Genomic DNA, 72,089 nt, shown 5'->3' on the forward strand with positions numbered 1-72,089 from the left:
TAGCCATCTAAAGTCCTTAAAGTTGATGATAAGCTCATAATCCTATGATGTAAGTACTTTTTTTTTAATTTTAAAAATTTCATTTTTCTATTTGTAAAGTTGTCTATCCTATTTATAATTTATAATTTTCTTTGAGTGATTTTCATAGATTTGGCAATGAGGATCATGAGGGCTGAGATTGACTTGACGATGGTGAAAGATCAAGGTTTCTCATGAACCAATTGTAGCTAAGTGGGTCTTCTTATGGGCAAAGGCTTCTCGCCGTTATTGTGATATATATACTGGGTTTGGAAGTTGCTTGAAGCAAAATATGTTCAGAGGGTCTTGGGTGTCAAAAGGCTAGGTCATTTGGAATTCTTAAGTCCCGCTTTTTTTAATTTCATTGCTTGTCTCAAACTTTAAAATTACAATTTTTTTTTTTGTTTAAATCACTTCTTCTTGAGTTATGACATTGAACATTATAAGGGATTGTTCTTTATTCTTTTTTCTTATTTTTTGGTAGAACAATAGTATTTTGGAGATTATTTGTATAGATTACAGGTATGTGTGCTTATTTGCTCTCTCTCTCTCTCTCTCTTACACACACACACACGATGTGGAGTCCGATAACAACCAAACCAAATTATTTTGCATTTAAAGTCTACATACTGCACTAATTGAAAAATAATGGAGTAATTGTCAAATACTTGGTTTTAAAAATAATTAAAAATGAATTATAATTATTCTTTTTACCCTGTGCATTGCATGGGCTTTTTACTAGTCTTTTATTAAAAAAGAAAAAACAAAATTGATTTGGTGTCATGTATTTGTGTAAAAGACTGATTATCTTATATGTGGTGGTTAGTGGATCCATTTTGGTATTGATTCCCGCCCTTTCACTTGGGAATCATGAGAGGAAGCCAAACTTCACCAAGTGTTGTGTTGGATTTCTCTCGAGTTACAATAGGAAGTGAACATTGTTGATATGGTTTTGGTATTCATTATTGGGTATTGAGCTATTGGATAGAGTCCCACATCGAAACAGTAGCAAACTTTCTAATAAATAAGCACATATAAAATTCCAATCAAAATTGATTCACAACACGCAACCATGCTGTAAGCACAAAGTGAACTATTCTTTTCGCCTTTTATTAAAGAATCCGTGTGTTTTTCGCTGACAGCGTCATATGCCTACTTTTGGAGGGTTTTCTCCAAACCGCGCAATTCTAGAGGGGGTGCAAGATTTCCTCTAGAAGGACTAGGAGTTGCCACTTAACATGGCTTATCTCCTTTTTTTCCAGTTATTCTTATTAGGAAACTAACTATTCCCTACTTTCTCTTAAATTATCTCCATCTCTCCCTAATTTCTATTTATCTTCTAAATTATCTCTAATTCTTATTTATCCTCTCTCCCACTTTTCATTTATATCCATCTAAAGAAAGTTTCAATTAAAACATTTAACAATTATTTAAATATTATAATGAAATTATGTTAATAACTTTAAAATATTTGTTAAAAGCACAAAAAACAATTATAATAGGTTTAATAGTATTCATATTATTAATAGTTTTATATTTTTTATGAAATTCATAAGAAAATTTGTAATAACAATACAAATTATAATTTTATGGATTATTCAATTTAATAACTAAATAATGTTTAAAAAATATAAATAAAAAATTATTTAAATAACAAAATATTAAAAACATCTAAATAATTATGTAGCAAAATATTTACAATTACATAATAACTTTAAAGATATAAAATTTAAATAACAAAATATTAAATATTTTAGATATTATTTAAATATTTAAATAATGAAATATTTAACATAACTAAATTCTAAATAGTTAAAATTACGAAATTATGTAATAAATTGTAAAAAAATTTCTTAAGAGTAGAATAATAATTATAATAGATTTCATAACTTTTGAATTAATAATAATTTTATTTTTTACAAAATTAATAACAAAATTAAGTAATAATAGTATAAATTATAATTTCATGGATTATTAAATTTAATAAATAATTAATATTTTAAAATGTTAAATAATGGTATTAGTTAATAATTAAATAATATTAATAACTAAATCATATCTCATATATTATTTCAAAAACAAAAAATATATTCTATAACAAACTTATGTTATACTTTAAAAAATATCAAAAGCACAAAAGTAATTATAACTAGTAGGGCCCATGTGATGCACGAGATGTGGCACTCCTCCCTGTCCCTCACCCCCATAGTTAAGACACTCTACCCCGTCCCCGCTTCGTCCCTGGTGGCGAGTCGTTGAGGATAGGGAATCTCCAAATTTTCCCCACCCCGAGGTAGACCTGTTCATGGGTCGGGTAGCCTGATGGCCGGCCTAGCCTGGCTCGCACCCCGGTCGGGGGTGCCTGACTATGTTTTGGGCCAGGCTCGGAATTTGTCAAAAAATCCCGGCCCGACCCAACTCAACATTATATATTTTATAAAATCTATAATTTGTATTTTATATATTATATAAAATATATAAATAATATAATATTTATTGAAATATATATTTATAAAACTACAAAATAGGTGTGGGTCGGAATACCCGAAATCCGAACCGTTATAATTACCATCTTCACCCGGAATTGGGTTAGCGCGCATTTCCATTGCAACGGCCAACGGTCATATAAGATTTGATCATGTTCGTTTAGATTCGAAAAGATTTTCTCTTCCAATCTAAGATATCTAGGTCTTCAGTCTTTATGCAAACGAACGTTTCCAAGAACCGAACGGACCAGTTTGATGGACTATAGAAATGTGGGCGAAGCCTCCAGATACCACCACTCTGCTCTTCCCCGCCTGCAGAGGTAGAAAGATCAAGATCAAGAACGGTTAAGGCCTCCTGGAAGATTGCCCAACCGGAGCTTTTTCTCCTCCTCCGGAATGCCCAACCCTAGGTCTTCAGTCTTTATGCAAACGAACGTTTCCAAGAACCGAACGGACCAGTTTGATGGACTATAGAAATGTGGGCGAAGCTTCCAGATACCACCACTCTGCTCTTCCCCGCCTGCAGAGGTAGAAAGATCAAGATCAAGAACGGTTAAGGCCTCCTGGAAGATTGCCCAACCGGAGCTTTTCTCCTCCTCTGGAATGCGCAACCCTAGGCCTTCAGTCTTTATGCAAACGAACGTTTCCAAGAACCGAACGGACCAGTTTGATAGACTATAGAAATGTGGGCGAAGCCTCCAGATACCACCACTCTGCTCTTCCCCGCCTGCAGAGGTAGAAAGATCAAGATCAAGAACGGTTAAGGCCTCTTGGAAGATTGCCCAACCGGAGCTTTTCGGGATTCCTTCTCATCTCTTGGAGAGACTTTCCAGTTCAGTTCACCTCTTCCTGTAACTCTCATCCAAGCTCTCCTGCTCCTCTCTGATTCAGTCAACTTTGTTTCGAACTCAAAAGTCTTGAAGCCGGTGGCAACCACTCGTCGTCTAAGCTTCATCGTCATCAAATAGGTAAACCAACTTCCTTTGCCGAACCAAGTTTTCCCTTTTGCAAAGCTCCTCTGTATGCATCATAGTGCAAGTTATCAAGGGAATCGTAGTATCAATCATACCATGCGAATTTTCTTCATGTAACTGTACATCAAAGACAAAAACTTAGCAATCACTATAGCCTCATAACATTCCTTAATTGAATCCAAGAACATGAAAAATGCCTTGCTTCCACGAATATCTTGGTTTTTTCATTGTTTAGGTGGATAATGCAATTGCAGTTTTAGGTCTTTCCTTTGTCTTTTAGGCTGTTCAATTTACAGCAAGTTAGCATCTCGCCTTTTATTATTCCTGGTCCATGTGATCATTGTTCTAAATTAGTTTTCTGTATCTTGTCACATTTTGGGCCCAATCAAGGTCCTTTTCTATGCATTATTTATATATTCTTGTTTTTATTTTATCATTTCTTGTTTTACCACTCGTCCATCTTATCAGTTATCATCTCCATCATGGGTGTGTGAATTTCAGGTTAGCATGAACCCATAAAACCCACTGTGGCCTAGGCTAGGGAAGAGTGGTCTAAGCTTAGTTGGGCTAACAGTTAACTCAAGTATCTACATTGCCCTAAACCTAAACTGATCTTGATCTGGCCTCACCCGTTTTACATTGCAATCAATCACTGGCACAGCCCCATACGTCCAAAATTTCAATCAAGCTCCTTGAAGCTGACTCTGTCAGGCCATGGTGTAATCTAATGTCACATGTAGTTTGGATTAGGTGTATTCCGATGTCACCTCACCACCTGTTTAACTGAAGAGGACACAACCGCCAATTGCCAATTATGGAAAACGTCATACATGGAGAGGTGCTCGAAGATCCTTACAGTTTTAGTGTACTGTGTAAGAAAACAAAACAAGAAATCATACCATCAACACAACCAGAAAATGAAGGAAAAGAAAAGGTACCTGGTGTTCTCTAATGATATAATTTTTTTTGACAGATAGGTTGATAGATAATGATACCACAATAAATGTTTAAGATCTACCTGGCTACACCACAACAATGTTAGCTCTGAATTAATTAAGGCCTTTCCTCTACAACAATGCCTAAAGCTCCAGCCAAGTCACAGAAAATTTGGAATTCTTATACCATAATAGCTGAATAAACAATTAACAAAATGCCATGTTAAATTTGGTACCTTATTGTGTCATACACTTGAATTGTAGAAAGAAGGCCACGGAATTCAAAAATAAGATCAATTAACAGGAAAGTTGTTTTTTTGGTTTTGCTCAGCATACTGCTGTCTTGCTTTGGAAGCAAGTGATTGATGTTTTGAACTAGTTTGATGGGGTTAGATATCTTGCGTTACTGCTTCCCTCCTGCTTTGAGGGATTTTTTTTGTTGTTCTCTGTTTATGTCTGGATGAATGGAAAATGGTAGCTGAACTTAGAATTCTAGAATTTTTCTGAAGCCTATACTTGGATATATATTTCTTTTTGCTAAGTGGATTTCTTATTGCTTTAATTGCTTTCACTTACTGCATGTTGTCCAAGGAGGAGTTGTATTTTATTATATGAAGACGGATGAGGTGATCAAGTAGATAGCTTCTAATTGCATCTTATCCTCATTTCTCTGACATAATTCTTGAATTTGGATTGGTTAAGCTGATTGAACTGGAAAACCAAAAGTTGTTTCCTTCCAATTTTTAAGAACATCTAATCTTTGGATGTGGATAATACCTATAAAACAATGACAACAGCAAATATAGGCAAATATATTAACATTTCAAGAAACAAAGTAATTACTAATCTACATTACATCCAGAAGATGTACAGAAATGGAGAATGCTGCCAAAAAATGCTCATCATGGGTGAGGGAGAGGGAAAAACACATCTCTGCACACTCCCCCTCTTACTAACAAAATCCATAAAAAAGAGATAATGGTGACCATGGACTCCAGATCTGCTACAAATAAGACATTACATAACTGAATCCAGAGTTAAAAAAACAGCAATTCGTACAAGCGGCACCACTGTTAATGCCTTGTTTGTCGATCTCACCCCATTACTGTGTCCTTTTTTTTTTTTGTAAAAGATTGCCATTCTTAGACTCAAACCTCATTCTTACACTTGTCATCCAAAGAAGTTGAAAAAAGTGGCCACTCTCATTTATTACATCTGAGAATTTCACATCCATGAGAAACCCACTCTGGGAATTTACCCATCTAGGATAGAGAAATTGGCAAGTCAAGTGCTAGATGCAGTGCACGTGACAGTAAATCTAACTTTACATGTCGGAAGTCCTAAATTTTATTTTTAAGTTTTTTCAGTTAGATAAACTAACTGGGTAAAGTTTAAAATCCTCTTTTGAGAAAAGATTAGCAAACTGGACCTAATTAACCAATTTTGGAGATACTCCAACATTGAAATAGTTTTTTTTTTTTTTTTCTGAAAATACTAGATGGAGCTGTCGTGGGGGAGCTGGAGGGGTGGGTTGTAGAATCAATACCACTTGAGAAATTCTCAGTAGCATGCTACTAAAATCTGCTGCTTCTTATAAAAAATTAAAAGAAAAAAATCTAGGTACTACTGAACCAGTTCAACTCCACTCAAATCAGCATTAATCCCAACTCAATTCAAATGTGCGAAGTGGAACAGCAATGGGCCTCGTCCATGCACCCAGAATAAGCCACTATAACCTGCATCTACCGGTTTGTTTTCCAGAACTATTTGTTTTTCTCCTAGTTCTTACTCGATATTCTTGGGCAGGTCAATGCTTTGAACACACAGAGACATGGCCGTGATATAGATTTGGAATAGCCAATGTTATGTGCTAGTTGAAGATTGTCAGCAACACAAACTTGCTATAATTTTATGCACTCAACTTTGTTCTTTTTGTAGGTGACCATCATATCCCCGGGACTTACAAGTGCAGCCACCAACGATGCTTGAATGGCAGGTTTGGTACGCAACTTCTCAAGCTATTGCTATAAAGAAGTTGCTCTCTCTACTCTATGTAAGCTCCTGCATTTACTAATTTGCTTGGGTAGCGTGCGTAGATGCAGATTCCACGACGTCTTGCCCGTTCGTGGAATGGAGTTCTTGACTCTTCCACCATACAATTCTGACCAGTTCTTGTTGAAACCATAAGTAAAAGGCAAAACCTAAGCAGCACCTTTTTGTTTTCTTGTAGTACAGTACTTTTCATGGAATTTATGTGACTAAATAAGCGGGTAGAAAAATGATATATAGCTGCATTATGAACACTTTACCTCTGATTTTCATAGGATAGATGTGGTGCAAATGTCGATGTAGCCAGAAAGGAAGAAGTAGGGGTGGATTCAAGCCGAGGCGAGCCGAATAGTATGAGGCTCAAGCTCGGCTCAAGACTATTCTACAAGGCTCGAGCTCGGTTCGAGCCATATCCATGAGTTGGAGCTCGGCTCGGCTTGGGTCTTTTTATATTTTATAAAAATATTTAGAAAATATATATATTACATATATTTAATATCAACTATATGCATATATATACATATATTCGAGCCGGCTCATGAGCCTCACGAGCCAAGCTCTAGTAGGCTCGAGCTAGGCATGTTTAATAATCGAGCCACTGAATTGGGCTCGTGCTCGAGCTCAAGCTCGATTGAAACCGAGCTGAGCTCGAGCAGCTCGTGAAAAGCTCGACTCGTTGCCACCCCTAGGAAGAAGTCAACGGCCACCTTTTTCAGTGCTTTTGTTAGTTCTGATTTTGGCAAGGTAACTAACTGTCGATTTATGTGGTGATGTTGGTTTCTGTTCATTCTATTATGCTCATTTTTAACGGATACCATTTTGTTTTCATTGTGCAGGATGCGTGGTTACTGTTCTTTCGGAAGTTTCACGGTGTGGCTCGACCAGCAAATGGCCACTCTACGTAGGTCCGTCAATGGGTTGGGTCCGACTCGGGTCTAGGAAGAAGCATTCCCAAACCGGTTGTTAATCGGCCCAAAAACATAGACCAAGAACCGTTCTTGGAAGAATAAAAGCTAATTTCAAATAACAACCAACCCGCTATTGCTAAAAACTATTATTACTCTATTTAACTAAGAACTTAAAATTTAAAATTTAATAATGTGACCTTAATAAAAATTGAGGGAGAAAGATTAAACTAGAGATAAGCTAGGAAAACAAACACTTTTAACTAGTATTATACATAAAATTTGACATTTTAAGTGTACAATATGATAGAATGATAAGAATATTAACAATATATCACAAATATTTAATAAAGTGAATGATTTTCGGTCCGAATCGGTTTGGGACAGTTGAGAGCAAGAACCGGCCCGATTCTTTATTCAGATAAACTTACTGAACCAGAACCGTTATTAATGGTTTGGTGTGCGAGGATCTGTTGGGAAGACCCGACCCGTTGATAGCCCGAATCCACAAATATTTAATAAAGTGAACGATTTTCGGTCCGAATCGGTTTGGGACAGTTGAGAGCAAGAACCGGCCCAATTATTTATTCAGATAAACTTACTGAACCAGAACCGTTATTAATGGTTCGGTGTGCGAGGATCTATTGGGAAGACTTGACCCGTTGATAGCCCGAATTCAAGAATAAGTTACGGGTGAAGACCCGTAAGACATCAACACCGGTATTTCCTTTCCTTCCCCACTCGGATCTACTTATATTGGTAAGGAGATTTGCAATCCGTAGTCAATGTTCAAGGTTTGTCTATCGCAAGGAATGATTCTAACGTGGGATATTGATTTTGGACTGGCACGACTTAATGAGTGCTCCAAAAGCAATGTCAATCGTGCCACTACAGGCGCATTACTTGGAGCTCCCATTGAAAGCTAAGGTATCAAGAGTGACTGCGACCATGCAAGTCCTCACATACCTTTTACATGCAAAATCTTTCTTAGATTCAGAAATTTAATTTTTGTACTTGGTATTGTAGGGTATTTTCTTTTCTTGTCTTTAAAAACTGTTCTCGGTTATCTCCAGGAATCGGCGCTTCTACGAGAATATGTGGCAGAGACGATTCAAGTGTACAAAGTGGAGCACTAATGGGCCCAATCAATGCACCCAAAATAAGCCACTATAACCTGCATCTCCTGTTTTGTTTTCTAGAATTGTTTGTTTTTCTCCCATTTCTTACTCGATATTCTTGGGTAGGTCAATGCTTTGGATACACAGAGACTTGGCTGTGATATATATTTGGAATAGTCAATGTTATGTGCTAGTTGAAGATTGTCAGCAATGCAAACTAGCTATAATTTTAGGCACTCAACTTTGTTCTTTCTACAGGTGTCCATCATATAAAGAAGTTTGGTACGCAACCTCTCAAGCTATTCATATAAAGAAGTTGCTCTCTCTACACCTCTACATAAGCTCCTACATTTACTAATTTGCTTGGGTAGTGTGCGTAGATGCAGATTTCACGACGTCTTGCCCGTCTGTGGAATGGAGTTCTCGACTCTTCCACCATACAATTCTGACCGGTTCTTGTTGAAACCGTAAGTAAAAGGCAGAACCTAAGCAGTACCATTTTGTTTTCATGTAGTACAGTACTTTTCATGGAAATTGTGACTGAATAAGCGGGTAGACAAATGATATGCAATTGCATTATGAACACTTTACCTCTGGTTTTCCTAGAATTGATTGGGTGAAAATGCTGATACAGCCAGAAAGGAAGAAGTCAATGGCCACCATTTTCTGTGTTTTTGTCTATTCTAATTTTGGCAAGGTAATTAACTGTTGATTTATGTGGTGATGTTGGTTTCTGTTCATTCAGTTCTGCACATTTTTAACAGATACCCCTTCTGTTTTATTTATGCAGGATGCCTGGTCGATGGTTCTTTCTTAAGTTTCAAGGTGTGGCTTGACCAGCAGATGGCCACTCAATGTAGGGCAGTCAATGGGTATGGTCCGGCTCAGGTCTAGGAAGAAGAATTCCCAAACCAGTTGTTAATCGGCCTAAAACCATAGACCCGTAACTGCTTTTGAATAATAAAAGTTTACTTCAAATAAAAACAAAACCGATTATTCTAAAAACTATTAGTGTATTATTTAACTAGCAACTTAAAATTTAAAATTTAATAATATAACCTTGATAAAAATTGAAGGAGAAAGATTAAACTAGAGATAAGATAGGAAAAAACAATTTTAACTAGTATTATACATAAAATTTAAAATTTTAAGTTTATAATATGATAGAATGAAAAGAATATTAACAACATATCATATATAATTAATAAAGCGAATGACTTTGGGTCCGAATCGGTTTGGGACAGTTGAGAGCAAGAACCGGCTTGATTCTACAGTCAGATAAACCTAATGAACCAGAACAATTATTAATGTTTCGGTCTGCGAGGATGTGTTGGGAAGACCCGACCCGTTGATAGCCCTAGTTCAAGAATAAGTTACGGGTGAAGACCCGTATGACATCAACACCGGTATTTCCTTTCCTTCCCCACTTGGATCTACTTATCTTGGAAAGGAGATATGCAACCCCTAATCAATATTCAAGGTTTGGCTATTGCAAGGAAAGATTCTAACGTGGGATGTTGATTTTGGACTGGCACGGCTTAATGAGTGCTTCAAAAGCAATGTCGATCGTGCCACAACAAGCACATTATTTGCAGCTCCCGTTGAAAGCTAAGGTATCAAGAGTGACTGTGACCTTGTAAGTCCTCGCATTCCTTTTACATGCAAAAGTTTCCTTAGATTCAGAAATTTATTTTTGGTAATTGGTATTGTAGGGTATTTTCTTTTCTTGTTTTATAAAACTGTTCTTGGTTATCTATAGGAATTGGCGCTTCTACGAGATTATGTGGCAGATACGATTCAAGTCTACTAAGTGGAGCACCAATGGTCCCAGTCAAAGCACGCAAAGTAAGCCACTGTAACCTGCATCTCCCGTTTTGTTTTTTAGAATTGTTTGTTTTCTCCATTTCTTACTCGATATTCTTGGGCAGGTCAATGCTTTAGACACACAGAGACTTGGCAGTGAAATAGATTTTGAATAGCCAATGTTATGTGCTAGTTGAAGATTGTCAGCGATGCAAAATTGCTTAATTTTATGTACTCAACTTTGTTCTTTCTGTAGGTGTCCATCATATCCTCGGGACTTACAAGTGCAGCCACCAGCGAAACTTGAATTGCAGGTTTGGTATGCAACCTCTCAAGCTATTGCAATAAAGAAGTTGCTCTCTCTACTCCCTTATATAAGCTCCTGCATTTACTAATTTGCTTGGGTATTTTGCGTAGATGCAGATTGCACGACGTCATGCCCGTTCGTGGAATGGGGCTCCCGACTCTTCCACCATACAATTCTGATAGGTTCTTGTTGAAACCGTAAGTAAAAGGCAGAACCTAAGCAGTACCTTTTTGTATAATTGTAGTACAATACTTTTCATGGAATTATTGTGACTGAATAAATAGAAAGAAAAATGATATACAGTTGCACTATGAACACTTTACCTCTAGTTTTCCTAGAATAGATGAGGTGCAAATGCCGATGCAACCAGAAAGGAAGAAGTCAACGACCACCTTTTTCAGTGCTTTTGTTAGTTCTGATTTTGGCAAGGAAACTAACTATCGATTTATGTAGTGACGTTGGTTTCTATTCATTCTGTTCTCCACATTTTTTACGGATACCCTTTTTGTTTTCATTGAGCAGGATGCGTGGTCGATTGTTCTTTCGGAAGCTTCAAGGTGTGGCTCGACCAGCAAATGGCCACTCAATCGGTTGTGAATCATCCCACAAACATAGACCCAGAACCGTTCTTGGAAGAATAAAAGCTAAGTTCAAATAACAACCAAACCGATTATGCTAAAAACTATTAGCGCTCTATTTAACTAGGAACTTAAAATTTAAAAGTTTATAATATAACCTTAATAAAAATTGAAGGAGAAAGATTAAAGTAGAGATAAGATAGGAAAACAAAAACTTTTAACTAGTATTATACATAAAATTTGAAATTTTAAGTGTATAATATGATAAAATGAAAAGATTATTAACAATATATCACATGTAATTAACACAGCGAATGACTTTGGGTCCGAATCGGTTTGGGACTGTTGAGAGCGAGAACCGGCCCGATTCTTTGACCGCTCACCGAACCAGAACCGCTATTAATGGTTTGGTCTACGAGGATCCGTTGGGAGGACCAGACCCGTTGATAGCCCTAGTTCAAAAATAACGTATGGGTGAAGACACGTACGATATCAATATCGGTTTTTCCTTTTCTTCCCCAACTCGGATCTACTTATCTTGGTTAGGAGATTTGCAACCCCAAGTCAATGTTCAAGGTTTGGCTATTGCGAGGAATGAATGTAACGTAAGATGTTGATTTTGGACTGACACATCTTAATGAGTGCTTCAAAAGCAATGTCGACCATGCCACTACAAGCACATTACTTGGAGCTCCCATTGAAATCTAAGGAATCAAGAATATTGCGATCATGTCAGTCCTCACATTCCTTCTACATGCAAAAGATTTCTTAGATTCTAGAATTTAATTTTGGTAATTGGTATTGTAAGGTATTTTCTTTTCTTGTTTTATAAAACTGTTATCGGTTATCTCTAGGAATCGGCACTTCTACGAGATTATCTAGCAAATACGATTCAAGTGTATGAAGTGGAGCACCAATGGGCCCAATCAATGCACCCAAAATAAGCCACAATACCCTTCATCTCCCCTTTTGTTTTCTAGAATTGTTTTTCTCCTATTTCTTACTCGATATTCTTGGGCAGGTCAATGCTTTGGACACACAGAGTCTTGGCCGTGATATAGATTTGCAATAGCCAATGTTATGTGCTAATTGAAGATTGTCTGCGATGCAAACTCGCTATAAGTTTTTGCACTCAACTTTGTTCTTTCTTCAGGTGTCCATCATATCTCCGAGACTTACAAGTGCATCCACCAACGATGCTTGAATTGCAGGTTTGGTACGCAACCTCTAAAGCTATTGCTATAAAGTTGTTGCTCTCTCTACTCCTCTATATAAGCTCCAGCATTTACTAATTTGCTTGGGTAGTGTGCGTAGATGCAGATTCAACGACGCCTTGATCGTTCGTGGAATGGGGTTCCCGACACTAGAACCATACCATTTTGACCGGTTCTTGTTGAAACCATAAGTAAAGGGGCAGAACCTAAGCAGTACCTTATTGTTTAACTGTAGTACAGTACTTTACCTCTGGTTTTCCTAGAATAAATGGGGTGCAAATGCCGATGCAGCCAGAAAGGAAGAAGTCGATGACCACATTTTTTGGTGCTTTTGTCAGTTCTGATTTTGGCAAGGTAACTAACAGTCGATTTATGCGGTGATGTTGGTTTCTGTTCATTCTATTATGCTCATTTTTAACGGATATCATTTTGTTATCATAGTGCAGGATGCGTAGTTGACTGTTCTTTCGGAATTTTCACGGTGTGGCTCTACCAGCAAATGGCCACTCTACGTAGGTCCGTCAATGGGTTGGGTCCGACTCGGGTCTAGGAAGAAGCATTCCCAAACCGGTTGTTAATTGGCCCAAAAACATAAACCAAGAACCGTTATCGGAAGAATAAAAGCTAATTTCAAATAACAACCAAACCGGTTATGCTAAAAACTATTTGTACTCTATTTAACTAAGAACTTAAAATTTAAAATTTAATAATGTAACCATAATAAAAATTGAGGGAGAAAGATTAAACTAGAGATAAACTAGGAAAACAAACACTTTTAATTAGTATTATACATAAAATTTGACATTTTAAGTGTACAGTATGATAGAATGATAAGAATGTTAACAATATATCACAAATATTTAATAAAGTGAACGATTTTCGGTCCGAATCGATTTGGGAGAGTTGAGAGAAAGAACCGGCCCGATTCTTTATTCAGATAAACTTACTGAACCAGAACCATTATTAATGGTTCGGTGAACGAGGATCTGTTGGGAAGACCCGACCCGTTGATAGCCCTAATTCAAGAATAAGTTACGGGTGAAGACCCGTACGACATCAACACCGGTATTTCCTTTCCTTCCCCACTCGGATCTACTTATCTTGGTAAGGAGATATGCATCCCCTAGTCAATATTCAAGGTTTGGCTATTACAAGGAATGATTCTAATGTGGGATGTTGATTTTGGACTGCACGGCTTAATGAGTGCTTCAAAAGCAATGTCGAGCGTGCCACAACAGACACGTTATTTGGAGCTCCTGTTGAAAACTAAGGTATCAAGAGTGACTGCGACCAGGTAAGTCCTCGTATTCCTTTTACATGCAAAATTTTTCTTAAATACAAAAGATTATTTTTGGTAATCGGTATTGTAGGGTATTTTCTTTTCTTGTTTTATAAAATTGTCTCGATTATGTCCAGGAATTGGCCCTTCTATGAGATTATGTGGCAGATACGATTCAAGTGTACTAAGTGGAGCACCAATGGAACCAGTCAAAGCACGCAAAGTAAGCCACTATAACTTGCATCTCCCATTTTGTCTTCTAGAATCGTTTGCTTTTCTTCATTTTTACTCGATATTCTTGAGCAGGCCAATTCTTTAGACATAAAGAGACTTGGCCGTGAAATAGATTCGGAATTGCCAATGTTATGTGCTAGTTGAAGATTGTCAACGATGCAAACTTGCTATAATTTTATGTACTCAACTTTGTTCTTTCTACAGGTGTTCATCATATCCTCGCGACTTACAAGTGCAGCCACCAACGATGCTTGAATTGCATGTTTGGTACGCATCCTCTCAAGCTATTGCAATAGAGAAGTTGCTCTCTCCACTCCTTTATATAAGCTCCTGCATTTTCTAATTTGCTTGGGTAGTGTGCGTAGATGCAGATTCCACGACGTCATGCCCGTCCGTGGAACGGGGCTCCCGACTCTTCCACCATACAATTCTGACCAGTTCTTGTCAAAACCGTTGGAAAAAGGCAGAACCTAAGCAGTACCTTTTTGTATGGTTATAGTACAGTACTTTTCATGGAATTTATGTGACTGAATAAGCAGATAGAAAAATGATATACAGTTGCACTATGAACACCTTACCTCTGGTTTTCCTATAATAGATGAGGTGCAAATGCCGATGCAGCAAGAAAGGAAGAAGTCAATGGCCACCTTTTTCGGTGCTTTTGTTAGTTCTAATTTTGGTAAGGTAACTAACTATCGATTTATGTTGTGATGTTGGTTTCTGTTCATTCTGTTTTGCTCATTTTTAATGGATACATTTTGTTTTCATTGTGCAGGATGCGTGGTTGACTGTTCTTTCGGAAGTTTCAAGGTGTGGCTCGACCAGCAAATGGCCACTCAACGTAGGTCCGTCAATGGGTTGGGTCTGACTCGGGTCTAGGAAGAAGCATTCCCAAACCGGTTGTTAATCGGCCCAAAAACATAGACCCTGAACCGTTCTTGGAAGAATAAAAACTAAGTTCAAATAACAACCAAACCAATTATGCTAAAAACTATTAGTGTTCTATTTAACTATGAACTTAAAATTTAAAAGTTAGTGATATATCCTTAATAAAAATTGAAGGAGAAAGATTAAACTAGAGATAAGCTAAGAAAACAAACACTTTTAACTAGTATTATACATAAAATTTGATATTTTAAGTGTATAATTTGATAAAATGATAAGGAATATTAACAATATATCACATATAATTAATAAAGCGAACGACTTTGGCTCCGAATTGGTTTGGGACTGCTGAGAGCGAGACCCGGCCTGATTCTTCGATCGGATAAACTTACCGAACTATAACTGTTATTAATGGTTTGGTCTGCGAGGATCCGTTGGGAAGACCCGACCCGTTGATAGCCCTAGTTCAAGAATAAGGTACATGTGAAGACACGTACAATATCAACTTCAGTTTTTCCTTTTCTTCCCCACTCGGATCTACTTATCTTGGTAAGGACATTTGCAACCCCTAGTCAATGTTTGAGGTTTGGCCATTGCAAGGAATGATTCTAACGTGAGATGTTGAATATGGACTAACACCACTTAATGAGTGCTTCAAAAGTAATGTCGATCATGCCACTACAAGCACATTACTTGGAGTTCCCGTTGAAACCTAAGGAATCAAGAGTGACTGCGATCATGTAAGTCCTCACATTCCTTTTACATGCAAAAGCTTTCTTAGATTTAGGAATTTAATTTTGGTAATTGGTATTGTAAGGTATTTTCTTTTCTTGTTTTATAAAACTGTTCTCGGTTATCTCTAGGAATCGGCACTTCTACGAGATTATCTAGCAAATACGTTTCAAGTGTACGAAGTGGAGCACCAATGGGCCCAATCAATGCACCCAAAATAAGCCACTATACCCTGCATCTCCCGTTTTGTTTTCTAGAATTGTTTTTCTCTTATTTCTTACTCGATATTTTTGAGTAGGTCAATGCTTTGGACACACAGAGACTTGGCCGTGATATATATTTGGAATAGCCAATGTTATGTGCTAGTTGAAGATTGTCTGCGATGCAAACTCGCTATAAGTTTTTGCACTCAACTTTGTTCTTTCTTCAGGTGTCCATCATAACCCCGAGACTTACAAGCGCAGCCACCAACGATGCTTGAATTGCAGGTTTGGTACACAACCTCTAGAGCTATTGCTATAAAGGAGTTGCTCTCTCTACTCCTCTAATATAAGCTCCTGCATTTACTAATTTGCTTGGGTAGTGTGCGTAGATGCAGATTCAACGACGTCTTGATCGTTCGTGGAATGGGGTTCCCGACTCTAGAACCATACCATTCTGACCGGTTCTTGTTGAAACCGTAAGTAAAGGGCAGAACCTAAGCAGTACCTTATTGTTTAACTGTAGTACAGTACTTTTCATGTCATTTATGTGACAGAATAAGCGGGTAGAAAAATGAGATACAATTGCATTATGAACACTTTACCTCTAGTTTTCCTAGAATAAATGGGGTGCAAATGCCGATGCAGCCAGAAAGGAAGAAGTCGACGACCACATTTTTCGGTGCTGTTGTCAGTTCTGATTTTGGCAAGGTAACTAACAGTTGATTTATTCGGTGATGTTGGTTTTGTTCATTCTATTATGCTCATTTTTAACGGATACCATTTTGTTTTCATAGTGCAGGATGCGTGGTTGACTGTTCTTTCGGAAGTTTCACGGTGTGGCTCTACCAGCAAATGGCCACTCTACGTAGGTCTGTCAATGGGTTGGGTCCGACTCGGGTCTAGGAAGAAGCATTCCCAAACCGGTTGTTAATCGGCCCAAAAACATAGACCAAAAACCGTTATCAGAAGAATAAAAGCTAATTTCAAATAACAACCAAACCAGTTATGCTAAAAACTATTTGTACTCTATTTAACTAAGAACTTAAAATTTAAAATTTAATAATGTAACCTTAATAAAAATTGAGGGAGAAAGATTAAACTAGAGATAAGCTAGGAAAACAAACACTTTTAACTAGTATTATACATAAAATTTGACATTTTTAGTGTACAATATGATAGAATGATAAGAATGTTAACAATATATCACAAATATTTAATAAAGTGAACGATTTTCGGTCCGAATCGGTTTGGGAGAGTTGAGAGCAAGAATCGGCCCGATTCTTTATTTAGATAAACTTACTGAACCAGAACTGTTATTAATTGTTCGGTGAGCGAGGATCTGTTGGGAAGACCCGACCCATTGATAGCCCTAATTCAAGAATAAGTTACGGGTGAAGACCCGTACGACATCAACACCGGTATTTCCTTTCCTTCCCCACTCGGATCTACTTATCTTGGTAAGGAGATAGGCATCCCCTAGTCAATATTCAAGGTTTGGCTATTACAAGGAATGATTCTAACGTGGGATGTTGATTTTGGACTAGCACGGCTTAATGAGTGCTTCAAAAGCAATGTCGAGCATGCCACAACAGACACGTTATTTGGAGCTCCCGTTGAAAGCTAAGGTATCAAGAGTGACTACGACCAGGTGAGTCCTCGTATTCCTTTTACATGCAAAAGTTTTCTTAGATACAGAAGATTATGTTTGGTAATCGGTATTGTAAGGTATTTTCTTTTCTTGTTTTATAAAACTATTCTCGGTTATCTCCAGGAATTGGCCCTTCTATGAGATCATGTGGCAGATACGATTCAAGTGTACTAAGTGGAGCACCGATGGAACAAGTCAAAGCGCGCAAAGTAAGCCACTATAACCTGCATCTCCCGTTTTGTCTTCTAGAATCGTTTGCTTTTCTCCATTTTTACTCGATACTCTTGAGCAGGCCAATTCTTTAGACATAAAGAGACTTGGCCGTGAAATAGATTCGGAATTGCCAATGTTATGTGCTAGTTGAAGATTGTCAGCGATGCAAACTCGCTATAATTTTATGTACTCAACTTTGTTCTTTCTACAGGTGTCCATCATATCCCCGCGACTTACAAGTGCAACCACCAACGATGCTTGAATTGCAGGTTTGGTACACATCCTCTCAAACTATTGCAATAGGGAAGTTGCTCTCTGCACTCCTTTATATAAGCTCCTGCATTTTCGAATTTGCTTGGGTAGTGTGCGTAGATGCGGATTCCACGACGTCATGCCCGTCCGTGGAACGGGGCTCCCGAAGGAGACTCAGCCATTATATAGATTGGGAAGAGTCAATGGTATGTGCTAGTTGAAGAATGTCGGCAATGGAAATTTGCTTTCATTTTTTGGACTCAATGTTTGTTGTTTCTGCAGGCAGCCATCATGTTCTCGGGACTTAAAATTGCAGCCGCCAACGATGCTTGAATTGCAAGCTTGGTACGCAACCTCTCAAGCTATTACTATAAATAAGTTGCTCTCTATTCCTCTATGTAAGCTCCTGGTCATACTAATTTGCTGGGTAGTGTGCGTAGATGTAGATTGCTCGAGGTCTTGCAAATCCGTGGAATGGGTTGGCGACTCTTGCACCAAGCCATTTTGACCGGTTCTTATTGAAACCATAAGTAAAAGACAAAACCTAAGCAATTCCTTTTTGTTTTCTTGTAGTACAGTACTTTTCATGGAATTTATGTGACTAAATAAGGGGATAGAAAAATGATATACAGCTGCATTATGAACACTTTACCTTTGATTTTCCCATGATAGATCTGTTAGACAATGTATGCCCTTAGCTCCAATCAGATTGATGTACTGATGCATTTATTGTAAATGAATAAAAGTACATAATTGATTCATATTATATTTGGTGTGTTTATGTGTAATTACCCTTAAACTGGACACTTATGAGACTTGTGTTATTTTAGAATATTCTCAGCCGTTGGATAGATTTGGGGGAGTTTATTCTACCAAGGCTAACACTAATGTGTTGCCAAGTAGGTTGGGGTAACTTGTCTCAGCTGCCAAGGTTAGACATGAAGCACATGTAGTGTGTGTTTGTTTGAAACACTGAACCTGAACCATTTTCTAGTTATGCTCTGCACCCTGGAAACTGGTGGGCAAAACTGGAAAGTTACACCTAACCCCTAGACTCGATTATGGTACTACACTAGGTGTCGGATTGGGCTGTCTTTGATATGCCAATCAGTGAGATTCTTTAGGGGTCAAAACCTGTGTATGTTGGGGCAGTCTGAGAATTCACTCGAGTGGGTGATCATAGTGACAGGATCAGCCCCTTTGTGGACAAAGTGAATGATCAGGATAATGGCCCCAATCGACAGAAGTTGAAGTTTAATCTTCAGAAGCCCTTTCGTCTTTGATAAAAGCTGGTTCTCCTTACTTTCTCTCTAACCTTTTTTATCCTAAGCGCCAAAACGAAAGGTGTTACAGAAAAGTTTTCATCCTGAGTGTGAGAACGGAAGAGACAAAGAGGGAGGAGAAAGAGGGGAGAAGAGATATAGAAAAGAAGGCTTTTGGTATCTCGGTAAACGAAAAAGTTGAAAAAGTTGAAAGGCTTTTGGTATCTCGGTAAACGAATCAGGAACAACATTTATTTGTCTTTTGTAATAAGTAGAACAGGTGACGCTTTGGGTCATGTGTAAAAGGTGTACTACAAGTTAGTCAAATTAGTATATAATATATTTATATATTATAATATCTATTATCGAATTCGAATATTTGTCAAAGCGAATCAGTATGTATTCGAATTCGATCCGATTAAATAATCGGTACAAAAATTATGTTCGAATTTGACCATTTATTCCATTTGAGTCCGATTCGTTTAAGTCGAATCTCAAATTCGAATCGTCTAATCTGACATCACAAATTAGAGCTATTGACTGTAGCAACTCTTCCTTCCAAAGATTGAACAACAGGCCAAGCAACCAGACAATAGAATTATCCTCAACCTCAAAGCTTTTGGTGTTTGAAAGAGGACACCATGTCGAAACTGTGAAAGCACCAACCTCTCAAATTTAATGCCAAGATCTCTGCTTCAACTTCACCCAGATCAAGCAAGGCCTTGCATGATTCATAATGTGTAATAACAATCAGATTTGTCATTTTTAATTCTCTTGGTATCGCCTGTGCAATCCTTTTCCAGTCTTTTGGTGGGTTTGATGTTTCCACCACATATTTCTTCCCCCACTCCTTTCCTCCTTTGGCTATCAGTTTACAGCTTCTTCCCTTTTCCACAATTACCAAATTCTTCAGTGGTTTCTTCCTTTCCATTTCGTCTAGCCACTTCTCTTTGCCATTCTAAAGCTTATGTTTGTTTTGTTTTCAGCCAGAGTACAAAGTCACTCAATAGCTCAGCCACTTCCTTCCAGCCTTGACCTCTTTTACCTTCTGGGAAGAAAACTGCTTCTTTTTTCCTCCTAAAAACTCCTGTAGTGTAATGTAGAGACCTTTGGCATTCTTCTTGCATTCCAGCTCATATCTCTTTCTTCCATCTAAGTCGAAATCCATATAGTTCAACTGCTTACCTTTAGAGATTGCTCCCATTACAAACTTCAGAAGCCACTAAATCACTTCGGCACCTTCCAGCAGCACCATGGATTTCTTTGCCTCCCTGGTCATCAAATTCTGCAACCCTTTGATCCTTATCTCTTCAAAGATGAAATCTTTCACTTCAATCTTCAAAGCTTTCCTCCATCTTGCAGCTTCCACAAACCTTTCCTCCACTCTCCACAACTTCTTTTAGATGTTGTAGCTTTATGCTTAGATTATTCTAAAGTTTGTAATGCATTGATAAGAGATTGGCCCAACCCTTTCCTAGGAGGATCAACGACAACTGCATCTGTTCCCTCAAGCCAAGATAGAGGTTCCTGATTCATGTAAGACCATCCTGATTTCTAATCCGATGGATAAGATTTGATTCAAATTCAATCTATTTATAGCCCTATCAACAATATTTACTATCCTATATTTATAGCCCTATCAACAATATTAACTGTCCTATAAATGTAACATAGTAACCAAATCCTTAATTTTTTCAAAAAGAAGTACATAGAAACATATGAGATGATGACTAATCAATACCAAAACTGGTGGTTTGCTGAGAAAGATCTATGTGACCCACTGCTACTTGTGCAGATAAATCTATGTAAATGCACATTTCATTAAATAATGTCTTTCTTTTCTAATATTAAACACTTGCAAACAAGATAGAATCAATATTATGCTACTACCTTGCCTTAAAGTATGCAGCAATACAACATTTAAAGGATGTTGTATCATTATCAAAAATTATTTTATAGTCGTTCATGATGAATGTTATTACATTGGCACTCACCTAGTGATATATGAGTCATTTGTTGTATTAATAACTACTTCATCTGTTCTGATGAAGGATGGCACCTGGACTATGTCAAATTTGCTCAGTAAGAAAACTTGTATGTATTAATAACCATAAAGCCATTTTGCATTTGAAAGATGATAAAATGTTACAACATTGTAGTGGAAAGCAGATAGCAGATTACTATAAAGAAGATGACAAAGACACATGAGTTACAATGACTAAACATAAAAGTAAAATAAAAAGCATGTAGAAAAATGGAAGGAAAATTATAAAATGGTAAGTTTCCTTTTACCTCTTGCTACTATGCTAATAAGATCATGCATGGGTTAAATGAATAAATTACAAGACTCAAGTTCTGAGTGTTCACTATAAATGAAACTACAGCTAAGTGACCAAAGACTGAGGAAGAGCAGGTGAAGAGCAAGAATGGAATCAATGAGTATCAAATTTGAAAAGAAAGAATTAGCCCCCATGTGCCATTTGAGCATTTATGTATTACTAGTAAATTTGCAGATGCTTTGCACGTGACAATTTTAGATGATGAAAATAGTAATATACATCCAAATTATTTTAAATTTTGTATATATTTCTATGTGTACAAAATAATTCTATATTATAGATGTCCCAAATGTGCATGTTTTCTACAAATATTTTGTATTTTTTGTGTTCTTATCTTTCTTTAATTTTTATTATTTAATTATGACATCATGGAATGACCCATTTGACCCTATTGGCTGACCTTACCCACCCCCTAGACAAAAGGACAATTTCATTTTTTGGTTCAACTTTGAAAAAAAAAATGTGATTTATATTGTTAAAAGTATTGGAACATAACTAATTGGTGAGAAAATATCTTAAATATATCATTTAATGAGAGAGAATGGACGTTAATACCTCAAATATATGACTTAATGAGAGGGATTTGAATGAGGTGAAAAATAATATTTCAAATTACATTTTTTTACCCTCGCAATTAAAAAGGGACTAAATTCAAATTACATTTTTTAATTTTTTTTCCATGTGTATAAAAATAATTCTTATTTATGACACATGCTTTTGTTTATATGATAAATATACAATATTAGGTATTGCACCCAAATGATTTTTTTTCTTTTGCAAAATTTATGTATTTTTTTCATTTTTTTATTTTTTTTATCATGTTTTTAATTTTTATTATTTAATTATGACATCAAATATTAACACATTAGACCTAAAAGTTGAACTGCTGACGGCTGACCTGAACCAAATAGGAAATCAGTTTCATTTTTTTCGTTGGTTTTAAAATTTGTATTTCATTCGGATCATCAATGAAAACATTTTTTGTTTATGACACTTTTTTCTTTAATATGATCAATATAAAATATTAGAGAAATGGCCCATTTTTTCTACATCTTTTATTTAACTATGACATCATGGATTCACCCAATTGGCCTAGATGGTTGAATTGGCTTACCCACCACTCAAATGGAAGAATGGTTCCATTTTTTTTTTTTTTGTTAATTTGAAAAAAAGGTAAATTACTGAAACCTCCCTTGAAGTTTCTAACCGTTGCTGAAATCTCCCCTGAAGTTTGGTGATTGCAATCACCACCCTTGAATTTTCTAATACAGTTGCAAGTAGACCCCCCCCCCCCCCTTTCAACTAATTTTAGGCATCTTTATTCTTCTTAATATAAAAGATTTTTATTAAAAATAAAGAAAAAATGAGATCCCCCCTTACTCTTCATCCTCCTCCTAACCCCCCTCCTCTTAAGGAGGCTTACGCCTCCTTGTGTTCGGGAGGCTTACGCCTCTTGCGTTCTGTACTACTCCTCACGCTTTAGGTAGTGGAATGTCTCACGTCACGCCTCCGCGTTTTAAAACATTGGTAGATTGTTATATACATGAACATATATGATCTACACATATAATGTTCCATCATCTTCAGCGAAGCCTTGTACCAAATACATGGGGTTGGCTACATAGATCCTATTTTGCCATTCTGATATTCAGATGACACCAATGTTTTAGCAACCCAATCGGGAGGCTTGAAGCAAATATGAACTAGGACAGATTCCTCTGGTTATACAGTTATTGAACCAAACTAGTTTCTTAACCAGATGGAATCTATAAACCTGGCATTATGACTATGAAAACTAGTACAAACTTCTTGTTCGATGGCAGGCCAACTTATATACTATGTTTCCCAGATATGGCAAGGAAACGGCTGGACAGAGTGTCAGAAACTGAATTTACACTAAAAACTAGAGCACCAGACATGGCACAGCACCCATATACAGTATTTAGGTATCATAGTTTACATATCTGTGTGTGTGTGTTGCCTTTTTCTAATGTCCGACCTCAAGCAAATCAAATGCAGATTAACGGGAACCACCCTCATTCCTGGTTCACTGATTGGTTCCGTTTTTTACACATTGAATGAAAATGACCATAGAACTTCGTAGAATTAATGTTCTTTCTAAGATTCCCACCTTACCATATAACAAATTTCAACTGTAACATACCATCACACTTCCACAGCAGCATCTCGGTGGCTTAACACTAGGCAGCTCTCACTCTAGCAACAAGTAGCCCCCTCCATGAGGGCTCTCATAGGTTGCTGCCTACCTCAAGGTTCCTTCGAGGGGAACCAACCACCTGAAGAAGAGAGAGGGAGAGAGGGAGAGAGAGAGAGTGAGTAAGTGAGCAAAGAAAGGATTCTTATTATTCTCATTTCTTGGTAGAGGGTTCAGCTTATATAACTGTAGCTGACCGTTACACGGCAATTCTAACAAACTCGGTTGTGATTCCCTCGATCGTGGTCTGGAGCTGCTGAGGTGCAGGGCGGAGGTTATTCTTCTTTCGAGTACACACCATCGTAACCAGGGGTCGTGGGCCATAGCATAACGGGCTGGGCTTGGGTCGGCCCTTGGGTTCTCATCATCTCCTCCCTCCTTCAGATCGACCTTGGCCTCGAGGTTGAGATTGGGGAACTGAGTTTTCAACTCCCAATAAGGTTTCCAAGTGGCATTGATGGCAGGTAGCCCATCCCATTCTACCAGGGCCTCCTAGATGACCCGCTTCCCTTTCTTAACCCATCTAAAATCTGTGATGTGCTTGGGCTCAATAACTAGACCTCCGTCGTCAGTGAATGTGGGCAATGTTGGGCTGACGATGGACTGTGGGCTGGGTGCATTTCTTGAGCAAGGATACATGGAAGACTAGGTGAAGGTGGGAGGTGGGGGGAAGCTCCAAATTTATAAGCAACTTGGCTAAGTTTCCAAAATCCTGTAGGGTTGAAGCTTTAGGTAAACATATTCCCCAACCCCATACTCCATCTCCCGGTGCTTCTTGTCATAGTAGCGCTTCATTCTCTGTTGGTTGGTTCAAGTTAAACTAAAGATCCTATAGGACTTCAATTTTGTTGATCAATTGTGTCTCAACGGCAGCCACGCTGGTGGATCCCAATTCATATGGCAGAATGGCGAGGGGATTCCTCCCATACACGACCTTGAAGGCAGTCATGGCTGCTGCTCCTTGGTATGTGGAGTTGTACCAATATACGGCCCAACATAACCACTGGACCCATTGTCATGGCCTGTCCCCTGTAAAGCATCTCAAATATATCTCTAAGCACCTGTTCACCACCTCAGTTTGGCCGTCGGATTGTGGGTGGTAGCTGGTGGACCGGTGTAACTTAGTCCCCTGAAGCCGGAAATGTTCCCTCCAAAACTGGCTAAGGAAGGCCGGATTGCAATCCGAAACAATCGACTTGGGAGTTCCGTGTAACTTGGCCATGTCCATGATAAAAACTTCAACAACCATTGCAGCAGTATAGGGGTGCAGAAGTGATGAGAAGTGCACATATTTGCCAAGGCAATCGACGGCCACCATTATAACTGACTGCCTGTTGGACTTGGGCAACCCAGTAATGAAGTCCATAGAGATCTCCTCCCACACCTATGAGGGTATTTTGAGAGGCTGCATCAATCCAGAAGGTACCTGAGAGTCATACTTCTGCTGTTGGCAAGCGGGACAGGCAGCCACATATTGTTAGACCTTGTTTTTCATACCAGCCCAATAGCAGTGTGAGGCCAGCCGTTTATAAGTCCTCAGAACTCCAGAACGCCCCCACGCGCGGTGAGTCATGAAATAGTTGTAAGAGAGCAGTAATGTGTTGGAAGGAGGGAGGTAACACATACCGCCCTTTATAGAGCAGATATGGGCCCATCATGGTGTATCCTGGTATTACAGTTGGATCCTGCTAATAATGGGCTTGTATCTGGGCCAACTCTGGTGCATCGCGAGCTTCCAACCTGATTGCTTCAAATAATGGGTGAATGGGTTGAGAGCCTGCCAACTTATGTAACTCGACTACACTAGAGAGGGCATCTGCTGCCTTATTGATGGGCCCATGTTTGTATTCAATAGAGTAGTCATACCCAAGAAGCTTAGAGATCCATTTTTGCTGGTCTTCTGTGTGGGCCCATTGCTCCAACAAGAACTTGAGTCTCCTCTGGTCTGCTTGAATAATGAAGTGCCAGCCCAATAGATAGGCCCACCATTTCTGGACGGATAAGGCAACAAAAATGAATTCCTTTACATAAGCAGAAAAATTTTGGGCCTGGTACTTCTTGACAGTGTGGCTGGCCAGAAATAAGAGGAAGAGAAGAGAAGAGAAGAAGAAGAGAGAAGGGAGAAGAGAAGAGAAGGGATTGGCAATGTAACAGTACTGGCGGCGCCAGCTTTTATTATAATATATATAGGGCGGCAGAAATAAGAAGGGAAAAGACCCTTGTGCCCCTGCTATAAGTGAGTACAATAACAGACATAACAGAAGTAAAAAAATAGAAATAAAAAATGCTTTAACTAGCCAAACAGACCCTAACACCAACAACTAAATTATTTCAACACTCCCCCTCAAGTTGGAGCATAGATGTCAATCATGCCCAACTTGTCACACAAATCTTTGTACCGCACATGATGAAGACCTTTGGTGAAGATATCTGCAAGTTGTTCTTCTGAGCTGACATATGGAGTACACACTTTTCCATTAACAAGTTTCTCTCTAATAAAATGCTTGTCCACTTCAATGTGTTTCGTCCAATCATGCAGGACTGGATTAGCAGCAATATTGATGGCAGCTTTATTGTCACAGTAGAGTGACATAGGATTGCTCACTGCAAAACCCAGTTCACCTAACAGATTTCAGCAACCCCATGAGACATCGCTCTATACTCTGCTTCAACACTAGATCTAGCCACCACACTTTGTTTTTTACTTCTCCATGTGACCAGGTTTCCTCCTACAAAGGCACAATACCCACTGGTAGACTTTCGGTTATTGACTGCTCCTGCCCAATCTGCATCAGTATATACTTCCACCTTTAAGTGACCATGTTTCTGGAACAACAAATTAGCTCCGGGAAACTTCTTGAGGTATCTCAGGATCCTCTCTACAACTTCAAAGTGAGTTGTCCTAGGATTGTGCATGAACTGACTAAGGACACCCACTGCATAAGCAAGCCCGAGGTGATTGTTTCAACCCATATAAAGATTTTTTTAACCTGCACACCTTTTGTTCACTGCCTTTGGCACAGAACCCTGGAGGTTGGGTCATGTACACTTCCTCTTCCAAGTCACCATTCAAGAAAGCATTTTTTATGTCCAATTGGTGAAGTTCCAAGTCAAGATTTGTTGCCAATGAAAAAAGGATCCTGATAGAGTTCATCTTGGCTACTGGAGCAAAAGTCTTCGCACAGTCCACACTCCATATACCTGTGTAAAGCCTCTTGCTACCAGTCTAGCCTTGTACCTTTCAACAGTTCCATCAGCCTTGTGTTTCACTGTGAACACCCACTTGCAACCCACTGGTTCCTTCCCTTCAGGAAGGTCCACCAACTCCCAAGTGTCATTTTTGTGTAAAGCATCAATTTCTTCCTGCATTGCATCTGTCATCCAGGTTTAGACAAAGCTTCTGCCACATTCTTAGGAACGGGGACACTGTCCACAGAAGAGAGGAATGCATGGAATGAAGGTGAAACATGATCATAGGGCACAAAATTAGATATAGGATGATTAGTGGTACAAGACCTAACACCCTTTCTCTTAGCAATAGGAATATCAAGATCATTGATGACAGGTGAATCAACATTTAGAGGAACAGACATATCAATAGGAGCAAGTGTACCTGGCTGATGAGACGGATATGCCTCTGGTGAATCCGATGATGTTGGTTGCATAGTGTCAGGTTCCACGGCTCTTGAACTCTGCTAGCTTTTATGGCGATGATGAAAAACCCGGAATGGAGGAGGATTGGGTAAAAGAGGTAGTTGAGTTTGAGTCGCCTGTTTCTCCTCAACCCTACTCTCCCCCTGAGGAGAAACCGAGAAAAAATGTTGATTCTAAATGAATGATACATCAATGGAGATATAGTACTTGCGAGAGGTAGGATCGTAGCGGCGATAACCCTTTTGAGATAAAGGGTAACCAAGAAAAACACAAGGAATAGCCCGAGGATCAAGCTTACCTCGAGTAGGGGACAGGTTATGGACAAAGCAACGACACCCAAAAACACGCATCGGAATGGTGGACAACGGAGCTGTAGGAAACAAAAGCTGATTGGGGCCTTATACTTTAGTAACCGAGAGGGCATGCGGTTGATGATGTATGTATCACACAAGACTGCATCCATCCAAAAACGTTTGGCACATTCATAAGAATTAATAAGCCACGAGTTACTTCGAGAAGGTGACGGTACTTTCGTTCAGCAACACCATTTTGTTGGGGTGTCCTAGCATAAGAGCTTCGCTGAAGTGACCCACTCGAAGCAAAAAATTCCATGAGATCACTATGGAAGTATTCCTTCGCATTGTCCGACTGGAAGATATGGATTTCCGTTTGGAACTGAGTGAACACCATGCGTTGAAAGTCTTTTACAATTTTTGACACTTCATCTCGAGATCGTATAGGGTAAACCCAGGTGTATCTAGAATAATCATCAATCAAGGTAATGAAGTACTTATATCCAGCCCCAGTGGGTTGAGTAACAGGGCCCCAAACATCAGAATAAACAATATGAAATGGAAATCCAGATATTTTATTTCGCAAAGGTAAAGAACTTCTACAATGTTTACTCAATTGACATGTCTGACACTGTAACTGATTCACTGACAAGGACTCAAACAACTTTGGAAACATAACTTTTAATGACTCAAAAGAAAGATGACCTAGACGACTATGCCATAAATAGGCTTGACTCTCACTTGACAAACTCATGGACTCTGTAGCCACAAGACCAACTTTATTCTCCAACACGTAGAGACCATCCACCATGCTTCCTCTACCAATCATCTTCCCCGAGGCCAAATCCTGAAACACACATGAAGACGGAAAAAAATTGACTGAACAGTTCAAGGAGTGAGTTATACTACTAATGGACAGCAAATTAATAGGTAACTTCGGAACATGCAGTACATTAGGAAGGGTAAGGCCAAGTGGGAGAGGTATGTACCTCGGCTAGCTATGGTAGAAAAAGAACCATCAGCTAGTCTCACCTTATCTCTCCCAGAGAGAAGGTTATATGTCTGAAATAAATTTGAGTTATCGGTCATGTGGTTTGAGGCTCTGGAGTCAATAACCCAAGGAGAATCAGTAGTATGAGATGACACATGGAAGGCAGTGGCAGCATTACCTGATGTAGACGCAAAAGAGGTAGAGGGAGTAGGACCAGAATCCATCTGGCGGAGAGTCCTACCATACAATTCCAAATGTTCACGAAAGGAGTTGATAATTTCTTCCTTAGGGTCAGAACTGGGATGCCTCTCCTGAGTTACAAAGGACTAGTCTCTGTCGACGCAATATTAGCTGAGTTATACTTTTTCTGATTCTACTAGCTTGGTTTTTTGCCCTGATCAGGTGTTGACTTCTTACCCAAATCCTGTGCCCATTTAGGTTTTCCATGGAGATCTCAACATGTATCTCTCGTGTGTCGTGTCTTCTGGCAGTGAGTGCACCAAAGTTTACTCTTATCATCTGTTTTTTTCTGAGAGTCACCTTTTTTAAAAACACCTCCGACATTTGTATCTGAATTTCCCCGGACAGCTAGGGCAACTGACTCCCCTTCTACACAATTCATCACACTTCTTCTACTATCTTCTGACCGCACTAAGGCATACACCTCCTGAACTGATGGAAAGTCTTTACTACCCAAGATCTGCACCCTGATGGACTCATATGAAGGATTCAACCCTAGGAGAAAGGCAAAGACCTGTTGCTGAGATACAAGTGACTTATACGCCTTTGCATCTTCATCACACTTCCAATTCACATTCTGATAGTGATCAAGTTCTTTCCATATCGATGTCAAATCAGAATAGTACATCGAGAGACTCCTCTCCCCCTGCTTGCAAGTAGAGGATTCAGCTTGTAGTTGATATATCTTGGCATAGTGTCTCTGCTCTGAATAGGTGGACTTCGCTTGTTCCCACATCTCACAAGCAGTTTCAGCCCACATAAAAGTCTTCATTACCTGTGGCAGCATGGAAACCAAAAGCCAAGACATCACCATACTATTCTCTTGGTTCCACCTATCATATTCAGCACTTCCGTACTTCGGTTCCTTCACTCTCCCATTGATGTATCCTATTTTCCCCCTAGCAGTGATGTAGAGTTTTATTCCCCTAGACCACTCAAGGTAGTTCAGACCATCAAAGGGAATAACAGCCATGGGGAAACTCATATCCATTCCCCCATTCACTCCATTGTGGCACCCTGAAATTTCTGAAGTAGCAGAATTCTCAAACGGCATGGTCAAAACAGACAATCAGTCCTAAACACCGGACTTAGAACCCCTCCTTACTCCACAAAAAAATGCTCCACTCAGTCCACACCCACACACTTGGGTTTGAAAACAGTCTGAGCACAAACAGTACCAATTTCAGGACAAAAAAAAGGCAATATTCGGCAGATTTCAGACCTGTATGGTTTAACAGTCCCAACCTACCAGCCTTCCAGAATGTCTAAGAACATTAATCAGCAGGAGAGATCCTTAACACTTATAATCAAGCCAAATAATTGAGATAACAGGTCATCCTTGACCTACAGTCGCCTTAACACAGGAACAGGATCACACGATCCCAAAAAACAGAGGTATAAAGATCTGACAGCATTCAACAGCCCAGATTCATTTGGTTTTTTCACTTGGTACACGACCAAGGAGGGTAAGGAAGAGAAAAAGGAAGGACTGTACCAGTTGTAGATCTGTTTTCCTCAGTCCAGATTCAGATCTTTGTTCCGCCCAGATTCAACAAGTTGGAAGAGTGAAGTTTGTTCGATCTGTTCTCTCAGTGAAGTTTGTTCGATCTGTTCTCTCAGTCAGTATTCCCGCTCTGGTACCATCTTGACAGTGTGGCCGGCCAGAAATAAGAGGAAGAGAAGAGAAGAGAAGAAGAGAGAAGGGAGAAGAGAAGAGAAGGGATTGGCAATGTAACAGTGTTGGCGGCGCCAGCTTTTATTATAATATATATAGGGCAGCAAAAATAAGAAGGGAAAAGACCCTAGTGCCCCTGCTATAAGTGAGTACAATAACAGACATAACAGAAGTAAAAAAATAGAAATAAAAAATGCTTTAACTAGCCAAACAGACCCTAACACCAACAACTAAATTATTTCAACAGTACTCTCGAACAGGCCCTATTTGTTTAAGCTTCAAGAGAACCTCGTCCCAGTCTTCATATGCAGTCGGCCCAAAATGAACACTGAGGGTGTCAGACTTCCAAGCGGTCCACCCGGTCATCTAAAGAAGCTGATCGAGTATTAGGCATGGTGAAATGTTGTGCTCTGGTACCAGATGATAGGTTGCTGCCTACTTCAAGGTTCCTTCGAGGGGAACCGACCTCCTGAAGAGAGAGGGAGAGAGGGAGGAGGTTCTTCTTCTTTTGTGTATAAACCATCGTAATCGGGGGTCGTGGGCCATTGTATTCTGTTAGCATTGAACGTTAAGATCATATAATTTTTTTAACTGTTAAGTTAATGGCTTTTCAAATGGTGAGTCCCAACAAAATTCATAGGTATAGTTACTCTGTAAAACAGGGTGGTCATTAACTAGTAATTAGTGTGAAGAGATCCAATCCAGTTGATACATTTCCCTGCTATTTCTTTTTCTCCCTAGTCCCCACATCCCCATCCTTTTATTTTCTGGTGAGCAAGTGGGTTAGCAATTTGGAAGTCCACAAGCGAAGGACCCAGGTCTGTGGTACAAACCAGACCCTTCCACCTCAACAAACTGTCATCTTCATGAAAAGCAGTCTGAGTAAGATAGGTAGTTTGAGACAAATAACATGTTTGGGGGTTCCAAAAAGCAACAAAAGACCACTAGTGAAACACTAGTTTGAATCACACGTTACAATATTTTAAGTTGGAAACCTTTTCTTTTTCCTTTAAGGAAGCATAAAAAGATAACTTAGAAGCATAAATCAGAGGTTACATTGTGGGGTTTTGCTGCATAATGGACTGAGTTTCTTTAGTGCTCTATTAGAATTTGATTTTGGGTGCCAGCCTGTGCATTCCAAGCTCCCCATTTGTTCCATTTCAAGTGATTCATCTTCTCTGCTTCTTATGCTCCCTACCAGCCTGTGCATTCCAATCTCCCCATATGTTCAATTTCAAGTGAGTCATTTCCTCTGCTTCTCATGCTCCCTAAGCAGAAACCTTTGGTAATGACTGACCATACATAAACGCTAATCAAACACATAACAACCGAGGTTGCCTGATTTCAACATGTTAAGGAGAACAACCAGGGACTATTATTTTCTAAAGTTTAGCTTAGCTTTATGCAAATATTTACCTCAAATTTCTCATCTGATTAGCCTTCACACTGAGCATAAGAATACCTTCAAAATCCAGAAGTAGGCTGAAGATGCAAATTTAATATGGAATTTATGTCTGCAAAAGTTAACTGCAGTGCCCTCAGCTTAGAATGAAAAACTAAGAAAAATTAAGGAAAAATGTTTTCTTATTTCCTTTTTCCTCCAATTATGGATCAAAGTCAATCCTAGACAGGACCATTTACTACCAGTTGATACAAGATGTTTTTAGGCAGTTGTGTTACTTCAGAGTCTATTGTGTCTCTTAAAATCTCGGAAAGTACTTCATATTCTCCATTGTACTGGACAACATAATGCATTTAAGGTTCTGGAGCACAGCTCATTATTACAGATAGATCATTTATAGCCAGTTGATTTGAGATATATTTGTGCTATTGTGATACACCAGTTCATTCCCTCTCTTATAATCCCATAAAATAGCTTGTCTTCTACCAAACAACAATACAGCATATGCATTTACAGTTCTAGAATAAAAATAGCTGTTAACTGCAACTAGAGTTTTTGAGTCTTCCTTTTTCTTATCCTGCCTTCTTTCTCTCATTAGCTTTCTTTCATCAGATATAGAATTCCAAGTATAGTTATAGGTGTATTAGGGATCTAAGATATGGACAAGGAAATGTAGAAAATGATTATTTATATGGATAAACCTAGTAAGATTTTGGGTCACACATCTATGATTATGACTTAGAAATGGAGAAAAAAAACAAATTTTTGGTTCAATATTTCTAGATAGAACATCAGATAAAAGGCTTCACCACATGCCATCATCTGCTACACGATTAAATAAATGGGTAAAGAAAAACTTATCACTTCTCTATTTGTAAATTCCCATCAATCCTCCATCTCTCTATTCGTTCCTATCCAAAATGTAGTTTATCGCCTTTTTTGAACTGATATTGATATGAATTGTAATTAGGTAAAGACTAGTGGTTCAGATATGATTCATGATTGTTGAGTTAAATTCTTTTACTGCAGACTAGGGGACACAATTTTACCTCAGAAGCCTACTTGGCTAGAATTCTCTTCAAAGACTTGTGTCTTCCAGAAAAATTATCATATTTTTTTTATCATGAAAAGATGTAGAATCCATCTTGTTTTCAATGATAGAAATTCAAATGAATTCAGTATGTTGTATCACGTAACATATAAAACTATGATGCAGATATAGACATGAACATGGACACAGATATGGGAAATGGGGATATCCTGGACATTGATATGTATATAGCATGTGATATGATTATGTCATGAATTTGTATCTAATTTTTGAAACCAAATGTCATTTTAGAAATTCAATAACATAATTTGTTAAGAAAATACCATTTTACATAATATAGAAGTGTTAATGCTACAAGGTACTCTAAAGTATCCATGCAGTATCTGGCATTGTATCCAACAAGTATTGCATCTGATACCTCTATGCTAGGCATGGATAGGTATTTGGGTATCTTGGGTATAAAGCATGGGAGCCTCCATCCACGTGAAGATGATCACATAGTATGTTGATCATGTTCCTCAAATAAAATATCTAATTTCCTTTTTGGGTATTCTGATGCAGCTCTGGCTCTCATAGAGGCAAACAAAATATACAAGTCAATTGCATATTTTGTTTCTTCTAAGGAAGGTGGTTTTTGAGGCTTTGATTTTAGGAAAGGTTTTCTTGTCTCAAATTTGTTGTTTCTAAGTCCATTTAATGGGAGACAGGGAGAGATGAAATTGCTATTGTCAGGGTTTATGTTGATAAATAAAATGGAAGAACTTAACATTGATGCCTATGTTCATAGAATGAGAAGCTCCCCCCCCCCCCCCGATGAGTTGTCACGGTTAAAACCATAGTACTAAGACAACTGGGATTTCCCTTAATAACTATTGCATCTTAGTTAGGTTTAGAGTTGGCAAATGAGGCACTGGAAAACCCTACACTTATTTTCTTATATCCTGCTTTCTTGAATTGGAAGCTCATCTAAATTAATAAGATTTACTTGGTAGACTCGTCAACTTCTCTTTTTTGTCTCTTCACCACTATCTCTCTCCCTCTCTCTCTCTCTCTCCATGAAAATGCATCTTTAGATCTTTACCCTTTAATCTTATCTAAAGCCCTTTTTCGCATACCCCAACATTTAACAGATGCATGCAATTCCAATTGTTCTAACTTCTTCATCGACCTTCATGTATATTTCTCAGGTTCCATTAGTTTCTACTATTTAATATAAAGTTCTCATGATTTTTTGCTTCGATTTGAACCAGTTTTTTTTTTATTTATAGGTTTTGTTACCTGAATTTATATTGGCCAATTTTGAAAGACATGGAAGAATTTTTCCAAAATTCTTTATATTCTTCATCATTTCTGAGATATCTATCAACAAAAGTAGATAGGTCTGTAGGAAACTTTAGTACCCAGAATTTCCTTAAACCTAAGTTATTGATGTGGATGGTTCATTCATATTATTTTTCGGGATAAGTAATAAAAAAAATGCTTAAACCTTTTCATGGTGACTTTCTTGAACAGCACAGAAATGATAAAAATTTGTAGAAAGACAGATTTATACAAACAATCAAGGAAATTTCTAGAATTTATGCTGATTCCAACTTTTTATTAGTTAATTATTAATCAATTGAATTTGTTCCAATTGTTCTTCCTTCTGTTAGGAGAATGAATATGAATTTCCCCCTCCCCCTCTCTCTCTCTCATATACATTAAAAAATTAAAATGCTAACATAAAGAATTTTCCTTATCATGGGTTTGTGTGTTTATAGGGCAAGAAGAGGAGAGGAAGGGGATCTCTGCTGATCAAAAAAAGAAAAAAGAGTGGAGGACAAAGGAAATTCACTAAGAAGACTGAAATCTAGGGCTGTTACACATAAAACGTTCAAAACCCTTCATATAACCTTCTCTTTGTAAGAACTGAAATAAAACTGCATTCAAGAAGAAATGTTGTCTATTTATTGTTTCCCATTGTTTGTACTTGTATGGTTTTTCCTTGAAGTTCTACTTGAGATGCATAGTAATTGAAATTCTATCCTTTTCATTGTTATCCACCACTAATCCAATCTATCCTACCAAGTTAGGATCTCATTTTTCACTACCCAAAATTGGTCTCTTTATTTTTATTTTCCTTACTTGTATGGTTTTTTCCTTGAAGTTCTACTTGAGATGCATAGTAATTGAAATTCTATCCTTTTCATTGTTATCCACCACTAATCCAATCTATCCTACCAAGTTAGGATCTCATTTTTCACTACCCAAAATTGGTCTCTTTATTTTTATTTTCCTTATGATTTCAGTATGTAATTTTAACCCTTGGAGTTGTGATTTCCAACTTTGTGGTGTCCTGGTGCAAAATCCTTGGTGAGCTTGCTAGATCTACTTTCTTTTGGCTCCTAGTAAATTTGTAATTTCTATTTGATTTTGTTTTTGCTTTATTCATTGTATTTTTTCCATTGAAGTTTCATGGGATTCGGATTTGATGTAAATTAATGTATTAATAATTTTGATTAGTTCACAACCCACCTAGGCTTACCTTGTCATGTTTGAATTAGTGAATTTGAAGTTCACAATCCACCAAGGTTCGCTCATGCATGCCTGCTAGAACCTAACCAACTGAACTGATAATGTCATCAAAATTGACATTTCCCATGAGATACTACACCCTTTTTCTATTGTCAATCTCATAAATGTTAATGAACTTTCTTTTTCTTTTTTATGGTGCACCTTTTAAGGAACCATGACATCATGGTCTCTTTATATCTCACTTTAAAGACCACATATTAATAATTTTCAAGAAACTGTTTTTTAAGTAGTAATGAATGCAAGTCCAATCCAGCCCTTGCGAAGCAGGGGCCCCTACGCTAGTATAAGAAAAAAGCCTAAAATACACAACTTGTCAAGCCAAAAATACTCAATTATTTTGGCACTCAAAATTTCTACCAAGTAAATGTACTGGAGCCCAACCACCACCAGGTAAACTTCAAATCATCTAAGCGACTAAATCACAGTGCAGTTTTCATTTCTCATTTTGATTGGTTTTGGATTCCACTCTTTGTTGTTTTGGATTCCTATCTTTGTTGTTTGGATTCCTCTCTTTCTCGCTTTATTCTCGCGCAGAAAGAAACGTAAAGACGCAGGGAAAGACGCGTGGTAGCCAAACTAGCTTCGGACTGCTCAGATCTTCATGCAAAAGCTCAATGCATCTTTTGACTGTCAGAGCAATCAGAAGATCTTCCCGAAAAGACTTGCCAAATGGCCCTCTAGCTTTTGTTTGTCTTCACCTTCATTACTTTGTAATTAATTTGTTGTTGCTTGTTTCTACTTGTTTCCTGTAATTTGCTGGATTACTCGACTCTCTACTCTAGAATGGATAAAATACATGTATATATAAATAATGATTTGCTTTGGCTAGTGTTACTATTGTGTCATTATTCATCCTCTTCCTATCCAGTTAAAAAACAAAAGCAAATTAAAATACATGTATATATACTACTCTCTTAATTTTACAGTAGAGCAAGTACGTATGTATATGGAATTGATGAAAGAAGGGCATCTGATCATCAGCTGAACACAACCATTTGATGCGAGTAGTGATTAATGCAAATGTAGATCATTCTCAAACACATACGGAATACCAAAAATGCAGATCTACTGGAAACTCCAAAAAAGCATTGGATGGTAAAAACATACGAGAAAGTATATAAAAATAAAAAAGAATAGAAGATTTACATACCAGAACACAGTTGAAAGTTTCTTCGGTGGAGGTGGAGAAGCAACGATAAGTCCTTACTACTGAACTACAGGAAATCGTAGATGAGTCTCTTTCCATCCACAGATCTGAAAGAAAACAAAGAAATAATAGCTTACCTGAGAGCCAGCAGGAAGAGGATTTCTTCGATGGAGAACAATGGCAATGAGAAGAAAGCCGTTTCAACATATGCTGGCGTGAGAGAACAATGACAATGAAAAGAAGAACCGTTTCAGCATATGCTGGTGTTAGAGAAGCACAGAATCACAGTGAGAGAAGCACCGAATCGCAAAGGGGTGGGGCTCGTCCCAGAACACAACATTTTGGCGTGGCTGCAATGACGAGGGATTTTCATTCCAGTTACCGAACGCCCCCTAAATCAGTTGACCATTAATGAAAATTGGATTCACCCGAGTTTGGACCTGCTGTGAGTCTGTGACCACTTCGCTCAGTCGCTGTGGTGTCATGACTCATGACTGATGACCGACCATTTCGCCTTGTCGCGTTGATAGAGATGAGTTTTGCCTTCACTAGTCTTCACACGTAATAAAACACTAACATAAATTTAGGACAGATGGAAAAATTAAATCAGGGGACAGAAGTTTATTTACCGACTGCTCCAATTTCCTGGGGGAGATCATCCATGAGAGGCCTACTAGTGGCGTTGTATGAGATTTTCTCTGAATTCTTTTCTTAACAAGTTGTTCAAAAAAGGAAAGAAAAAATGCATAAGGAACATAATAGAGCAGAGGGGAATTGTTTGGGTTATGTTTTACTGGCCCGGGTACCACATGTCACTTCTGTAGCCGTTTTATCACTTCGGTCATGTGGGAATCACGTAACATGGATAAGTGCAACCAAGAAAGGAGAACCTCGTATGGATAAGGAGGACAGTTCCGCCGGGATTAGGACATATCTCGAAGACCTTAGCGAACAACCTCAACCCAACAACCCCGAAAGCTTCATCTAAATAGGACATGGATTCTCGGCTATACATAGGTAACCCCCACTCAAGGTAAAGGACATTTGACTCTTCAGTCTTTACATTGTTACTTTGCCCCTGCTCGAACCAACATGTTTCTCTCAACTGATCGGCCCGACCACCCATCTTTCATTACTAACTTGACCAGCAGACTCGACCGACTTGAAACGGTCGAAGCCCGAAATGGGAACGACGCCCCCGCCTCCTAAGGCAAAAGGGCAGCCATCGAACTCCACACACCGAGTTGACGAACCATCAGACCAAAGCCAGCTGAGGAACACAGCTTGCCCAAAAAGAGCATGAGGCTCCCTAAGACCAGGCACCACCGAGCATCCCTAACACGACGAGAACTCAAAAGCACCTCGGCCAACTCGAAATCTTTACATGTAACAAGTCTTTGTAGGTAAAAAAGGTTCGGCATACCGAGCCATGTACATCAACAAAAAAAAAAAAGACAACACAAAGAGAGCAAAACGGGACGACAACAGCAATGGACAGACACTTTAGCTCTCGGTCGGACGCTCCTCGGCCTGCTCAGGAACCTCAGTAACACTGCCCTCCTCACCAGGCATAGGGGTATCGTATGGATCCAGACCCTCTACGACTTCGACAGCATCAAGAAGTCAGTGCACAATCCTCTTTCGGTAAAGGTCGAACCCCCTCCTCTCAAGAACGAGAAGACCAATCGTCTAGTTCAAACTGGTGGGCCTCCAAGGCCTTGTACTTGGTGACCCCTTCTTCCTCTGCTCGGGCAACCTTCTCCTCGACCTCCTTCCTCAGGGCATCCCATGCCTCCTTCAGCTTGGTGACGCGACCCTTTAGCTTGCGAATAATATCGTTCTGGTCATTGATTTCGTGCCTTGGTCCGGAATTCTTGGCCTCAAGTTCGGCAACCCGAGACCTCAACTGCTCACCCTCAGCCTTAGCCTCCTGCGCCTCGTAAAGGCGTCGCAATGTCCAAAGGCGGTCAACCAGGCCAACGACCTAGCAAACATTCTGCAAGAAAAATAAGAAATGTCGGTACAACAGAGGAAATAATCAACCAAAGTAAAGCGATCGAGGAAATAAGAAGACTTACCGTCACGGCCTGCCGCAGAGCAACGCTCTCCAAGGAGCTGCTCGTCATGTCGGAGACCTCCTGTTTGATGAAGGGCGTCATTAGACCCCGAGCAAACTCCTCAGGAACGCCCTCCGTTTCGAGCCCATGGGTCGAACCCTCCATTGCGGCACATCGATGTCCGCAGCATCGCTCTCCGGCACACTCTCCCTCGGCGGTGAGGGGTGATCAGCCCGAGCACCCTCTTCTAGGTTGACCACCACCACTTCTTCTATCTACCTCGACCTCTTTGGCTGTCGATGTGTGCGCTCCATAGATCTCAACGGCGGCTCAACAACCCAGGGTTGTGTGCCCTTGCCCCTTCCAGACCACGCTCTCTCTGTTGTAGCCTTCATACGGCGATCTACCTCCTCGCTGCTAGCCATCTCAGAAACTGCGCAACACAAACACCGAGTTAGTCACCAAGTAAAGAGCTCAAATACTAGCCTGGAAAAATCAACATGAAACACAGACCGATCTCACTCATCAACTGGTGCGGATTAATATCGAGAAGGATGTGCACTCCATCACGTCGACCTCTCGATCAACCTAATCGACGCCTTCTCCTCCTTGGTGAGCTCAATCGCACTTGGCGCCTTTCAGTTATTGTTTCCCTCTATCATATTTCATGTTTTTTCTCTCTTTTTCTTTGAAGATAACCAATTCAGTCTCAAGGTAGAAGACAATGAACATTGTCTTCTTTTGAAGGGTAGTTTTGACATTTTCAACAAAAAACTGGCACTTTTTGTAAGTTTAGGTACTGTAGTGACACATTTGAAAGTTTGGGTACTAACTTGACACTACCCCAAAAGTTTAGGGTACTAATGTGGAATTTTCCCTATTTTTTAAGAAGGAAACATGTTATCTAGAAGAAGGGACATTGTTCGGTGCAATGGTAAAGCCTCTAACTGAATTGATGGATAGCGAGAACTAACATTAAGAAATGAAAATTAGGTTAGGTTTGCACACATTCCACCTATACCAAAACTAGGATAGCTAGGACCAACATTAGGAAATGGCACTTGTACATGTTATACCAAATGTTGTTTTGAATGAATAGATACAATAAGATACCACTTGTATAAAAATTCAACAATAACTATAAAAAGGAAGAATGCAATCAAAAACAAGACAAGCTTGACTTCAATCAGACACACTTGTTTCCTATGCCTGCAGTCTAGATGAGCTATAATATAACTCGGTATGGCACACGTTATGCAAAATGATATTGTGTATCTTTGCATGCAGTCTATATTAGTTGTATAACTTGGCAAGCAAGTTTCCTAAGTGAAAGGCAATCTACCATTGCCCACTTAAGGAAGTGATTTTTGCAAGTTGAATGAGTTAAGAAATGATATAGACCAAAAAGAAAATGGATAGATATAGTAAGAAATGATTTAAGCACCAATAATGTAATAATGAATATGACATCAAATAGAACGGAATGGAAAAATAGGATTCATGTATGGTTATAATGACACCGTAAATATATTTCTCAATCATTGCCATTATTGTCATTGATGTAAAAAAATAGAAAGAATGAGATTGATGAAGCATCGGAAATATGCATCATTCATTGCCTTAACCATTAGATTACCATGTTACAATTCAAGCTTTTGATTACCAAGTTGACTGAATATAGCGGTATCCATCCATTGGATCATTGTAGGCACCAATGTTTTCGAACTTTTGTTGACTCAGGTGGTCAAGCCGTTTGGCCTAGGAACCATTTAGGCAACCAATTCCGTTATACCCCAAACCCGACCCCTAACCAAAAAACGTTGAATTGGTTAATAACCCATTGACCGAGGCAGTCAAACTATTGACCCGTTCAACCTGTTCTAATAGTTTTTTACCTATTTTATTTTAATTATTGTTTTTAATTTTTTAGAACCGGACGATCGAACCATTAACCCAGACCAATGGTCATAATGGTTCCAATTCCTGGTCATTTTTTTAAAACACTAGTAGGCACAATTGTTTCATAAGGGCAATCTCGAGAAAAGCCAGTCTTCCCATACTTTTGTACTATTTTTATGAAACTTTTGCACTTCTCATGGCATTTCACACTCATCAGACCTAGCAAACCCCATATTAGAATAATCAACATCACTCGATATAGGAAAAGGAATTTAGTTTATACATTATATTGTTTTAGTTATTGAATGGCATTTAAATTTGTTAAAAAACATTAATAGCATAACCTAAGAATTGTTTTTCTATGACCATTAATAAAAATGAGAATGGTCATTCTCATTTTCATCAAACACCTTGATTTTCTTACCCATTTTACCCTTCAAGTGCGAAGTTATATTGAGTATATAACAATAAGAAAGAGTGTGCATATAAAAACGAAAATAAAAATTAATGCATGGTTTGGACACTCGACACAAACCATTGCATGTTTTGGACATTTGTGATAGATCAAATGTTAAGTGTTCTCCAATTCTTTTTTGGACGAAAATAAGAGGCTTACCAACAAAACTAAGACAATTTAACATGGGATACATGCTTTGATACCCAAACATTTTCAATGTTGTCAAATTCTTAATGGCAAAGGTCATTCTCAAGTTAACAATCAACGTTGTCAAATTCTTATGCCTACTTTTGGAGGGTTTTCTCCAAACCGCACAATTCTAGAGGGGGTGCAAGATTTCCTCTAGAAGCACTAGGAGTTGCCACTTAACATGGCTTATCTCCTTTTTTTCCACTTATTCTTATTAGGAAACTAATTATTCCCTACTTTGTCTTAAATTATCTCCATCTCTCCCTAATTTCTATTTATCTTCTAAATTATCTCTAATTCCTATTTATCCTCTCTCCCACTTTTCATTTATATCCATCTAAAGAAAGTTTCAATTAAAACATTTAACAATTATTTAAATATTATAATGAAATTATGTTAATAACTTTAAAATATTTTTTAAAAGCACAAAAAACAATTATAATAGGTTTAATAATATTCATATTATTAATAGTTTTATATTTTTATGAAATTCATAAAAAAATTTGTAATAACAATACAAATTATAATTTTATGGATTATTCAATTTAATAACTAAATAATGTTTAAAAAATATAAATAAAAAATTATTTAAATAACAAAATATTAAAAACATCTAAATAATTATGTAACAAAATGTTTACAATTACATAATAACTTTAAATATATAAAATTTAAATAACAAAAAAATTAAATATTTTAGATATTATTTAAATATTTAAATAATGAAATATTTAACATAACTAAATTCTAAATAGTTAAAATTACGAAATTATGTAATAAATTGTAAAAAATTTTCTTAAGAGTAGAATAAGAATTATAATAGATTTCATAAATTTTGAATTAATAATAATTTTATATTTTACAAAATTAATAACAAAATTATGTAATAATAGTATAAATTATAATTTCATGGATTATTAAATTTAATAAATAATTAATATTTTAAAATGTTAAATAATGGTATTATTTAATAATTAAATAATATTAATAACTAAATCATATCTCATATATTATTTCAAAAACAAAAAATATATTAAATAACAAACTTATGTTATACTTTAAAAAATATCAAAAGTAGAAAAGTAATTATAACTAGTAGGGCCCATGTGATGCACGAGATGTGGCACTCCTCCCTGTCCCTCACCCCCATAGTTAAGACACTCTACCCCGTCCCCGCTTCGTCCTTGGTGGAAAGTCATCGAGGATAGGGAATCCCCAAATTTTCCCCACCCCGAGGTAAACCTGTTCATGGGCCGGGTAGCCTGATGGCCCGGCCCGGCCTGGCTCGCATCCCGGTCGGGCTGGGTCATGTAATTAGGGTCGCGGGCCTGACCTCGGGCCTAACATAGTAAGCCTGACTGTGTTTCGGGCCGGGTTCGGGATTTGTCAAAAAAGCCCGGCCCGGCCCGATTCAGCATTATATATTTTATATAAAATATATAAATAATATAATATTTATTGAAATATATATTTATAATTTAATATATACATTTTTTATTCTTTTCTTTATAATTTCTCTCTATCTCTCTCTCTCTCTATTCAACCGCTTCAGTAGTAGTAACAGTATGGGCTAAATTTCGGGCTCGGGCCCAGGCCTGGGCTTCTGACTTTTTATGAGGGCCAGGCTCGGGTCCAAGTTGTAGGCCCGATGGTTAGGCCAGGCTCGAGCTCGGACCTTAGAAAAATTTGTTAATACAGAGTGAAAGCCTGGCCCGAGACTGGCTTGGCCCGGCCCATGAACAGGTCTACCCCGAGGCAACCACCTAAAAATAATCTAATTTGTGGATATTTTATAAATAGGATTATAGGAATTTGGTGTATTTTAGGAATTTGATTTTGACAATTTGGGGGTATTTTATAAATGGAATTGTGAGATTCTAGGATTATAAGAATATGAGGAAAAACTTAGAGATGTTTTAAAAGTCAATATTAATTCTACTGATACTAATTTACCATCGGGTTTGGGGAATTATATGCAAATCCCGTCCCTTCCCCATCCCTAATTTGGAGTAAAAATATTTTTCCCCATCCCCACCTTGTCTCTTCCCCATCCTATTTAAGATTCGGGAAAATTTGCCCTGTTCGGGGTGGGGCAGGGTATTATTTATGTTTTATATACTAAATTTTAATAATTATTTATGTTTTATATACTATTTTTAAATGTTTTCAATATAAAATATTGAATACTAAATCATAATTTAAACATTATTTAAAAAACAAAAAATAGATTAAATAACAAAATTATGTAGTAAGTTTAATAAGAATATAAAATATAAATAAATGACAAAATGAATATTACTGAAATAGTGGAAGTAGATTAAACTTATAGGTGTTAAAGGTTTTTATTAGTTATTTATAGTATTTTCATTATAAATATATTTTCAGCAATTATGTATTTTCGCTATAATTTTTCAATAATTATTGAAGTTTAAAATATTGTTATTTGTTATAGATTGGACTATTAATTTAGTTGAAATTGTGAGTGTTGACTAGGAAATTCAGTTCGGTGGGATTGTTTGGCTAGCCAAAATGATCTGGTCGGGTTAGGGAGTTGGTCACTCAACAATAATTTCAATAATTTTTAGAAATTATCATAAAACATTGTAATTTATTTTACTATTAGTTATAAAAAATTATTAGTATTGTAGGGGTGACAATTTTCCCTATAAAACTAAGGCCCTACCCTGCCCCACTCCAAACAAGGCAAGTTTTCTCGAATTTTAAATTGGGATAGTGAAAAGATAGAGTGGTTAGGTATGCCGCGTACGTTCCACAGCACAACCAGGATGCATTGGTGAAGGTGTGGCTCATCCTGCACGAGGTGGTGGTGGACCCGAAAGAAGAGTCATTCGTGAAGGCAGATGTTGAGCTGGCATACTTGTACTACGGAGACAAGCCGGAGATGAACGAGCTAATGCAGAAGGCCATGTCGAGGGTATCCATGCCGTTCATGAAGGCAATATTGGAGAGCTACGATGAGTTCAAAGGGGTGGAGCGCCTAGTGGATGTGGGCAGAAGCGCCGGAGATTGCCTGCGGATGATACTACAGAAGCATCCCCATGTCCGAGAAGGTGTAAAAGGGATTTATAGTTATAACTTTCTGGGACGTGAAGAGCATTTCTAGTTATAACTTGGTTGGAATCTTATGATCCATTCGCATGAATACAGAATAGAGGAAGACGAACAACAATGCCCTTTCTTGATATTTTTCCAAAAAAAATTACCCTATTTTAATTATTATATAAAAATATTACTTTTTATTGATATTAAGGGCAAAAAGTTGCCCTTATCCGCAAGAAACCCAATGGACAACCATCCCCACTTATTTTTGAGGTGGTTTATGTGTTTTCTAAGGCATATATCACACTAGTGGGACCAATGCAATGGATGGAATTTGTCAAGGCAAAGTGATAGTTTCTTTGAAGAAATTAAAATTTAATATATATTTTGAAATGTTTTCAATATATTGACTAATACATGATTTAAATAATGTATTTAATACTTATAAAATAACTTTTAATACTTATTTAATAAATAATTATTAAATGAGTGAGGCAAAATATTGTGCAAATAATTATTTTATAATTATTTATGAAATGATTATTTAATAATCATTTATAAACAAAAAAGATGAACTATTATGCAAATAATTTTCGAAATATTTTTAAATAATTAAAAAACTTATTCCAAGAAATAAAAATTTTATAATTAGGGGAAATTAATTTTATGAAAGCAAATTTATTCCAATTTAATAATTTCCAAGAAATTAAAATTTAATTATTTAAATATATTCTGAAATAATTTACAATATGTTCCTGAATCCATTATTTAAATAATGGATTTAATAATTATAAAATAATTTCCTGTAATTGTTGAATAAATAATTACTGAATAAGTGAGGTAAAATATTATGTAAATAATTTTTTATTTAATAATTATTTTTTTAAACAATAAAGATGAACTATTATGTATAGTTTCTGAAATAATTATTAAGTAATTAAATAATTTACCCCAAGAAATTACAATTTTAGAACTTGGGAAATTAATTTCCTGAAAATTTATTTTTTCTAAATTAATAATTAATTCCAAGAAATTAAAAGTTAATAACTCAAATAATTTCTTAAATAATTTTCAATAATTATTAATTAAGTGAGGTAAAATATTATGTAAGTAATTAAACAATAAAGATGGACTATAATGTAAATAATTTCTGAAATATTTATAAATAATTAAATAATTTATTTAAGAAATTAAAATTTTATAAGTTGGGGAAATTAATTTTCTGAAAATTAATTTATTATAATTTAATAAATTCTTCCAAGAAATTGTTTTTTAATAATTTAAATATATTTTGAAATAATTTTCAGTAAATTCCGTAATCTATTATTTAAATAATGGTTTTAATAATTATTAAATATTGAGGTAAATTTTTTTGTTAATAATTATTTTCTAACTGATTCTTTAGTAATTATTTTTTAATAGTAAAGATGGACTAATTGACTATTATGTAAATAATTTCAAAAATAATTATTGAATAATTTAATAATTTAACTATATTGTGAAATAGTTTTCAATATATTCTCGAATCCATTATTTAAAACAATGGATTTAATAAATATCAAATAGTTATAGTTATTTAATAAGTATGGTAAAATATTATGTGAATAATTATTTAATAACAATTTATTAAATAATGAGGTAGTTTTAGTGTAATAATTATCGTAACACTAATAATAATAAGCATTGCAATAATTTTATTGTAATTTAATATTAATAATTTTCCATTATGCAATAATTACAATATTGTAATTAATTCGTAATGGAAATTATTACAGCTTTTCCATTATTATTATTTTTTGAACATTATTGAATAATGGAAATTATTTGAGACCAAATTTATTTGAGGGAGATTAATTTTAATTATTTGATTTAATGAAATAAATGATAAAACAATATTTAATAAAACTAAAAATTGGGAAAGGATTGGATGTGGAAATGGGTATGGGCCGGAATACCCAAAATCGGAATCAGTTTCATTTAATAAATTGAGACCAAATTTATTTGAGGGAGATTAATTTTAATTATTTGATTTAATGAAATAAACGATAAAACAATATTTAATAAAACTAAAAATTGGGAAAGGATTGGATGTGGAAATGGGTATGGCCGGAATACCCAAAATCGGAATCAGATTCATTTAGTAAAAGTATAAAACTACAAAATGGGAAAGGATTGGATGCGGAAACAGGTGTGGGTCGGAATACCCGAAATCCGAACCGTTATAATTACCATCTTCACCCGGAATTGGGTTAGCGCGCATTTCCATTGCAACGGCCAACGGTCATATAAGATTTGATCATGTTCGTTTAGATTCGAAAAGATTTTCTCTTCCAATCTAAGATATCTAGGTCTTCAGTCTTTATGCAAACGAACGTTTCCAAGAACCGAACGAACCAGTTTGATGGACTATAGAAATGTGGGCGAAGCCTCCAGATACCACCACTCTGCTCTTCCCCGCCTGCAGAGGTAGAAAGATCAAGATCAAGAACGGTTAAGGCCTCCTGGAAGATTGCCCAACCGGAGCTTTTTCTCCTCCTCCGGAATGCCCAACCCTAGGTCTTCAGTCTTTATGCAAACGAACGTTTCCAAGAACCGAACGGACCAGTTTGATGGACTATAGAAATGTGGGCGAAGCTTCCAGATACCACCACTCTGCTCTTCCCCGCCTGCAGAGGTAGAAAGATCAAGATCAAGAACGGTTAAGGCCTCCTGGAAGATTGCCCAACCGGAGCTTTTCTCCTCCTCCGGAATGCCAACCCTAGGTCTTCAGTCTTTATACAAACGAACGTTTCCAAGAACCGAACGGACCAGTTTGATGGACTATAGAAATGTGGGCGAAGCCTCCAGATACCACCACTCTGCTCTTCCTCGCCTGCAGAGGTAGAAAGGTCAAGATCAAGAACGGTTAAGGCCTCCTGGAAGATTGCCCAACCGGAGCTTTTCTCCTCCTCCGGAATGCCCAACCGGAGCTTTTCGGGATTCCTTCTCATCTCTTGGAGAGACTTTCCAGTTCAGTTCACCTCTTCCTGTAACTCTCATCCAAGCTCTCCTGCTCCTCTCTGATTCAGTCAACTTTGTTTCGAACTCAAAAGTCTTGAAGCCGGTGGCAACCACTCGTCGTCTAAGCTTCATCGTCATCAAATAGGTAAACCAACTTCCTTTGCCGAACCAAGTTTTCCCTTTTGCAAAGCTCCTCTGTATGCATCATAGTGCAAGTTATCAGGGGAATCGTAGTATCAATCATACCATGCGAATTTTCTTCATGTAACTGTACATCAAAGACAAAAACTTAGCAATCACTATAGCTTCATAACATTCCTTAATTGAATCCAAGAACATGAAAAATGCCTTGCTTCCACGAACATCTTGGTTTTTTCATTGTTTAGGTGGATAATGCAATTGCAGTTTTTGGTCTTTCCTTTGTCTTTTTGGCTGTTCAATTTACAGCAAGTTAGCATCTCGCCTTTTATTATTCCTGATCCATGTGATCATTGTTCTAAATTAGTTTTCTGTATCTTGTCACATTTTGGGCCCAATCAAGGTCCTTTTCAATGCATTATTTATATATTCTTGTTTTTATTTTATCATTTCTTGTTTTACCACTCATCCATCTTATCAGTTATCATCTCCATCATGGGTGTGTGAATTTCAGGTTAGCATGAACTCATAAAACCCACTGTGGCCTAGGCTTGGGAAGAGTGGTCTAAGCTGAGTTGGGTTAACAGTTAACTCAAGTATCTACATTGCCCTAAACCTAAACTGATCTTGATCTGGCCTCACCCGTTTTACATTGCAATCAATCACTGGCACAGCCCCATACGTCCAAAATTTCAATCAAGCTCCTTGAAGCTGACTCTGTCAGGCCATGGTGTAATCTAATGTCACATGTAGTTTGGGTTAGGTGTATTCCGATGTCACCTCACCACCTGTTTAACTGAAGAGGACACAACCGCCAATTGCCAATAATAGGAAATGTCATACATGGAGAGGTGCTCGAAGATCCTTACAGTTTTAGTGTACTGTGTAAGAAAACAAAACAAGAAACCATACCATCAACACAACCAGAAAATGAAGGAAAAGAAAAGGTACCTGGTGTTCTCTAATGATATAATTTGTTTTGACAGATAGGTTGATAGATAATGATACCACAATAAATGTTTAAGATCTACCTGGCTACACCACCTCTCATGTTTTCCTCTTTTTCTTCCTATCAGAAATTGGAAATAATTATTTAAAGGATTTTATCTCTTAGGCTCTCTGGGAAGCATATATAGAATCTTAGTATAAATGCTCACTCCCATATTCAAAATACATTGGATATAGTTAGAAATGATTTAAGCACCAATAATGTAATAATGAATATGACATCAAATAAAACGGAATGGAAAAACATGAATCATGTAGCCGGTCCCATAATGTTGATGATTGCTAGGTTGACATTTTCATACCAAGAAAACAAAAACAATTATCAAGAAAAACCTCAAAAAGTAATCACTTCACTATAAATCAATGGTTTGGCACAATCAGATCATGGTTAGAATGACACCATGAATACATTTCTCAATCATTACCATTGTCATTGATGTAAAAAAATAGAAAGAATGAGATTGATGAAGCATCGGAAATAGGCATCATTCTTTGCCTTAACCATTAGATTACCATGTTACAATTCAAGCTTTTGATTACCAAGCTGTTGCATCCATCCATTGGATCATTGTAGGCACCAATGTTTTCGAACTGTTGTTGACTCAGGTGGTCAAGCCGTTTGGCCTGGGAACCATTTAGGCAACCAATTCCGTTTTACCCCAAACCCGGCCCCTGACCAAAAACTGTTGAATTGGTTAATGACCCATTGACCCAGGCGGTCAAACTATTGACCCGTTCAACCTGTTCAAATAGTTTTTGACCTCTTTTATTTTAATTATTGTTTTTTAATTTTTTAGAACTAGACGATCGAACCATCAACCCAGACCAATGGTCATAACGGTTCCAGTTCCTAGTCATTTTTTTAAAACACTGGTTGGCACAATTGTTTCATAAGGGAATCTCGAGAAAAGCCAGTCTTCCCATACTTCTGTACTCTTTTTATGAAACTTTTGCACATCTCATGGCATTTAACACTCATCAGACCTAGCAAACCCCATATTAGAATAATCAACATCACTCGATATAGGAGAAGGAATTTAGTTTATACATTATACTATTTTAGTTATTGAATGACCCTTAAATTTGTTAAAAAACATTAATAGCATAACCTAAGAATTGTTTTTCTATGACCATTAATAAAAATGAGAATGGCCATTCTCATTTTCATCAAACACCTTGATTTTCTTACCCATTTTAGCCTTCAAGTGCGAAGTTATATTGAGTATATAACAATAAGAGTGTGCATATAAAAACGAAAATAAAAATTGATGCATGGTTTGGACACTCGACACAAACCACTGCATGTTTTGGACATTTGTGATAGATCAAATGTTAAGTGTTCTCCAATTCTATTTTGGACGAAAATCAGAGGCTTACCAACAAAACTAAGACAATTTAACATGGGATGCTTGCTCTGATACCCAAAACATTTTCAATGTTGTCAAATTATTAATGGCAAAGGTCATTCTCAAATTAACAATCAACTTTGTTTGATTTCCTAGTGGATTGATCGAGACAATCTTTTGATTCCAAAAAAAGAAAATGAGGGGGGTAGAAGAGGCCGAGATTAAATGGTTATTTAATGAATTAGTAAAAGAGGTAAGTTTGTTCTATAAATCAATTCCCTTTGTGTTATAATCTTATATATTTAAATAATTTTCATTGTAGCCATTAAAGTCCTTAAAGTTGATGATAAGCTCATAATCCTATGATGTAAGTACTTTTTTTTGAATTTTAAAAATTTCATTTTTCTATTTGTAAAGTTGTCTATCCAATTTATAATTTATAATTTTCTTTGAGTGATTTTCATAGATTTGGCAATGAGGATCATGGGGGCTGAGATTGACTTGACGATGGTGAAAGATCAAGGTTTCCTCATGAACCAATTGTAGCTAAGTGGGTCTTCTTCTGGGCAAAGGCTTCTCGCCGTTATTGTGATATATATATTGGGTTTGGAAGTCGCTTGTAGCAAAATATGTTCAAAGGGTCTTGTGTGTCAAAAGGCTAGGTCATTTGGAATTCTTAAGTCCCGCTTCTTTTAATTTCATTGCTTGTCTCAAATTTTAAAATTACAATTTTTTTTTTGTTTAAACCACTTCTTCTTGAGTTAAGACATTGAACATTATAAGGGATGGTTCTTTGTTCTTTTTTCTTATTTTTGGTAGAACAATAGTATTTTGGAGATTATTTGTATAGATTACAGGTATGTGTGCTTATTTGCTCTCTCTCTCTCTCTCTCTCTCTCTCTCTCTTACACACACACACACGATGTGGAGTCCAATAACAACCAAACCAAATTATTTTGCATTTAAAGTCTACATACTCCACTAATTGAAAAATAATGGAGTAATTGTCAAATACTTGGTTTTAAAAATAATTAAAAACGAATTATAATTATTCTTTTTATCCTGTGCACTGTATGGGCTTTTTACTAGTCTTTTATTAAAAAAGAAAAAACAAAATTGATTTGGTGTCATGTATTTCTGTAAAAGACTGATTATCTTATATGTGGTGGCTAGTGGATCCGTTTTGGTATTGATTCCCGCACTTTCACTTGGGAATCATGATAGGAAAGCCAAACTTCACCGAGTGTTGTGTTGGATTTCTCTCGGAGTTACAATAGGAAGTGAACATTGTTGATATGGTTTTGGTATTCATTATTGGGTATTGAGCTATTTGATAGAAACTCACATCAAAACAATAGTAAATTTTCCAATAAATAAGCACATATAAAATTCCAATAAAAATTGATTCACTACACGCAACCATGCGGTGAGCACAGAGTGAATTATTCTTTTTGCCTTTTACTAAAGAATCCGTGTGCTCTTTGCTGACAGCATCATATGCCTACTTTTGGAGGGTTTTTCCAAACAACGCAATTCTAGAGGGGGTGCAAGATTTCCTCTAGAAGCATTAGGAGTTGCCACTTAACATGGCTTATCTCTGTTTTTTTTTCCACTTATTCTTATTAGGAAACTAACTATTCCCTACTTTCTCTTAAATTATCTCCATCTCTCCCTAATTTCTATTTATCTTCTAAATTATCTCTAATTCCTATTTATCCTCTCTCCCACTTTTCATTTATATCCATCTAAAGAAAGTTTCAATTAAAACATTTAACAATTATTTAAATAGTATAGTGAAATTATGCTAACAACTTTAAAATATTTGATAAAAACACAAAACATAATTATAATAGATTTAATAATATTCATATTATTAATAGTTTTATATTTTTATGGAATTCATAAGAAAATTTGTAATAACAATACAAATTATAATTTTATGGATTATTCAATTTAATAACTAAATAATGTTTAAAAAATATAAATAAAAAATTATTTAAATAACAAAATATTAAAAACATCTAAATAATTATGTAACAAAATATTTACAATTACATTATAACTTTAAAGATATAAAATTTAAATAACAAAAATATTAAATGTTTTAGATATTATTTAAATATTTAAATAATGAAATATTTAACCTAACTAAATCTTAAATAGTTAAAATTACGAAATTATGTAATAAATTTAAAAAAAAATTCTTAAGAGTAGAATAATAATTATAATAGATTTCATAACTTTTGAATTAATAATAATTTTATATTTTACAAATTTAATATATACATTTTTATTCTTTTCTTTATAATTTCTCTCTCTCTCTCTCTCTCTCTCTCTTTCTCCCTCTCTCTCTATTCAGCCGCTTCAGCAGTAGTAACAGTATGGGCTAAATTTCGGGCTCGGGCCCAGGCCCGGGCTTCGGGCTTCGGGCTTTTTATGAGGGCCGGGCTCGGGCCTTAGAAAAATCTGTTAATACAAAGTGAAAGCCCGGCCTGAGCCCGACCCGGCCCATGAATAGGTCTACCCCGAGGCAACCACCTAAAAATAATCTAATTTGTGGATATTTTATAAATAGGATTATAGGAATTTGGTGTATTTTAGGAATTTGATTTTGACAATTTGGGGGTATTTTATAAACGGAATTATAAAAATATTTTTCCCGTCTCTTACCCATCCCTAATTTGGAGTAAAAATATTTTTCCCCATCCCCACCTTGTCTCTTCCCCATCCTATTTAAGATTTGAGAAAATTTGCCCTGTTCGGGGTGGGGCAGGGTATTATTTATGTTTTATATACTAATTTTTAATAATTATTTATGTTTTATATACTATTTTAAAATGTTTTCAATATAAAAAATTGAATACTAAATCATATTTTAAACATTATTTAAAAAACAAAAAATAGATTAAATAACAAAATTCTTTAGTAACTTTAATAAGAATATAAAATATAAATAAACAAAAAAATGAATATTATTGAAATAGTGGAAGTAGATTAAACTTATAGGTGTTAAAGGTTTTTATTAGTTATTTATTGTATTTTCGTTATAAATATATTTTCAGCAATTATGTATTTTCACTATAATTTTTCAATAATTATTGAAGTTTAAAGTATTGTTATTTGTTAGAGATTGGACTATTATATTAGTTGAAATTATGAGTGTTGACTAGGAAATTCAGTTTGGTTGGATTGTTTGGCTAGCCAAACTGATCTGGTCGGGTTAGGGAGTTGGTCACTCAACAATAATTTCAATAATTTTTAGAAATTATCATAAAACATTGTATTTTATTTTACTATAAGTTAATTAGTTATAGAAAATTATTAGTATTGTAGGGATGACAATTTTCCCTATAAAACTAAGGCCCTACCGTGCTCCACTCCAAACAGGGCAAATTTTCTCGAATTTTAAATTGGGATGGTGAAAAGATAGAGTGGTTAGGTATGCCGCGTACATTCCGTAGCACAACCAGGATGCATTGGTGAAGGCGTGGCCCATCCTGCACGAGGCGGTGGTGGACCCGAAAGAAGAGTTGTTCGTGAAGGCGGATGTTGAGCTGGCGTACTTGTACTACGGAGACAAGCCGAAGATGAACGAGCTAATGCAGAAGGCCATGTCGAGGGCATCCGTGCCATTCGTGAAGGCAATATTGGAGAGCTACGATGAGTTCAAAGGGGTGGAGTGCCTAGTGGATGTGGGCGGAAGCGCCGGAGATTGCCTGTGGATGATACTACAGAAGCATCCCCATGTTCGAGAAGGTGTAGAAGGGATTTATAGTTATAATTTTCTGGGACGTGAAGAGCATTTCTGGTTATAACTTGGTTGGAATCTTATGATCCATTCGCATGAATACAGAACAGAGGAAGATGAACAACAATGCCCTTTCTTGATATTTTTCCAAAAAAAATTACCCTATTTTAATTATTATATAAAAATATTATTTTTTATTGATATTAAGGGCAAAAAGTTGCCCTTATCTGCAAGAAACCCAATGGACAACCATCCCCACTTATTTTTGAGGTGGTTTATGTGTATTCTAGGGCATATATCACACTGGCGGGACCAATGCAATGGATGGGATTTGTCAAGGCAAAGTGATAGTTTCTTTGAAGAAATTAAAATTTAATAATATAAATATATTTTGAAATGTTTTCAATATATTTACTAATACATGATTTAAATAATGTATTTAATACTTATAAAATAACTTTCAATACTTATTTAATAACTAATTATTAAATAAGTGAGGCAAAATATTATGCAAATAATTATTTTATAATTATTTATGAAATGATTTTTTAATAATCATTTATAAACAATAAAGATGAACTATTATGCAAATAATTTTCGAAATATTTTTAAATAAGTAAAAAACTTATTCCAAGAAATAAAAATTTTATAATTAGGGGAATTTAATTTTATGAAAGCAAATTTATTCCAATTTAATAATTTCCAAGAAATTAAAATTTAATTATTTAAATATATTCTGAAATAATTTTCAATATGTTCCTGAATCCATTATTTAAATAATGGATTTAATAACTATTAAATAATTTCCTGTAATTGTTGAATAAATAATTACTGAATAAGTGAGGTAAAATATTATTTAAATAATTTTTTATTTAATAATTATTTTTTAAACAATAAACATGAACTATTATGTATAGTTTCTGAAATAATTATTAAGTAATTAAATAATTTACCCCAAGAAATTACAATTTTAGAACTTGGGGAATTAATTTCCTGAAATTTAATTTATTCTAAATTAATAATATATTCCAAGAAATTAAAAGTTAATAACTCAAATAATTTCTTAAATAATTTTCAATAATTATTAATTAAGTGAGGTAAAATATTATGTAAGTAATTAAACATTAAAGATGGACTATTATGTAAATAATTTCTGAAATATTTATAAATAATTAAATAATTTATTTAAGAAATTAAAATTTTATAAGTTTGGGAAATTAATTTTCTGAAAATTAATTTATTATAATTTAATAATTTCTTCCAATAAATTGAAATTTAATAATTTAAATATATTTTGAAATAATTTTCAGTATATTCCGTAATCTATTATTTAAATAATGGTTTTAATAACTATTAAATAATGAGTTAATTTTTTTTTGTATATAATTATTTGCTAACTGATTATTTAGTAATTATTTTTTAATAGTAAAGATGGACTAATTGACTATTCTGTAAATAATTTCAAAAATAATTATTGAATAATTTAATAATTTAACTATATTGTGAAATAGTTTTCAATATATTCTCGAATCCATTATTTAAAACAATGGATTTAATATTATTAAATAATTATAGTTATTTAATAAGTAAGGTAAAATATTATGTGAATAATTATTTAATAACAATTTATTAAATAATGAGGTAGTTTTAGTGTAATAATTATCGTAACACTAATAATAATAAGCATTGCAATAATTTTATCGTAATCTAATATTAATAATTTTCCATTATGCAATAATTACAATATTGTAATTAATAGGTAATGGAAATTATTATTATTATTATTATTATTATTATTATTATTATTATTATTACAGATTTTCCATTATTATTTTTTTGAACATTATTGAATAATGGAAATTATTTGAGACCAAATTTATTTGAGGGAGATTAAATTTAATTATTTGATTTAATGAAATAAATGATAAAACAATATTTAATAAAACTAAAAATTGGGAAAGGATTGGATGTGGAAATGGGTATGGGCCGGAATACCCAAAATCGGAATCAGTTTCTTTTAATAAATTGAGACCAAATTTATTTGAGGGAGATTAATTTTAATTATTTGATTTAATGAAATAAATGATAAAACAATATTTAATAAAACTAAAAATTGGGAAAGGATTGGATGTGGAAATGGGTATGGGCCGGAATACCCAAAATCGGAATCAGATTCATTTAGTAAAAGTATAAAACTACAAAATGGGAAAGGATTGGATGCGGAAACAGGTGTGGGTCGGAATACCCGAAATCCGAACCGTTATAGTTACCATCTTCACCCGGAATTGGGTTAGCGCGCATTTCCATTGCAACGGCCAACGGTCATATAAGATTTGATCATGTTCGTTTAGATTCGAAAAGATTTTCTCTTCCAATCTAAGATATCTAGGTCTTCAGTCTTTATGCAAACGAACTTTTCCAAGAACCGAACGGACCAGTTTGATGGACTATAGAAATGTGGGCGAAGCCTCCAGATACCACCACTCTGCTCTTCCCCGCCTGCAGAGGTAGAAAGATCAAGATCAAGAACGGTTAAGGCCTCCTGGAAGATTGCCCAACCGGAGCTTTTTCTCCTCCTCCGGAATGCCCAACCCTAGGTCTTCAGTCTTTATGCAAACGAACGTTTCCAAGAACCGAACGGACCAGTTTGATGGACTATAGAAATGTGGGCGAAGCTTCCAGATACCACCACTCTGCTCTTCCCCGCCTGCAGAGGTAGAAAGATCAAGATCAAGAACGGTTAAGGCCTCCTGGAAGATTGCCCAACCGGAGCTTTTCTCCTCCTCCGGAATGCCCAACCCTAGGTCTTCAGTCTTTATGCAAACGAACGTTTCCAAGAACCGAACGGACCAGTTTGATAGACTATAGAAATGTGGGCGAAGCCTCCAGATACCACCACTCTGCTCTTCCCCACCTGCAGAGGTAGAAAGATCAAGATCAAGAACGGTTAAGGCCTCTTGGAAGATTGCCCAACCGGAGCTTTTCTCCTCTTCCGGAATGCCCAACCGGAGCTTTTCGGGATTCCTTCTCATCTCTTGGAGAGACTTTCCAGTTCAGTTCACCTCTTCCTGTAACTCTCATCCAAGCTCTCCTGCTCCTCTCTGATTCAGTCAACTTTGTTTCGAACTCAAAAGTCTTGAAGCCGGTGGCAACCACTCGTCGTCTAAGCTTCATCGTCATCAAATAGGTAAACCAACTTCCTTTGCCAAACCAAGTTTTCCCTTTTGCAAAGCTCCTCTGTATGCATCATAGTGCAAGTTATCAAGGGAATCGTAGTATCAATCATACCATGCGATGATAATATTCTCATCCCTTTCCAGCTTTATATGCCACACTAGAGAGGATTAGTGAAGACTAACGATGATAATATTACCTTCTTAAATATTCTCAGCGAAGATTAACAGAGGATTCAGTGAATCTAACTCCTATAAATTTACCTTAAATTTTCTCAGTCCTGACAGGTTGTTTTTTCTTTTTTGATTGATCTGAACTATACCTGTTTTATGACCCTTGCTTTGCTGGAACCTTTTTAACTGACAGGCACAGGTATTAAACATCAGTCATGTTGGGACAAGTAGGCTGATCTATGAAGAACTTACGATGTATGACAATACTTATCCAGAAACCATATCCTGCATGGCTACATTAGGTCAATGCACCACTTGGTGGCTAAATTTAATATAAGACAATCCCACATGTAGACTTTTCACATGCTGCATTCACAGACTTGAACCTTTAAGGAAGCTCAAGATAAACACTAGATGTGAATGAGCTTTCAAATGGTATTGAGAGAAAGTGAAAGATTAAGCTACTAACGAGAGTATGTGAAAATGATTCCAATGTATATAAATGATAGTTCAGACTTCAAAACACTAATGATATATATTATCGATCACTCATGCATAAGAGTGAATAATATCAGTCAATTTTCTGCCATCCCATCACCTGTCGAGGTTACTCCAAAGTCCCACTACTCCAAATTAAGGTAGCCATTCAGATGTTAGTCAAATAAATTAATCTACCGACCTAGAAACTCTACATCTAAGGCAATCCTCACAAATAAAATCCAATCCCCACCTAATATTTCTTATTCTTCCATAATCAAATTTAATTTCACCAAACTAATAAAGAAATTATGAGCTTATGGAATGATAGAACATCTGGGTCAATCTCAGATTTCAGGAATAGGAAGGTTCCTTATTCCATTGGCAGAGAAAGCTTACTGTGAGAAGTTTTATTCCTGTGTTTGAATTAATTTTGTGGCCATGTTTTGAGCTTAGGTACTGATGGGTTATAGTCCTTGCTGTTTTTCCTTTCTTGTTTGTTCTGTAAAATAAAGGAAGGTAATTTCAGTTTTGGGTTCTCAGTTGGTTTGTTTTACGCCCTGTTTGGCAAGTCTTTTTGAAAGATTTTCTGGGCTTTAGAAGCCCGATGGACCAAAAATGGCCTTTTTTCTGTTTGGCTACTGAAAACCCACTAGACCAAGACAGGATCCCAAGAAAGACCCTAAAAGACCAAAATGATCTGGATCTGAGAAGCTCCAAGCCAAGCTTATGGTCAATTCGTGCATCTCAGCTTCCCGATACTTTTGACAAAAGGTATGTTCTCCTCACACTAACTATTCATAACTTCCTGTTCACTTTTTCAGGTATAACCAACCAACATCTCTCATTTTTTTTTTTTCAAATTCCATTGATGCATTAGGGTTTGAACTGGTACCGATGCATAGATTTCTAGCATAATGAATTTATCAAAATGTAAATTTTGATCTGTAGCTTGACGTGCCTTCATCCTCTCATTGCAATTTGTCTTGTTTAATAGCCAATGTCATGTATCTTTATTTTGTGATCGTGTTATTTGGAGTGGGGTCCAGAGATCACTGATCAGGTAACAAACGTTTTTCTGGTTTTGAATTTGAATTATTCTGATCTAAGAATTTCTGAAATCAGATCTGTTCCTCTATCTGATCACAGTCACATTCCCTGACAACTCATTTGGATTTTGAGTTTATATCATTTGGTATGGACAGGCAGTGACATTCTCATCTTTCACTAGAAATCCAGAACACTTACGTTATTGACCCTTTTTGCTTCCACCAGTACCTCACTCCATGGGTGTTATTTATGCAATCCAAAGCCATCTGGTATAAGTGGAGTCTTCAAAAACAGTTAAGGAAATATAATGGCACATTTTCTCTAGCCCTATAGGCTACAGGAATATCACAAGGGCTAAATTGTTGGCTGCTTCATGGACTGAGACTAGTAAAAGTTCTTGATTATAGAGCTTTTGTGGTGGAAGGGGAGTAAATGGTAGTTGTGGGCTGGCTCGAAAATAACAGTAATGGTTCTTGGATTTATAGGTATATGTTGAGAGAAACATAATTGCTAGCAAGGTAGTTCCGGGTAACATTTTGGTGGATCCAAAGATTGGCCAATAATCTGGTTAATACATTAGATAAGTAAGGGATAAACAGGAATTTCGTAGCCCCTCCCGAAGTTGCTTTTCTGATGTGGGCTGCAACTTTGGGGAAATGTCTAACAGTAGATATATTGGCAAGAAAAGACCAAGTTTGTATCCATAAAATTTAACTGTTAGCTCTGAATTAATTAAGGCCTTTCCTCCACAACAATGCCTAAAGCTCCAGCCAAGTCCAGAAAATTTGGAATTCTTATACCATAATAGCTGAATAAACAATTAACAAAATGCCATGTTAAATTTGGTACCTTATTGTGTCATACACTTGAATTGTAGAAAGAAGGCCACGGAATTCAAAAATAAGATCAATTAACAAGAAAGTTTTTTTTTTTTTTGGTTTTGCTCATACTGCTGTCTTGCTTTGGAAGCAAGTGATTGATGTTTTGAACTAGTTTGATGGGGTTAGATATCTTGCGTTACTGCTTCCCTCCTACTTTGAGGGATTTTTTTTTGTTGTTCTCTGTTTATGTCTGGATGAATGGAAAATGGAAGCTGAACTTAGAATTCTAGAATTTTTCTGAAGCCTATACTTGGATACATATTTCTTTTTGCTAAGTGGATTTCTTATTGCTTTAATTGCTTTCACTTACTGCATGTTGTCCAAGGAGGAGTTGTATTTTATTATATGAAGACGGATGAGGTGATCAAGTAGATAGCTTCTAATTGGATCTTATCCTCATTTCTCTGACATAATTCTTGAATTTGGATTGGTTAAGCTGATTGAACTGGAAAACCAAAAGTTGTTTCCTTCCAATTTTTAAGAACATCTAATCTTTGGATGTGGATAATACCTATAAAACAATGACAACAACAAATATAGGCAAATATATTAACATTTCAAGAAATAAAGTAATTACTACTCTACATTACTTCCAGAAGATGTACGGAAATGGAGAATGCTGCCAAAAAATTCTCATCATGGGTGAGGGAGAGGGAAAAACACATCTCTGCACACTCCCCCTCTTACTAACAAAATCCATAAAAAAGAGACAATGGTGACCATGGACTCCAGATCTGCTACAAATAAGACATTACATAACTGAATCCAGAGTTAAAAAAACAGTGATTCATACAAGCGGCACCACTCTTAATGTCTTGTTTGTCGATCTCACCTACTTACTACTCCCAATGCCTAAAGACTTCAAGCTCCCCCCTCTTGACAAATATGACGGGTCGTTTGACCCAAATGATCACGTAGATGCCTTCTAGTCGCAGATGCACCTGGCGGGAGCCAGTGAGTCGTGCATGTGTGTGGCATTCTCCACCACTTTCAGAGGAGTAGCCCATACATGGTACCGGAACTTGGCACCTGCATCAATAAGAAGTTGGGCGCATTTCGCGCAAGCCTTCGCGTCCCACTTCGTCACCAGCAAGTGGTGCCCGCGAACTGAAGAAAGCCTCCTCAACATAGTGCAGAGAGAGGGAGAGTCCATCCGGGGCTATATCAAGCGGTTCGACGATGCGTGCATGCAGATACCGCGTCTGGACCTCGCCGTGCGCATCGCAGCAGCCAAGAAAGGCGTGACACATAAAGAGTTCAAATGGCACATGGTCGTCAACCAATCGGCGACCATAACCGAGTTTCTTAAGCTCGTGGACAGGTTTATAGCCACGGAGGAAGAGATCAACCAGAAGGGCGAGGGCGCGCTCGAGAAGAGGAAAAGGGAAGGAGAACCTTCCAGCCAAGGGGACAGTCGAAAGAAAAAAGATGCAGCTCGGGGGGCAAATTCAGGTCAGTCGTTCCGAGCTCCTGTAGCGGACCAAACTGATTACACCCCATTGAACGCGAAGCGGGTCGAAATCCTGATGGCGATCAAGGATGCCCCGTACGTGAAGTGGCCACCCCGTCTGAGGGGGAATCCCAATGAGAGAAATAAGAATCTGTATTGCAGTTTTCACAGAGATCACGGTCACAGTACCGAGAGTTGTAAAAACCTCCGCGACGAGATAGAGGAGCTCATCCGTCGCAGATATTTGAGAAACTTTGTACAAAATAATAATAATAATAGTAATAAAACAGATCGGCAAGGGGAGCACGGTAGGGATGCTCCCGAGTCCAGCAGCAGGCCGGCCAAACAGTCACAGAGGCAGCCTCCGAAGAAGAGGCCGGTTCGGGGGACCATCCACATGATAGTGGGAGGTTCGATCGTTGCGGGTTGTACTTCAGCAGCAACTCGGATGTCAGTTTGCGAGGCCGCCCGGGAAGAACAGAATCCTCCAAAGCGGTCGAGGACAGAGGAGCCAATTTTCTTCACAGAAGATGATGTGCGAGGGGCCCACTACCCCCACAATGATGCACTCGTGGTAAAACTGAGAATACACGACTTAAGCCCATACTTCCAGGCTCACACTGTTATCGTTCTCACTAACAAACCTCTGAGGCAAGTCTTACTTAAGCCCGAGGTCTCTGGTCGGCTGACGAAGTGGGTCATTGAGCTTAGCGAGTACGACCTCTAGTACAAGCCACGAACTGCCATTAAGGCCCAAGCCTTAGCAGATTTCATCGCTGAGTGCACATTCAGCTTTGAAGTCCCCAGGCCGGTTGAGCACGAGGCTCCCAGCTCGGGTGAGCCCGAAGCTCCCATGCCGGTCGAGTCCGAGCCCCGTGAGGTAGCAGCCAGTGTGGCATCTCTCCTAGTTCGACCAAGCGCGAGCTGGGATGAGGAGCCCTGGATCCTTCATGTAGATGTCTCCTCGAACCAACAGGGCAGCGGAGCCGGAATAGTTCTGCACGGCCCAAGTGGCACGAAACTGGAGTACGCGCTACGCTTCGAGTTCGCGACATCTAGCAATAAAGCGGAGTACGAAGCGTTGATAGCTGGATTAGCTCTAGCCAGAGAAGTAAAAGCCAAGCACATAGTTATCTGCAGCGACTCCCAACTTGTGGTCAACTAGGTCACCGGCGAGTACGAAGCTCGCGAGCCAACCATGATCGCCTACTTAGCCAACCAGTCACACTTTATCAGGCAAATCCCAAGGTCCGAGAACGCTGAGGCCGACGCCCTATCCAAATTAGCCAGCACCAACGACATCGCCATGAGAACCGTGTACATAGAGGACTTGCCTCGACCTAGCATTCTCGGGGGGTAAAGGAGGTCGCTCCCGTCGTTCAAGTAGAGCCGAGCAGGATTGACCCGCTCGCAAGCTTCTTGCTACACGGGACCCTCCCTGCAGATCGCAATGCAACCAGAAGGGTGCAGCGCCAGCCAGGCAACCAAATACGTCATGATAGACGAACGGCTGTACCGGTGATCCTACACTTTCCCCTACCTGCGTTGCTTGCGACCTACCGAAGTTGAGCTCGTACTTTGCGACACTCATGAGGGGTTGTGCGGCGGGCACTTGGGGGGCAGGGCCCTCACCCAGAAGGCACTCCGACAGGGATATTATTGGCCAACAATGAAGACAGACGCTATTGAGCTCGTCAGAAAATGTGACAAATGCCAGAGACATGCCAATTTTCACCACCAACCCATTGCCGACCTCAAGTATCTCACCAGCCCGTGGCCCTTTGCATAGTGGGGCTGTTAGACAGTTTTGTATGCCCTTAGCCTCAATCCGATTTGATGTACTTTTGTTATTTAGTGGAAATAAGTAAAGTGCATGTTTGATTCATGTTGTTTGGTTTAATTATGTGCAAAACCCTAAAACTGGACTTTTGTAGAGATTCGTGCTAGTTTTAAATGTTCACAGCCGTTGGATAAGTCTGGGGAGATTTATCCTGCCAAGGCTGATACTGGTGTGCCACCAAGTGTTGGGATGGCCTATCTCAGCCACCAGGGTAAGACCCGAGGCACATGCAGTATGGGATTACTTGAATCCTTGAACCGGACCAGATTTCCAGTGTTGCCCTGGACCTTGGAGACAGATGGGCAAAACTGGAAAGTTACACCTGACCCCTAGACTCGATTATGACACTTCACTAGGTGTTAGATCAGGCTGTCTTTGATATGCCAATCAGTGAGATCCTTAGATGGGGATCAAAACCTGGGTATGTTGGGGCAGTTTGAGAATTCATCTGAGTGGGTGATCATAGTGACAGAATCAGCCACTTTGTCGGACAAAGGGTAATGATCGGGAATGCACTCTCTCTGATGGAAACCAAACTGCCGGCAGTTGATTTCAATCGTGGGAATTTTGTTTTGCAAAATTAATATATTTGTATATATATATATATATATATATATATATATACGGTTTCAAATTGTTTGCAAATGGTTTTAATTCCCGGGATCCATATGAGAGGAGAGTGCGGCACTGTTCCTTGCAGCCAAGGGAGAGGTCCTCTCTTGTCGGGCAGTGCTTGATCATTAAGGGCTGAGAGGTTAAGTGTAAGACCATTTAGGATAATACCTGATGGGCTAATCTTGCGCCTGCCCACAGTCCCTGGGTTTTTATAACATGGCTTGGCCCAGGGACCACTTAATGTAAGTGTTGGGCCCATAGGGTCCATGCGATGGACTCAAGGGGTTCATTGAGTTTTTCAGTGAATTCGGCTGGGCCTTGTATTAAAGGCTGGGCCGAACCCATGTGGCTGGTGTGTAGATCAATGCTTGGGAGAAGGTAGGAAAATTTTTGAAATTCGCCCACCCATTCTGCAACCTTTGTGGTGTCCATTAGATGGATCCTACCATTCTTTCAGTGGTATCAGAGCCACAGATTCGAATCTTGAACCAAAAGAAAATCATATCTGACCCTGTGCAGATGGATAGAAGTTGTTCTTTCAAGATTTGCGCAGATTGTTTTCTTTATTTCAAGAAACTGTTTCTTGTTAAGGGCGATTGATCTGAAATTAATTTTTGTTAAATCCAAAATTTATTTAGAATTGTTCTTTATTTATTTTTGATTTAATGGATTGTTTGAACCTGGAGATCGCAGTGCAGATTTGGCGCAGATAGTCTACGCACCCTTTTTCCTTTTATTTATTTATTTCATTCAATTCGGTCTGTAAAGTTATGGTACCGGAGCCCGACGCTGGCAAGCTCGGGTCCAACTGGGAAGGTTCTTACTGAGTGAAATGAGTGCTTGGGGAAGGAACATACGAGCTTGAGACCCTCGAAGGGGAACAAGTACCTCGGGCATGGAATATTGTCAACTTAAGACAATACTATCTTTAAGAATTGGGTAGGCCACGAGCCACTCCCAAAGCCTAAGGGATAGGATACGGAGCTAACATGACCTCGGCACAACAGGACCCAGTCGCCTCTATGGCATGGGCAGACTCTGAGAGAGGGCCATGAGCCACTCCTCCAGCCTAAGGGCTGAAACGCCGAGCTAATAAAGAAACCTCGGCAGCATACAAGACTTAGTTACTCCATCAGAATGAACTAAGTACTTGCAGCGCCCAAGGTGCAGGCAGCTTGGGCACGAACCTTGTAACGAATAGCCCGCCCTGGCATGCAACGAGTTGAACCCGTTAAGGACAACTGATGGCAACCTACCCCGAGTGCAGACAGGTCGGGCATATACCCTACTATGTCACTCACCTCGGTGTACACAAGGCTACCCCTACTAAACAGTTCAGGACCACGATAGCAGTTAAGGAACACCTACTCCGGGAGTTCAACTCGGTAGGTTAACAGCTTGGGGCGAGACAACCATTTCGGCAAAAATAAATTGCACAAACACTTGGCAAAAAATATTTCTTCAATACATAAATTTCATTAACAAAGTCTTGATTACAAGAAAGAGAAAGGGAGAAGACTAAGTTTGTAAATACAGGGACCAAGCTATTTTGGAAGCCAGTTGTCTTTGCTAGGGCCCTCCTCAGGGGCAATAACTGGGCTTGCATCCTCTGCTTCATCTTCAGCGCCTTCGTCCTCAAAATCTGGATCATCTTTTGACTGACGCACGATGTCGTCAGTGATCCGCGAAGTGGTGATGGCACTTGTATCCAGGTCGGGGTAGAGATGCCTGATTAGCCACCGACTAAGCTTGATGCCCCTGCGATAGGCCTCGGTCATCACATCGTCAAACCTTGAAGATCTGACATAGTCAGTGACGACCTGAGCTTTGGCCTCCTTGAGAGCATCCTCAAAGATCACGGCCTTCTCTTTAATATCTTCTTGGAGGTACTCCACCTCGCGCTCCAGCTTCCCCTTTGCCTCCTTGAGGCCCTACATGTCGAGCTTCAAGGCGTCCCGCTCAGCCTTGAGGCTGTCCACCTTGAGCCCCAAGGCCTCTTGGACGACCTTGAGCCCACTCACCTCGGCCCTCAACCTGTCATTGTCTCGGGCCAGCTCGCCCTTCTCCGCCATTAGCACCTCGATGAAGCTCTTCTAAGCCAAGGCGTCACTCTCCAGGCGGTGGATCTGACCACGAACTGCCCTCAATTCGGTATGGGCTGCGCGGGATGACTTCTCAACCTCCAGAGCCCGCCTCAGATGCCGATCTGATTGAAGGGTCAAGGCGCGAATGGCGGAGTTCACCCGCAAAAGGGAAATCAGTCAAAAGGGAAACCAGTAAAAAAAAAACTCACCACCATAGTATGGGTGGCAGCTCGGGCCCCAAGCTGACCAGGAGTGAGATCAGCCCACTCGATGACCTCCCCTAGGTATGTAGCCAGCTTGCTCTTCTTCAGGCTACATTGGGGATTCAAGACGGTTTGGCTCCCATGACCCTCCGAGCTGGACGCCGTCATCTCTACATCGCGAGTGGACTCCTCAGAAGCCTTAGCGGCAGCTTCAGTAGGATGAGCCCCGGTAGCAGCCTCTGTAGCACAAGCCTCGGCAGCGCTTTCAGCAGCAGGTTTGGTGGGCTTAGTAGAGTGCTCCGCTACCACCTCGGGCCCCTGAGGCACCATCTCCTTCCAGGTCGATGACAGGTGGAGTGCCTGGGAGCTCGGGCTCTAGAGCTGAAGCCTGCGGAGGTTTAGTCTCAGCTGAGGCCTGTGGAGACTCAACGCGTGCCTTCTTGGCTATGCGCTTCTTCCTCTTCATCTGGTGGAAGAGTCTTTGGTTGTCAATCTTCTCCACCTCCATGGGACCTGCAGTGAAGTTCAACATTAGCAATACCGAAGTAAACATACAAACAAAGGCCCGAAGTAAGGAAAAACCTACCTGAGCTCAAGCCGGCCTGGATGAGCTTCTCCTCGGATGTGAACTCCTTATAATTTAACCCGAGCTGAGCCAGCGACTGGAGCTCCTTCTTGGTCTTCCCATCTAGCATGACGCCGAGGTCTTGAACGACCACCCTCCAGTCAATAGGGAAGGGCCACCCCGTGCTGCTCCGAACTATGAAGTAGTCCCGCTTCTAGGCTGGGACTTTACTCGGGAGTCTGTGCATAAGCTTGAAACCCGGGCGGGGAGACAGGTAATAAGACCGTCTGTGCCCGGGGAGAGTGCCCGAAGCACTCTTCTTTATGGCCAAAATGGTGCTAAGAACGTCCTGGTTGATGGGGAGGGATCAGTCAAAGCAAAGAGAAATGGTCCCAACTATATTCCGTATGGAATTCGGGTGAAGTTGGTCTAAAGTAATGTTGAAGTGCACCAGCACCTCGGTAATTAAGTGGTGAAGAGGGAGTCGGAGTCCGGCTACTAACTGCTCCCTGAAGACCACGATCTCATCAGGACCATGCTCCCTTGGGAAGTTGCCGGTAGGGAGACTGTTTGAGTACTCCCTAGGAAGATGGAACCTCTGTATGAGGTCCTGGAGCCTCTCCAAGGTCATGAGGGAAGGGCCGAACTGGTCCGATACCCGACCTCGGTTGGAGGTGGATGCCAGATTACCCGAAGCCACCCGTGCATCGGGTGGTGGAGCAGCCGAAGAGCCACCCTGGGCCGAGGTACCCACCTCGGGCTCATCGACTAAGCTACCTACGCTAGACAACATGACAGGCAGAAAGGAAAGCAATGAACTGGAGGGAAAAAGGAAGCTTGGGAGAATTCACCAAAGGAACGCGATCGGACTGGGAGAACGGGACGAACTGGAAGACCCGAGCTAAGAGACCTCTGGTGCGAGCTCAAACACTAACGCTGAAGACTTTGTGGCGAAGAAATGGATAAGGGTCCTGCCTATTTATAGCCACAGCTGCGGGCTCCTCGAGGCAAAAACGGTTTAGCGCGCTTTTGACGTCCGCGAAGTCCAAATCGCGTGAGGTCCGCGTGTAAACTGGATGCGACTCGGGTCTCTCTTGATCAAGCCAGGCACTGGACCTGTTTAGCTAGACGGGGCGCACGACGGAGTGGCATCCGATGCCAAATCCACTCGACGCGTCATGACCTCCCCGCGTTGGGTCATCGCCACCAGCGCAGGGAGTGGGGGGCAATTGATGAAGGGGGATTTGGGCTGACGTCACAGCACGTGTACACGTGGGCATGACCTTGCTCAAACAGTGACTCAGTGTGACAGCGCAACAGATGCAACCACAACTTGGAGGGAAGGTCCCACCGAGTTCGGCTCGGCGACTGGGTGGATAAACTACTTGCCGGGAGCCACCTTACCTGCACCTCCTCCCCGGGGTTAAGGCACTCCAGGGTACCCCGAGTTCGGGGTACCCTGACCTCTCTTGATGCCCGAGCTCCCCCTAATGGACCTCGGGCCACTCCTAGACAGGAACGCACCGATCCATCTCTGGACACCCCGAGGCATAGACACCTCGGGTCAGCCAGTTCGGTATAACTTGCTACAGGCAGCTCGTCGCTCAAGAGACAGCCCGACGCAAGGTAATTCCTGGAAGGGTAGTTCAATATACCACGGGAAGGCTTCATGCTCGACCACCGTACCCGAAAAATCTGGGACATCTGCCATGCCCCTTGTCAGATAGTGTCGTGCCTGCCACCTCTAGAAGGTGTCTTGTACCTGACAGGCACATACCCTGTAGTGACGATCCCGCGCGTGCCCCCTCAGCCCTGTCTATAACAGCTGTGGCAGGTAGACAGTGGCGGTTGTACCTGCCCTGTCAGAGGTCAGTGGGCCTGATGCAACGGAATTCTGTTATAAGGGGCCTATTATCAGAGAACAGGGGTATCTTGAAATCTCTTGCGCTATCTCACTCTTAGCTTTTATCTTCTCTTTGCTTCTTACTCAGAATACTGACTTAATCGTCAGAGCGTTCCCGCCGGGCGAACCCCCCGGGGATTCTTCTCCTTCCTCATCTCAGGTACCTCTCGGGAGCCACGCGAATGCCAGCTAGGAGTGACCGGATTGCGCACCATCAGTAACTAACTGTCGATTTATGTAGTGACGTTGGTTTCTATTCATTCTGTTCTCCACATTTTTTACGGATACCCTTTTTGTTTTCATTGTGCAAGATGCGTAGTCGATTGTTCTTTCGGAAGTTTCAAGGTGTGGCTCGACCAGCAAATGGCCACTCAACGTAGGTCCGTCAATGGGTTGGGTCCGACTCGAGTCTAGGAAGACGCATTCCCAAACCGGTTGTTAATCGGCCCACAAACACAGACCCAGAACCGTTCTTGGAAGAATAAAAGCTTAGTTCAAATAACAACCAAACCGATTATGCTAAAAACTATTAGCGCTCTATTTAACTAGGAACTTAAAATTTAAAAGTTTAAAATATAACCTTAATAAAAATTGAAGGAGAAAGATTAAACTAGATATAAGCTAGGAAAACAAAAACTTTTAACTAGTATTATACATAAAATTTGACATTTTAAGTGTATAATATGATAAAATGAAAAGAATATTAACAATATATCACATATAATTAACACAACGAACGACTTTGGGTCCGAATCAGTTTGGGACTGTCGAGAGCGAGAACTGGCCCGATTCTTCGACTGGATAAACTTACTGAAACAGAACCGTTATTAATGGTTCGGTCTACGTGGATCCGTTGGGAAGACCCGACCCGTTGATAGCCCTAGTTCAAGAATAAGGTATGGGTGAAGACACGTACGATATCAACATCGGTTTTTCCTTTTCTTCCCCACTCGGATCTACTTATCTTGGTTAGGAGATTTGCAACCCCTAGTCAATGTTCAAGATTTAGCTATTGCAAGGGATGATTCTAATGTAAGATGTTGATTATGGACTGACACATCTTAATGAGTGCTTCAAAAGCAATGTCGACCATGCCACTACAAGCACATTACTTGGAGCTCCCGTTGAAAGCTAAGGAACCAAGAGTGACTGCGATCATGTAAGTCCTCACATTCCTTTTACATGCAAAAACTTTTTAGATTCAGGAATTTTATTTTGGTAATTGGTATTGTAAGGTATTTTCTTTTCTTGTTTTATAAAATTGTTCTTGGTTATCTCTAGGAATTGACACTGCTACAAGATTATTTAGCAAATACGATTCAAGTGTACGAAGTGGAGCACCAATGGGCCAATCAATGCACCCAAAATAACCCACTATACCCGGCATCTCCTGTTTTGTTTTCTAGAATTGTTTTTCTCCTATTTCTTGCTCGATATTCTTGGGCAGGTCAATGCTTTGGACATGCAGAGACTTGGCCGTGATATAGATTTTGAATAGCCAATGTTATGTGCTAATTAAAAGTCTTTCACAATTTTTGACACTTCATCTCGAGATCATATATGGTAAACCCAGGTGTATCTAGAATAATCATCAATCATGGTAATGAAGTACTTATATCCAGCCTTAGTGGGTAGAGTAACAGGGCCCCAACATCAGAATAAACAATATGAAATGGAAATTCAGATCTTTTATTTTGCAAAGGTAAAGAACTTCTACAATGTTTACTCAATTGACATGTCTGATACTGTAACTGACTCACTAACAAGGACTTAAACAACTTTGGAAACATAACTTTTAATGACTCAAAAAAAAGATGACCTAGACGACTATGCCATAAATAGGCTTGACTCTCACTTGACAAACTCATGGACTCTGTAGCCACAAGACCAACTTTATTCTCCAACACGTAGAGACCATCCACCATGCTTCCTCTACCAATCGTCTTCCCCGAGGCCAAATCCTGAAACACACATGAAGACGGAAAAAAAAGTGACTGAATAGTTCAAGGAATGAGTTATACTACTAATGGACAACAAATTAATAGGTAATTTTGGAACATGCAGTACATTAGGAAGGGTAAGGCCAAGTGAGAAGGTTATATGTATGAAATAAATTTGACTTACCGGTCATGTGGTTTGAGGCTCTGGAGTCAATAACCCAAGGAGAATCAGTGGTATAAGATGACACATGGAAGGCAGTGGCAACATTACCTAATGTAGACGCAAAGAGAGCAGAACGGGATGACATCAGCAATGGATAGACATTTCAGCTCTTGGTCAGACGCTCCTTGGCCTGCTCAGGAACTTCAGTAACACTACCCTCCTCGCCAGGCATAGGGGTATCATATGGATCCAGACCCTCTGCGACTTCGACAACATCAAGAAGTTGACGCACAATCCTCTTTCGGCAAAGTTCGAACCCCCTCCTCCCAGGCACGAGAAGACCAATCGTCTAATGAAAAACTGGTGGGCCTCCAAGGCCTTGTACTTGGTGACCCCTTCTTCCTCTACCCGGGCAACCTTCTCCTCGACCTCCTTCCTTAGGGCATCCCATTCCTCCTTCATCTTAGTGACGCAACCCTTTAGCTTGCGAACAATATCGTTCTGGTCATCGATTCCGCGCCTTGGTCCGGAATTCTTGGCCTCAGGCTCTGCAACCCGAGACCTCGACTGCTCAGCCTCAGCCTCAGCCTCTTGTGCCTCATAATGGCGCCGCAATGTCGAAAGGCGGTCAACCAGGCCAATGACCTAGCAAACATTCTGTAAGAAAAAGATGAACTATCGGTACAACAGAAGCAATAATCAACCGAAGTAAAGCGATCGAGGAAATAAGAAGACTTACCGTCATGGCCTACCGCAAAGCAACGCTCTCCAAGGAGCTGCTCATCATGTCAGAGACCTCCTGTTTGATGAAGGGCGTCATCAGACCCCGAGCAAGCTCCTCAGGAATGTCCTCCGTTTCGAGCCCATGAGTCGCACCCTCCACTGCGACACATAGACATCCGCAGCATTGCTCTTCGGCACACTCTCCCTCAGCGGCGAGGGGTGATCAGCCCAAGCACCCTCCTCCGGGTCGACCACCACCACTTCTTCTGCCTACCTCGGCCTCTTCGGCTGTCGATGTGTGCGCTCCATAGATCTCAACTGTGGCTCAACAACCTAGGGTTGTGTGCCCTTGGCCCTTCCAGACCACGCTCTCTCTGTTGTGGCCCTCATACGACGATCTACCTCCTCGCTGCTAGCCATCTCAGAACTTGTGCAAGACAAACACCGAGTTAGTCACCAAGTAAAGAGCTCAAATACAAGAAGCCTGGAAAGATCAACATGACACACAGACCGATCTCACTCATCAACTGGTGCGGATTAATATCGAGAAGGACGTGCACTCCATCACGTCAATCCTCTCGATCAACCTAATCGACGCCTTCTCCTCCTTGGTGAGCTCAATCGCACTTGGCGCCTTCACCTTAGTCCTCAGATTTTGAGGCTCAACAAAGAGATGCCAGCTTCGAGGGCAGCACACAAAGAAGAACCTTCCCTTCTAGCGCTTCACTAAAGACGGGGCCCCGACCAACACCTTGTTATTCTACAGAGCCGAGAAGTAATAATACCCTTGCTGGTGATGCTTCAGTAATAATACCACGTACCTAAAGGAGTTCGACATCAACTGAATGGGCAGGACCCGAAACCACCTGAACAGCGCGATGATCCCCTCGCTTAACGGAAACCTCAGCCCAACCATCAAGCTATGCTCGTATACACAAAGCTCACCTGGCCGAGCCAAGGTGGCTCTCTCACCATTGAAAGTTAGGCAGCATGGAGTGGTTCCTAACTGGTTGTCAGACCGTGGAGGGAGTTTGTCCCCCTCCTCAAACACTGCTTCGACTTCAGCCTCCTCGGCTTTGGCCCCCCAGACCACAGACTCATCCAACTCTATGGTCTCAACCCTAAACTCGTTGACCTCGGCCCCCTGGCCATCGGCCTCATGGACAGAAGCGTGGTTGCCTCTACAAGAGAACCCGACTCAAACCCACTACTGGAGGAAGAAAAGGAAAAAGATGAGCAAGAAGAGTTAGTGGACGAGGAAGAAGACATC

The 72,089-nt window shown here is 38.6% G+C and overlaps 1 protein-coding gene, 1 long non-coding RNA gene and 2 pseudogenes across 9 annotated transcripts; 3 read left to right on the plus strand and 1 right to left on the minus strand.

Moving 5' to 3' along the window:
* The first annotated feature begins 1,085 nt into the window (after nt 1–1,085).
* LOC148803626 (U5 spliceosomal RNA) lies at nt 1,086–1,198 on the plus strand (annotated as a pseudogene).
* Nucleotides 1,199–2,488: 1,290 nt separating this feature from the next.
* LOC148803627 (uncharacterized) lies at nt 2,489–37,464 on the minus strand. Of its 3 annotated transcripts, XR_016077616.1 has the most exons (6): nt 37,306–37,464; nt 36,814–37,229; nt 36,680–36,738; nt 21,090–21,154; nt 4,108–4,346; nt 2,489–3,595 (listed from the first exon to the last, which is right to left on the minus strand). It is a non-coding gene; the product is annotated as an uncharacterized LOC148803627 (long non-coding RNA). The 3 variants fall into 3 exon arrangements; XR_016077617.1 differs by lacking the exon at nt 4,108–4,346 and having other exon boundaries at nt 2,489–3,522; XR_016077614.1 differs by lacking the exon at nt 4,108–4,346.
* Nucleotides 3,334–34,904, plus strand: LOC104591029 (uncharacterized). Of its 6 annotated transcripts, XM_088890221.1 has the most exons (22): nt 3,334–3,472; nt 6,352–6,466; nt 7,299–8,952; nt 9,120–9,182; nt 9,276–10,121; nt 10,245–10,330; nt 10,545–10,602; nt 10,706–10,792; nt 11,118–11,904; nt 12,028–12,384; nt 12,488–12,578; nt 12,679–12,741; nt 12,834–14,387; nt 14,499–15,525; nt 15,649–17,177; nt 17,265–17,368; nt 17,492–17,577; nt 17,793–17,850; nt 17,945–18,039; nt 18,116–18,178; nt 18,274–18,363; nt 34,716–34,904. In XM_088890221.1, the coding sequence occupies exons 5-9, from the start codon at nt 10,000–10,002 to the stop codon at nt 11,251–11,253; spliced, it is 489 nt and encodes a 162-aa protein (XP_088746347.1). In that variant the 5' UTR covers nt 3,334–3,472; nt 6,352–6,466; nt 7,299–8,952; nt 9,120–9,182; nt 9,276–9,999; the 3' UTR covers nt 11,254–11,904; nt 12,028–12,384; nt 12,488–12,578; nt 12,679–12,741; nt 12,834–14,387; nt 14,499–15,525; nt 15,649–17,177; nt 17,265–17,368; nt 17,492–17,577; nt 17,793–17,850; nt 17,945–18,039; nt 18,116–18,178; nt 18,274–18,363; nt 34,716–34,904. The 6 variants fall into 6 exon arrangements, with proteins under 6 accessions (XP_088746347.1, XP_088746359.1, XP_088746340.1 ...); XM_088890233.1 differs by having other exon boundaries at nt 10,712–10,792; nt 12,028–12,741; XM_088890214.1 differs by having other exon boundaries at nt 6,352–6,414; nt 12,028–12,741.
* Nucleotides 37,465–51,249: 13,785 nt separating the features above from the next.
* Nucleotides 51,250–51,360, plus strand: LOC148803628 (U5 spliceosomal RNA; annotated as a pseudogene).
* The last annotated feature ends 20,729 nt before the right edge of the window (nt 51,361–72,089 follow it).

This window comes from Nelumbo nucifera, chromosome 1, assembly GCF_055504915.1.
Source record: "Nelumbo nucifera cultivar China Antique chromosome 1, China Antique-T2T, whole genome shotgun sequence".
Lineage (NCBI taxonomy): Eukaryota > Viridiplantae > Streptophyta > Magnoliopsida > Proteales > Nelumbonaceae > Nelumbo > Nelumbo nucifera.

What these genes read in the sequence shown, in the direction of transcription:
- LOC104591029 (XM_088890221.1), top strand. Translation starts at nt 10,000, where the DNA reads ATGTTGATTTTGGACTGGCACGGCTTAATGAGTGCTTCAAAAGCAATG. An exon ending in TCAAGAGTGACTGTGACCTT is followed by an intron (nt 10,122 to 10,244) that starts GTAAGTCCTCGC and finishes GGTTATCTATAG; the next exon opens with GAATTGGCGCTTCTACGAGA. An exon ending in CAGCGAAACTTGAATTGCAG is followed by an intron (nt 10,603 to 10,705) that starts GTTTGGTATGCA and finishes TATTTTGCGTAG; the next exon opens with ATGCAGATTGCACGACGTCA.